Source organism: Ornithorhynchus anatinus, chromosome 17, assembly GCF_004115215.2.
Source record: "Ornithorhynchus anatinus isolate Pmale09 chromosome 17, mOrnAna1.pri.v4, whole genome shotgun sequence".
Taxonomy (NCBI): domain Eukaryota; kingdom Metazoa; phylum Chordata; class Mammalia; order Monotremata; family Ornithorhynchidae; genus Ornithorhynchus; species Ornithorhynchus anatinus.
Genome location: NC_041744.1, coordinates 19,039,225 through 19,111,313, shown reverse-complemented (window position 1 = coordinate 19,111,313; position 72,089 = coordinate 19,039,225). Strand labels below are relative to the sequence as shown.

At 46.7% G+C, this 72,089-nt stretch overlaps 1 long non-coding RNA gene across 1 annotated transcript; it reads left to right on the top strand.

Moving 5' to 3' along the window:
• The first annotated feature begins 15,160 nt into the window (after nucleotides 1–15,160).
• Nucleotides 15,161–66,299, top strand: LOC114817678. Its single transcript, XR_003765534.2, has 2 exons — nucleotides 15,161–15,457; nucleotides 65,837–66,299. It is a non-coding gene; the product is annotated as an uncharacterized LOC114817678 (long non-coding RNA).
• Nucleotides 66,300–72,089: the final 5,790 nt, after the last annotated feature.

The window sequence follows — 72,089 nt, the reverse complement described above, 5'->3', positions numbered from 1 at the left end:
GGCACCTAACGAGCACCTAACAAAAAAATATAGAAAAAAGGGTTACACCGTCAACCCTTTTCGGGGTCCTTACGACATCGTCGTAATGTAACAATAGTCACGGCCTCTCTCTCCCACTGACGACGGTTCATTTGATCGTTCACTTTCCCCTCTCCGAGTGCCTGCTGAAAGAGTTTGAAATATTAGGGCTCCTGGGCCCTCACAACTGGACCACAAAGTGGCCTTCGCCTCCTCCAGACGTGTACAACCGAATTAACAATTACATTACCAATAATTGTGGTATTTGTTACGCGCTCCCTCTGTGCCAAGCCCCGCTGTAAGCGTCGGAGTAGATACGAGGTAATCAGGTTGCACACAGTCCCCGTCCCACATGGGGCTCACACTCTTCATCCCCATTTTACAGATGAGGTAACTGAAGCGCAGAGATGCCCGGTGACTTTCCCTAGGTTACACAGTAGACAGATTGTTGAGCGGGGATTAGAACCCACATCCTCCGACTCCCAGGCCCGGGCTCTTTCTACTAGTCCACGCCGCTTCCCTGTCCACCGGACACATCGCGAACCTCTGTCGCAACGTGGGACCCGGAAAACACCCGAGCATCTTGCCCTGCGTTATTCATTGGGCAGTCCAAATCCCATTAATGTCTAGCTGAAAAAATCCACAGAAGACTCGCAAACCTCAGCCAGCTGTCTGACTCGAATTGGGTACCTTGGATTCTGATTAATCAGGATTTGGAATGGCTTTACCCTCAACAGATGCCTATTTCCATTAGGGTCCGCGCCGAGTTTTGTTCTAATTATACCTGAAGTCACATTAGGAGCCCTTCCTCAGAGGAAAGGTGTAGCCCCAACGGTCTGTGGCCCTTTCGTTTTCTTAAATAGACACGAGGGAGAATCTTGGTAACAATAGGATGGCTCGGAGACCACATCCACATAGATAATATTGTGGGAGCAACTAATTAATTAATTTAATACATAACAAGTTACAAGGATCTTGTCACAAACAACCTGTATTAAATGCGTGCGCGCACACACAAACACCCTCACACGCCAAAAAAAAAAAAACTTGGCCAGAGCTCGGAAGCAGCAGCATTTGTGAGCCTCATCAAAGGGAGGAGAAAAAAAAGCAATTTGCTCTTGATGAGTTTGGAAAATGTGTATTCATAAGGGTTTTCATTTCCTTGTAACCATTTAGATGCAGTATCTGAGTTTAACTCTAATGCATGTACAATATCCTTTAATTCTCATTACAAATTCCAACTCGGGAGCAATTTATGGATCGCAGACGCGGAAAACAGTAATCTCGTTTTAAGATCCGCTTACGTCTGGTGGCTGAGGAGGCTCTTCGCTCTCATTTTTTTTTTTGACAAATAACTATTTTCATAGAAATTTCCATGCCAAATTGCACATTCCCACCCTTCCCCAAAACTGAGTACTTGGATACTGGGTTAATTGTAAAGATGCTGGATGTCAATTAGCGTGATTTAGTGTCCAAATGAAGATCTTCTGATAAATGCTGTTTCTTATCTTGGTACCTCAGAGGCATTGGTTGAATTCTCCCTCCCCCATCTTTTTCTTTCTCTCTCTGTCTCTCTTTCAGACACACACACACACTCTCTCTCTTTCTCTCTCTAATTTAGCTGATAATTTAGCCTTCATGGGACTCCAAGATGTCGAAGAAGATTGTAACTCCGCATAGCTTTATTTCGCCAAAATTGGGTTTCCGGGTGGTGGATTTTCACAAGTCGAGTGGGTTCTCTGGGCACGTAAATGATAACGTTGGTATTTGTTAAGCGCTTACTATGTGCAGAGCACCGTTCTAAGCGCTGGGGGAGACACAGGGTCATCAGGTTGTCCCACGTGAGGCTCACGGTCTTCATCCCCATTTTCCAGATGAGGGAACTGAGGCGCAGAGAAGCGAAGTGACCTGCCCACAGTCACACAGCTGACGAGCGGCAGAGCCGGGAGTCGAACCCATGACCTCTGCCTCCCAAGCCTGGGCTCTTTCCACTGAGCCGTATTAAGAGAGAAGTATGTTCGCGGAGTCGCCATAGGGCAGAGAAAGATCGACAGAATACGACGCGTCTCTCTCGAGCTCTTAGTACGGCGCTTTGCACACAATCGGTGCTCAGTAAATATGATTGATTTTAGGACGAAATAAAGAAGCCAGTCCTAGATTCCAAAGTCAGTTTGTTATGAAGACCCTGAACCAATTGAAGTTTCTTTTTGACTGTGAGCCCTACATGGGACAGAGGATCGTGTCCAACCTGATTAATTTGTATCTATCCCAGACCGCCGAACGGAACTTAACCCCTGTAAGCACTTAAGACATATGCATTCATTCAGTAGTATTTATTGAGCGCTTACTATGTGCAGGTCACTGTACTAAGCGCTTGGAATGTTCAATTTGGCAACAGATGACGGGCTTACAGTCTAATCAGGAGAGACAGACAAAAATAAGACAACGTCGTCACGATGAATAGAATCAAGGCGGGGTCCACCTCATTAACAAAATAAATAGGGTAATAAAATACATATATACAAATATACCCAAATGAGCACAGTGGAGGAGAAGGGAGAGGGGAGGAGCAGAGGGAAAGGGGGCTTAGCTGAGGGGAGGGGAAGGGGGGAAGGGGGAGGGAGCAGAGGGAAAAGGGGTAGCTCAGTCTGGGAAGGCCTCTTGGAGGAGGTGAGCTCTCATCATCGTATCACGTATACTTCTACACACGTCAATCTGAGGTGTCTTTCCAGAGTTGCCAAAGCGCCTACGGGCGTCAAATGCGAGAGCGGTATTCCGGATTCTCAGTTGAGTTGGGTTCTGTGCAGGTCGAAATCTCAAATTTGAGTCTTTGCAAGTATTCCAAGTTCCCAGAGAAAGGCTGTGATCCACGGGGGAAATCACCTATTATCAAGTCTGGCGGACTAATTTATCATCGGCAGAGACGGCACGTGTACCACGGAATGTTAAATCCTCTCACTTCTTCGGCATCACCAATTTTACATGATTTCATTATGTAGCCGGAGCATTCGTCTGAAGGGGCCCTCTTAGGTCGTATTTGATGGAAAATGCGTATGATCCTACAGAGAAATGACAGGGGGGTGAAGGGAAGACCACCGATTGAAACGCGCCTCGCAGTTCACCGAACTTCCATCTCTCTCATCACGTTTCTTTCCTTCTTGAGAGTTTCAAGCCTTTCCTTCCTCCGCCTCTCATTGTCATCGAGACGGGAGAGCGGAAGTCCTTATGACGGCTGGCTTTCGGTTTGTGGAATTGTCCTTACGGAGCGGGTTGAAGTCCCGAGGAAGGTTTGGAACTCCTCGCGGTCAGCGGAATAGACGCCCTTTCACTGCGGGTGGCTTTATACGTCTCGATTCCGTGGGATGGGTTTTTTTTGTAACGTTTTTCCCTAGGATCGCAAACCATGGCGAATGGAGGGTGAGGGAGGGAGATGGAGGAAGGGAGGGAAGGAGAGAGAACGGAGAAGCAGCTTGACCTGGTGGATAGAACACGGGCCTGGGGGTCGGACGGTCCTGCGTTCTAGTTCCGGCTCCGCCGCCTGTCTCTTGCCTAACCCCGGACCAGTCATTTCACTTCTCTGTGACTTGGTTACCTCATCTGTAAAACGGGGATGAAGTCGGCGAGCCCCGTAGGGACGTGGGCTGGGTCCGACCTGATTAGCTTCTATCTCCCCCAGCGCTTAGAGGAGTGTCTTGCCCGGAGTCGGCCCTTAATAAGCACCGTAAGGAAGGGAAACATTTCTATGTGGGTTATTTGAATGATCTATTTTGAAAAATCAATTTTTAAGGGAGGAAAATGTTGCCTTTAATTCTCTCTTCTCTGGTTCCTTTTGATTGACTATCCGTGGGATTTCACCCAAACGCCTTTTATCTCGGAAACATTTTGAAGGGTTCGCTACCAACCTCTCGTGCTCATTTGATAGGGCCTTTTTTTCTTTCAACACTCCTTTCATTCCTTCAAACGAACTTCCCCTTAGCGATGTTAGAATGGATTAATGTCGAGAATCCGAACTAAGGTATCAAGACCGCCTCCATGGATCGCTCTAGAGATTTCCAGGCATTTCATTTCAGGGAAGCGTTTCCGTGATGGCCATTCTGGGGACTGTTGAAGAATGTTAAGGGGATGAGCAGGTAGATCATAGCTTGGGACCACTTTGAATTCATCGCAAGATAACGTTGCTATTTGTTAAGCGCTTACTATGGGCCGCGCACCGTTGTAAGCGCTGGGGTAGATACGGGGGCATCGGGTCGTCCCACGTGAGGCTCGCAGTTAACCCCCATTTTCCAGATGAGGTAACTGAGGCCCAGAGAAGTGAAGTGACTCGCCCACGGTCACACAGCTGACAGGTGGCAGAGCCGGGATTCGAACCCATGACCTCCGACTCCCACGCCCGGGCTCTTTCCACTGAGCCCCGCTGCTTCTCAAAGTGTCCTAGGGTGTAGACCGTGGGCTGGGGTGTCGGAAGGACCTGGGTTTTAATCCTGTTCCACCACTAGCCTGCTGGGGAACCTGGACAGTCACTTCACTTCTCTGGGCCTTAATTACCTCATCTGTAAAATGGGGATTATGAACGTCGTGAGATGTCGACTGCGTCCAACCTGACTGGCTTGTATTTACCGCAGTGCTTAGTACAGTGCCTGTCACATAGTACCCTCAACAAATAGCATAAAAAACAGATCTCAGTGTATATATTTTTATTACCCTATTTATTTTGTTAATGAGATGTCCAATCCCCTTGATTCTATTTATTGCTCTTGTTTTTGTCTGTCTCCCCCGATCAGACCGTGAGCCCGTCAGCGGGCAGGGATTGTCTCTATCTGTTGCCGAATTGTCCATTCCAAGCGCTTAGTACAGTGCTCTGCACATAGAAAGCGCTCAATAAATACCATCGAATGAATAATTGCACCAAGCCCACAGCTCCGAAGTAGCACGGGAAAGCTTCCGAACCTCTCTGGCTACTTTTTTCATATCTAAGTATTTTCCCTCTGAGATGCTTCAGTCCTTCCGTCTTACCCGCAAGCCCCGCCGTTGGTCCAGAGGAAAGATAATGCCCACACAAAGAGATGAATGTTGCTAATAAATGTGAAATTCTCCCCAAGAAGTTATGATTCAGGTTGGAAAAACCTTTACCTCCCGGGAGATTACGCCATCTATTCTACTGTTTTAAAAATTGGGAAAATCAAACGGGTTATTAAAGGGGGGAGGGGGACCCAGCACTATAAATTTTAGACGGCGACTCTTCCGACCCTCTCCGAATCCCTTAATCTTTGTCTTAGCCGGCTCTGCTTATCGGGCCAAGCGAGAGCTTTAAGGATTCCAAGTCAAAGTTAAATAGCAGGGTTAGACTACTCCTCCTTTTCTGGGGGTGCACATTCAACTGAAGCAGCGTGGTGTAGGGGATAGAATCCCCACCGGGGCCTCCGAAGGTGATGGGTTCTGATCCTGCTGCGTGACCTTGGGCAAGCCACTTTGCTTCCCTGTGCCTCAGTCCCCTCATCTGTAAAATGGGGCTTGAGACTGTGAGCCCCACGTGGGGTGGAAACCACCTCCGACACGATTTGTTCATATCCACCTCGGTGCTTAGTACAGTGCCCGACACATAATAAGCACTTAACCGAGATGATGGTTATCCAAGAGCTGAGAGCCTTTTCCTTCAGCTCTGAAACGCTCCCCATTCGGCTCACCGGCCATAATGAGCAAGTGCTTATTGATGTTGGTATTTGTTAAGCGCTTACTCTGTGCAGAGCACTGTTCTAAGCGCTGGGGTAGACGTAGGGGAGTCGGGTTGTCCCACGTGGGGCTCACAGTCTTAATCCCCATTTTACAGATGAGGTCACCGAGGCCCAGGGAAGTGAAGTGACTCGCCCACCGTCACCCAGCCGACAAATGGCAGAGCCGGGAGTCGAACTCATGACCTCTGACTCCGAAGCCCGGGCTCTTTTCCACCGAGCCACGCCGCTTCCCAATATGGTGCTCTGCAAGTGGTCACCGCTCAATAAATACAATGGATTGATTGAAGGACTCCCAATATCCCTCGAGATTTCCAAGCAGGAAGGAGGATAGGTTTAGTCCAAGAGAGGCGAGTCGAATGTGGAGAATGAGTGGAATTCAGCATTCCTTGAAAAACACTTTTTTTGGGTATCTGTGAAGTCCTTACCGGGTGCCAGGCACTGTACTAAGCGACGGGCTAGATACGAGATGAACAGGTGGATTCAGTCCACGCCCCACGTGGGGCTCACGGTTAATGACAGAGTCGTAAAACGGGTCAGAGGTGAAGGAATGCAAAATGAAATTTAGGATGTTAAGGCCATTGATAAGGGTCCAAGATCCATCGAATTGACCTAAAAACTGGAAACCTATTACCGACTGATGGAAAATATAATTGTGTGGTCCAAAAGCCAAGTAAATATGAGTGTATAATGAATGGCTTTTAATTAGATGACTTAACATACAAATTATTTTTCTAAGCGGTATTTATGGAGCACTTGCCAATAATATTTCCCATTAATAATGCCGCCCAGATCATTTTTCTACAAAAGCGCTCAGTCCGTGTTTCCCTACCCCTCACGGACCTCCAGCGGTTACCCGTCCACCTCTGCACTGAAAAGAGACTTCTAACCATCGGCTTTAAAGCCCTCCATCACCTTGGCCCCTCCTATTCAATTCAGTCGTATTTATTGAGCGCTTACCGTGTGAAAAGCGCTTTACTAGATGCTTGGGAGTGTGCAACCGCAGACCTATTCCCTGCCCGCAGTGAGATCACAGTCTAGAGGGAGAGACAGACAGTAATATAAACAAATGAAATACAGATACATAAACTGTGGGATGGGAGGGAAGATGAATGATTGGAGTAAGTCAGGGTGACGCAGAAGGGAGTGGAAGAAGAGGAGAGGAGGACTTTTTCAGGGAAGACTTCTCGGAGGAGATGGGCCTCAGTTCTCTCATCTGTAAAATGGGGATTAAGACTGTGAACCCCAGGTGGGACAGGAAATCTGTCCACACTGACTAGCTAATATCCACCCAAGAGCTTAGAACAAACCTTGACGCGCAGGAGGCGCTTAACAAATAGCATCGTTATTATTATCGGAAATATCGGACCGTCTGCCGTGAGAAGCCAATTTATCGGAAATATGGGTTGGATTTACTGAATCTCTGGATTGCTCCTGAGGCTTCAGGGAATAAAAGTTTCAGAAGAGGGGAAGTCCGTTTATAATCTCTCTGTTCAAGGGCTGGTTATTAGACGATGAAATGTCCCCTCAGTTGTTTGCTTGTGCAACCCGGCAAGGAGGCTACTTAGACTCGTTATTTATTTATTAACCTTCTGCAGAAACACGTTGACTCAGAATATTCATCTTGGGCTGGGAGAGATGGATAAGAGACAGATGCATTTTTTGTAGCGAGAGATTCCAATTAGGCTTGTTTTTGAGCAAATATCACAAAACCACTGAGGTGGAAAGAAAATTGGCATTTGGCAATCAATGTTTGGACATTTTGAAGAAATGGATCACTCTACAATCGCCTGTAATGTATCACTCCGAGCACCAGATCGATAACTTTTCAACATGGCCTAATGAAGATTAACTGCGATACGATATTTCACTGGAGAAAATGAATCCGAAAGAGATGGTCCAATTCAGTAATATTCCTAATGGCCCATTAGAGCTGTTGCAATAAAAGGAAGCTACCTAGAGCTGATTCACTATGTTTATTCCTCCCACCAAAATCTGGAGAAAATGTCTCTCGGCCCGGATCTCGTACACATCTCCGAGGATTACGCTAACATACGAAGCGCCGTGACATATCCAGATGGTCCTGGATCATTGTGTCTCCCGACCCTGTTGAATTCTAGCTCCGTTAAAAGTTTTCAAAAATAAAGCATGGTATTTGTTAAGCTTTTACTATGGGATAGAAGTAGATAGAAAGTAGTTAGGTTGGACGCAGTCCCTTTCCCACGTGGGGCTCACGGCCTCAATCCCCATTTTACAGATGAGGTAACAGAGGCACAGAGGAGAGAAGCGACTTTCCCGAGGACGCACCGCAGACGAGTGGCGGAGCCGGGATTAGAACCCCCCTTCTCTGACTCCCAGCCGTGCTGCCGCTCTGTAGTATCGTTATTTTGTGAAAGCTGAAAGAAAATTACAGATCCCGCTCTCGAATTTCCAGTGGCACTGCATTTTTAATCACGTCTTTGAAAACCTGAGAGTATTTCACAGACTCCCAGGGAATCTCAAAACTCTCGGCCCGAGACGCGGTATGTGTTGTCGATCTGTTTGAGTTAAAAGGGGAAATCACGTTGTTTGGATTAGGAATCAGCACACTTTCTCCTGGCAAGTGATTGGATCTTCCACGTCAGTTCTCCCCCTTGGATCAGCCGAGTTGGTAATTTTCTGTTGCCCTCTTGGGCACGCTGCATCCGGCACTTAAACTGTTGACTTCAAGGGAAACGGGTCCCACACCTTCCGGGGAAAAGAAACCTGATATCACCACCCTCCGTGGTACCGATTGAGTGCTCACCGTGTGCAGAACACTGGAAAAATCCTTGAGAAAAGACAGAACAGATGGTAGAGACGGTCCGGCCCCACAGTAAGCTTCCAGTCTAGCTACGCAGCGAGATGAGGGACAACTCACTTGGTCATAATAATAATAATAATGTTGGTATTTGTTAAGCGCTTACTATGTGCAGAGCACTGTCCTAAGCGCCGGGGGAGATACGGGGTCATCAGGTTGTCCCACGTGAGGCTCGCAGGCTTAATCCCTATTTTACAGATGAGGTACCCGAGGCACAGAGAAGTTAAGTGGCTTGCCCGCGGTCACACAGCTGCCAAGTGGCGGAGCTGGGTTTCGAACCCATGACCGCTGACTGTCAAGCCCACTGAGCCACGCCGCTTCCCGTTACTAATTCACTGCACGCTGCTACTAATTCAATAGTATTCATATATTGATTCACTCGGTTGTATTTATTGAGTGCATGCAGTGTGCAGAGCGCTGTACTAAGCACTGGGAAGAGTCCAATATAACAATAAATCAGACACAATTCCTGCCCGCACTGACCTTACGGTCTAGGGGGCAGACAGACATTAATATAAATGAAGATATATAAATAAATGACAGATACGTAGAAGTGCAGCGACTTACCCAAGGTCACACAGCAGACACATTCCGGGGGAGGGATTAGAACCCAGATCATTCTGACTCCAGGGCCTTTGCTCTATCCACTAGGCCACACCGCTTCTCTGTTGTATTACAGTCTCCCAAGTGCTTAATATAGTACTCTGCTCCGTTCTATGCGCTCAGTAAATAGCATTGAATGATGTATTCATTTGGATCAAATTTGGAAAGTGGGTAGGATGAAAACTCAGTTTTTGCACCAAGAGGTTACTCTCATTTTTGTGTTTTTTCCGGTGTAATTTGTTTAGCATTTATTATGTGCCAGGCACTGTACTAAGCGCTGGGGCGGATCCGAGCCAAACAGGTTCCACCCAATCCGTGCTCCACCTGGGGCTAACGGTCTCAGTCACCATTTTACGGATGAGGTAACTGAAGCCCAGAGAAGGAAACTGACTTCTCCGGGGGGTCACCCGGAAGACGGGTGGCAGAGTCAGGATCAGAACCCAGGTCCTCTGACGTCCAGGCCCGTGATCCTTCCAATAGGCCATGCTGCTTCAAATGGAGAAGGAGCATGGCATGGTGGGTAGAGGATAATAAATGATAAGAACGTGGTACTTGTTGAGCGCTTACTGTAATAATCATAATGTTGGTATCTGTTAAGCGCTTACTGTGTGCAGAGCACTGTTCTAAGCGCTGGGGGAGATACGGGGTCATCAGGTTGGCCCACGTGAAGCTCACAGTCAATCCCCATTTGACAGATGAGGTCACCGAGGCACCGAGAAGTGAAGGGACCTGCCCGCAGTCACCCAGCTGCCAAGTGGCAGAGCCGGCATTCGAACCCACGACCTCCCAAGCCCGGGCTCTTTCCACTGAGCCACGCTGCTTTTCTAAGCAGCGTGTGCCAAGCACGGTTCTCCGTGCTGGGGTAGGTACCAGTTTATCAGGGCGGACGCAGTCCCTGTCCCACATGGGCCTCACACTCTTAATGCCCGTGTTTTACAGATGAGGTCACTGAGGCACAGAGAAAGTTAAGAAGGAAAGTAATCGTGTGGGTGAAAGTGTTAAAAGAGGGTGTGCATAAAATCGCTACAGGTGTTTGTATGGTTTAAAGTTCCTAGTCAAGGGGTGGCTTTCAGCTGGGTCCCAAGGATAATGATAATAATGATATTTTTTCAGCGCTGACTATACGCCAAGCACTGTTCTAAGCGCCGATCTTAACAGACCACGTGCAACGACTGTTAAAGGCCCCTCGAGTTCATTCACATTCACGTTGGGCGAACGGTTCACGTTCCCCTAAGCCGGGAACGCAATCTGCCCTTCGCGATCGTAGCGTGAAAGAAGACGATGCCCGACTCCGCAGACTGAATAATAGATTTACATTTAAATGGTCTAAAGTGAGCGCGGATCCATAATATTTTGATTCATGTCACAATAAACGTCTGCCGACATACCCAGGATCATTTAATACATTGCTGTTTGCAAAACCGGAGTGTCCGTTAATTTCTAATTAACTTCTCTAATGTCCGTGCCCTCTGTGATTTCAGACCCAGGGATCGGGGATGGTTGGCTGAATTTATCACACCAGATTGGGAGAAAATTCTGAAAGAAGAGGGGAAATAGACCACGTCGCTAGAGAGGGAGGTGGCCCCCGATGGACAGAAAGGTCCCGGGAGGGTGTTTTTTAATCTCATTTCCTCCCTCACCCCCTTCCCTGACGGAGAGGGATGGGTTAGGGATCGAAACAGAGACGGGAGGTTATAGGTCATCTAGTTCGTCCCCCGTCTCCAGGCAGACCTTGACCAAATCACAACGTTTTCGCGTCCCGAAGGGTTAGCGGTTTTCCCGCAGGAAATGCCCCCTTTCGCCGTCTTGGAAATTCGACGTTCTCCCGCGTGATTTTCAAATCGGCCCCCTTAATGGACGCCGTTTTGGTGGGATCATTTTGCTCTAAGCTCCCTCTGATCGGGGTTCATGTCCACTACCTCCACTGGGCTCTCTTAAGCGTCCAGTACAGTGCTCTTCTCAAAAATCCTCTACCCTTTTGTCCCTTCGAATGACCGATGAATGGTCGGCCTTTACCACCGGGAGGAGATCAGGTTTGGCTGAAAAGCGACACCTGAAAACCCCAGCTATGGTAATGACGTCTGTCCTGGAGTAATAAGGACAACTGTGGAATGTGTTAGGTGCTTACTGTGGGCCAAGCACTGCGCTACGGGCTAAAATAGAAACCCGACATTAGATCGGTCAAGCAGTGGTATCTACTGAGTGTTACAGTGTGCGGAGTACTGAACTAATCTCATGGGAGGGTACACTACAGAAAAAGAGTAGACAGACCAGTTCCCTGCTCAAAATGGTCTAAAGGGGGAGAAATACGATAATAATAATAATAATTATGACACTTGTTAAGCACTTTCTATGGTGCAGAGCACTGTTCTGGGCGCTGGGGGAGATACAAGGTAATCAGGGCCTCCCACATGGGGCTCACAGACCTCATCCCCATTTTATAGATGAGGGAACTGAGACCCAGAGAAGTGAAGGGACTTGCCCAAAGTCACACAGCCGACACGTGACGGAGCCGGGATTAGAACCCACGACCTCTGCCTCTCCAGCCTGTGCTCGTCCCACTGAGTCACGCAGAGCACTGTGCTAAGTACCCAGGAGCACCAGTACTATCTGATTAGAGAAACGTCCCCTCCCCATAGCAAGCTTCCGGTCGAGACGGGGAGACAGACATCACTTGGTTCATTCAGTAGTATTTATCGAGCGCTTACTATGTGCAGAGCACTGTACTGAGCGCTTGGAATGTACAAATCGGTAACAGATAGAGACAGTCCCTGCCCTTTGACGGGCGCACGGTCTAGTCGGGGGAGACGGACAGGCGAGAACGATAGCAATAAATAGAATCGAGGGGATGAACATCTCATTAAAACAATAGCAAATAAATTATACAGCATTTATCATGTGCAGAACACTGTACTAAACATTCAGGAGAATACACTACGCATTCCCGGCCCATAATGAGCTTAGAATCTAGTGGGGGAGAAGGATAGTCATAGGAAAGCAGCGTGGCTTGGTGGAAAGAGCACGGGCCTGGAAGTCAGAGGTCCTGGGTTCTAATCCCCACTCTGCCATTCGTCAGCTGAGTGACTTTGGGCAAATCACTTCACTTCTCCGTACCTTGGTTACCTCATCTGTAAAATGGGGATGAAGACTGTGATTCCCCACGTGGGACACCCTGATTACCTTGTATCCACCCCATCGCTTAGAACAGTGCTTGGCACATAGTAAGCGCTTAACAGATACCATCATCGTTATTATGGATATGTAAGAAAGTGCCGTGGGCCTGAGGGTAGATCAGTTTTCTGGCCGACAGAAGGTACATAATCTCAGGCGGGGAGGGAACACGTGTTCTTTTCTTTCCGATGAAGAAAATGGGGAAGCGAGAAGTTAAGTGACTGATTTATCAATCGTAACTCCCGGATGCGCTTATTTTATACAGTGCGCTAGGCAGAGGACAGTATGACAGTGGATAGAGCCTGGGCTTGGGAGTCAGAGGTCATGGGTTCGAATCCCGGCTCTGCCACTCGTCAGCTGGGTGACTGTGGGCAAGTCACTTCACTTCTCTGGGCCTCAGTTCCCTCATCTGTAAAATGGGGAGTAACTGTGAGCCTCACGTGGGACAACATGATTACCCTGTATCTTCCCCAGCGCTTAGAACAGTGCTCTGCACGTAGTAAGCACTTAACAAATACCAGCATTATTAATGACAGAGCTGGTGGTACGTTCCCCGCCTACAACTAGCTTACAGTCTAGAGCGGGAGACAGAAATGAATATAAATAAATGAATTACTGATTTCCCAAAGGGTCACACAGCAGACAAGTGGAGGAATCAGGACCGGTCCCAGAACCGGGCTCTTTGCGAGAACCGCCGCCTTCACGCTAAATAATTTAGGAGATCTTCCTTTCTGAGAAAGCTCTTAAATCCTAAGGGTTGTGTGGGTTTTGTGATTTTTTTTTTTATGTTCTTACCGTGTGCCTGCCCCTATACTAAACTCTGGAATAGATGGAAGATAATCAGGTTGGACACAGTTGCTCTCCCACATTGGGCTCTCCATTTTACAGATGAGGAAACTGAGGCCCAGAGAAGTGAAGTGACTTGTCCGTGGTCACGGAACAGAAAAGTGGCAGAGCCGGGAGGAGAACCCAGGTTCCCTGACTCCCAGGCCCGTGCTCTTTCCACCAGGCCACGCCGATTGCGTTCTTCCTTTTCCGCACCCTCGGTAGCCGTGGAATCCGGCTCAGTCAATCTCCAGGGTTGTGAGAGGGCAAGCGAAACGGAAACTGAAAGAAAATCTGGGACACCGTGGCACCTCAGATAGATCTTTCCAAAGTCCGGGGTCTTTTCTCCTTCAAACTCGATTGAAGCAAGATGCTCCGACCTTATGGATTTCTTCCTTCCAGAGCCATAATTCAGTTAACCTGCCGCTGAAAGCACTGGGAGATCTGGAGGAATCCAACTATAATTGGCTAGGAATCTGGAATAATGCATTCTGAAGTTCTCAAAAGCGCTTGATAACTGGGCCTTCCGGAAAGGGGGGTAGGACTAGAGTTAGGAAGTCAGGGACACAGTGTGAGAACGAGAGAAAGCAGCCTGTAATCAGTCATTCAGTCGTGTTTATCGTGCACTTAGTCGATCATATTGAGCGCTCGCTGCGTGCAGAACGCTGCACTAAATGCTTGGGAGAGGACAGTGTAACAATTAACAGACACATTCCCTGCGCCCAGTGGGTTTAAAGTCAAACGGGGAGACGGTTATTAGTATAAATCAATAAATTACAGATATGTACATAAGGGCTGTGTGGTTGGAAGGGGGAGATGAATAAAGGGAGCAAGTCAGACACAAAAGGGAGTAGGAGAAGAGGAAAAGGAGGCATAGTCCGGGAAGGCTTCTTGGAGGAGGTGGGCCTTCAATAAGGCTTTGAAATGGGGAGAGTCATTGTCTGTCGGATATGAGGAGGAAGGGCGTTCCGGGCCAGAGGTGGGATGTGGGCGAGAGGTCTGTGGGGAGATAGATGAGATCTAGGTAAAGGAAGAAGGTTTAGTACAGTGCCTGGCACTTATTAAGTTCTTAACTACTAATAAAAAGGGGATTGAGAGGGTAGAGCCAGGCCTGAAGAGGAAGAAAAAGGAGGAGTTTGGTAGAAATAAATCCTGAAACTAGGAGCGGAGACAATCCTTGCTTCGTGTTCAACTTGATAAATGGGGGAGATGTAACGGGGTTTGCGTGTATTCACGCTACTGACAGCAATAGAAATTGAATTAGGTATGATTTTGCAGCCTGGCTTATTGGAAACAGCACAGGATTGGGAGTTGGGAGATCTGGGTTCTAATCCTGGATCCGCCACTTGCCTGCCAGGTGGCCTTGGACGAGTCACTTCACTTCTCGGGGTAGCTCAGCTTCTTCCTCCGTTGAAAGGTGAAATCAGTACCCGTGCTCCCCTCATCTTGGAATGTGAAGCTTCATGATGGTCTCTGTCTGGTCTGATTGTATTATATCTACCCCCGTGCTTAACACAGTGCTTGACCCAAGGTAACAGTGAACAAATAGCTCAGTGAGGATTATTTTTCAGATGGATGATAGAGATGTAAATTAGGGAAGGGGTAAAATAGCTCAGATTCGTCTTTGGGTCCCTGCCACCGTATCCAGTCCAAAAAAAAAAAAAATCAGGTGGCTGGAAAATTAAAATATAGGGTACGCTCAAATTCGGTATCAAGATGGATTGGGGCAAAGCGTAGTTTTCTTTCTTCAGTTGGCATTTATTTCAATTCGAAGACTCCAGAAAACTCCTCGTGGTTGCTTATTTTGACTTTCAAGGGGCAAAGCAGGGTGGAGACTTTGTTCTTTTTAAAGGGCCTGCACCTGGTCTAAGAACCCAGCTGTGCCTTGTTAGGGCTTCATAAGGGGCTTCTAATGAATGGGAATCTTCAGCTGGGGGAGGGAGGGGCCACGTGGGAAACAGAGTTGAGGGAGAGAGCTTGGAGGGAGGTTGGCTGCTCTTTCCTTTAGCTGGAATGGGGGGTTGATTGTGGAGGGCAGAAATCTTGGCATCTCAATCCAGTCTCTTCCTACCAAGTAGCAGCCTGAGAGGATTCAGACTCCCCTAAGTCGGGTTGCCCGTGGAGGAGTTTATCTGCCAAGAGGAGAGAAGAGAGTCGGTGTCCGAAGCGGACCGAATGGGGATCGAGTGAAGTCGCTGAGGGATCTGGAAGGAAGGAAGGTCTTCGGCTTAAAGGTTCAGATGGACCACGTGACGTCTTCAGTCGTCTAAACGTGAGTAAGACGTCCTCTGCGCGTGAAGATCTTTGCTATCCGTCCCCAGTTGTGACCCATCGGAAACACCACGGCGGCATTTCCCTCTCATTTGGGTTGGATTGCCGTCGATTCATCTATTTATGTTAAAAGATAGCTTCCGGGGCTCCCCAGAAGCGTCTGAGGTCCCGTTCGGTCTGCGAAGGTGACTGAAGGAGAATGTGCCTGTTTGAAAATGAGTACCAAGGGCTGACCTTTCGGGTCTAACTCTGGAGGAAACTTAAGACCGTGTCGTAGGAAGAAAGGTCGCTTCTTGCTTCCCGCTTCCCTTCCCGGTTGGGGTTGGATTCTGACATCCAAGTGAAAGCCGCGGGGGGGAGATTTCCTTCATCCTCCCATTCTGTGACGTGCGTGCGTCTCACGTATGGAGCTGGGTGGCTTGAGCGCTTGAAAGGTCATGAAAGGGGGAAGATGGAGATCGTGTGAAGTTGTTTTGGGGGGTCAGGACTTCCTGAAATGAAAGAACAGGAATGTCGGCATTGATAAAAACTGGTGATTCAAGGGGTAAGGTAGCATGAGTAGAAGCGAGGTGAGAAGAGTGAACCGTGGTCTTAAGGTGGAGGGGAGAGATGGAAAATTCGGAGCGATACAGAGGAAATAAAACCAGGGTGGAAAAGTTTCGAAGATCCTTAGATCAAGGGAGTGGTCTGGGAAGGGCTTGGTCTAGTGGAAAGAGCACAGGCCTAGGAGTCAGAAGACCTCGGTTCCGATTCCAGCTCTGTTAGTTGTCTGCTGGGTGACTTGGGGTAAGTCGCTTAACTCCTCTGGGCCTCAGTTACCGCATCTGCAAAATGGGGATTAAGACAGACACATGTGGGACATGGACTGTGTCCAAACTGGGGATCTTTGGTCTACCTTAGCGCTTAGTACAGTTCCTTAACAAACACCACTTAAAAGGGCAGGGGGCACCTGAAACCATTTGACTCATTTGCTGGTGGGAGTCTTTCCTTTTATGTGTTACTGATTAAGGAAATGCTTCCATCCTTATCAAAGCTTAAGATTCTCTAACCAGATGTGCCTCGGGGGGGAAAAATAAGTGACAGAAACCTGAAGCAGGAGGAGAATCGAACATGATCAGGTATATTTATTGAGCTCTTAGTGTGTGCAGAACGCTGTTCTAAGCACTTGGGAGAGGACACGGAGCTGGCCGCCGTGTTCACTGCCCCCAGCAAGCGCAGTGCAGAGCGCTGGTCTAAGCGCTAGGGTAGATACAGGGTCATCAGGTTGTCCCACGTGAGGCTCACAGTCTTAATCCCCATTTTACAGATGAGGGAACTGAGGCACGGTAAAGTGACTTGCCCACAGTCACCCAGCTGACGAGTGGCAGAGCTGGGATTAGAATCCATGACCTCTGACTCCCAAGCCCGGGCTCTTTCCACGGAGCCACCCTGCTAAGGAGCCATGTACCCCTCTAGACTGGAAGAAAAGAGCTTAGCACAGTAAGCCCTCAATAAATATCTTTGCTTGAAGGTGGGGGTTTTTTCTACAATTGTTGAATTTAGAATTGCTCACAGGCTGTGGGAGTTGTTGGAGGCAAGGGAATTATAGGGGGAGGGAAAGTCGAGGGGCTATAGACTTGTAGATGTGAAATCTGAATCCATACATATGAATGCTTGTACCCCAAAGAGAATAAATATGTGCGCAGACAGCAAATAGGCACACAATTCCACAGAGTATTTTCCTAAATACCAGAGTTTCTCTTATATATTTTTTTTTCCTTAGTGCTGTCTGCTGAATTTTTTCTTAAAGCCTCTCTGCTCTTGCCTCTTCCTCCACTCCCCAAAAGAGTTGATATGAGAATTCATCCAATACGGTCAGATAAAGTCAATGTAGCGGATCACTGTGATGGGTGTCTCTGCTAGGAGCAGAAGACTCCATGTGTTGTGAAATGTGATATCTGACTTAGGTTTAAGTGGATCGTAAACATGTTCCCGGACACAGCTTGTCTCCCCGTTGGATAGTTTGTGGGGTAAAGTGGAAGTTGTGCCAGCTTTGGCTTATATGTAAGGCCTTCTTTTCCTTTTTGGGGGCAGTCCATTTTTGAGGTTGAAACAAGGTGTGGTTGTAAGATTTTTTGCGTTGTCCACAGACCCTGTTGATGAGCATTTAACATGGCTGCCCGGTGTGGCTAAGGGCCATTGTGATGTCAAGTAGACGCAACTGTTTGCGTGTTACACAACAAAAGAGCACTTGCCATGAATGTGTAGTGGTGGGGAATAGCTCCAGTAAACCCCCCCCCGTTCAGAATCTACACCCGGTTCTTACTCAATTTAGCCGGGAATAAAACCCGATATTAACTCGGATTTACTGTATAAAATCTGAAAAATCAATATGCCCGTGAAAAGCTATCAAGCAAACACCGGAATTTTTCCACCATTAGTAAATTGCTCAATTGATCATTTTGCGATGGAAGAGTAATATTAAATGGCCGAGACCTGTCTTTGGAGTGGGAGATCACAAGCCAATGTTCCGCAAATATTTGTTATATCAGATATGGATTGATTTTTATAACCTATCTCAGTGCTTAGCGCATAGGTGTTGAACAAATGTCATCATTTTTAGAGGTCAAATCAATTTTCCTGGCCTCACACTCTACGTGAATGAGCCCATGCCAATACTGGGGATTAGAAAAAACATTTACCATCTTTTTCCGTGACCACGGAACAATAAATTAACCTTTCAAAATCCACCTTTCCAATCCAACTGTGAAATATCTAACCTTTTCCTTTCTCCAGGACTCAAGTATCTCTGTGCTTTATGGTCGAGATTTGTTGTTTTTGGTTCTCCCTTCTATGTTAGGCTGTTGAGGAAACATTATTTGCAAAGTGGAAGGGATACTACTAAGTGAGCACCTACTAGATGCTATGCAATGTGCTAATCACTTGGGGAATACAGGATAAAAAAGTGACACATTCTTTGGCCAAAAATAATTCATAAACCATAAAAAATAGCCCAGACCTGCTAGGCTCTGGGATAGACACAGGCTGCCACGTGACACAGTCCACGTTCCACAAAGGGCTAACAGTTTTAATTCCCATTTTACAGATGAGGGAACTGACACCCAGGGACTTGCCCAGTGTCACACAGCAGAGCTGGGATTAGAATGCAGGTCCTTCTGACTCCCAGCCTCATGCTTTATCCACTAGGCTATGGCTGCTTCCTCATTAGGGTTAGGAAAATACTCTTCTTTAGTTATTATTCAAAATATATATCATGCAAAGCCTGCCTTTAGGGAGTGGATCTCCCTAAGCATTTTAAAATATAGCTTTCAGTGGGTAGTTACATGTTGAATAATAGAGACCTGAGGGATTAATCATGACGGACATATCGTTTTTCTTTAGTCGGCTCCACTACCGAATGTCGGTAGCTTGAGGCCCCCGGAGGAGATTTAAGCCGCCCTTCTTGTTGCCGCTTCCTCTATACAAAGAGTTGCTGTTGTGCTCTATTCTCCCAAGTGCTTAGCACAGTGCCCTGCGTGTAGTCAGCGCTCGATATATACGATCGAGAAGCCGGGCATACAACCATTGTTCTGCGAGGAGCTCTAGGTCCTTTGGAATGGAATGATTTAAATTTCTGGTGTGATGTTCTGGTTAGCTCCGTCAACCACGGTGGACTCCATCACGTCACAGGGCTTTAACGGGAAGGATGTAGGGAATGAAAAAGAGATGATGTCTTGCCATTTGGGCAAGTCCAAGTATGCCCGCAGCTGGGACGGTGAGTAGAGTTCTTTCAGCCATGATTTGGGGCAGAACAGAGTCAGAAAAATTGGAGGAGGAGGATGAAAATGATGGGGAACACCTTGTCTACTAAGATTGGACCCTCAAATTTGTCATCGATGAGGGTAGTTATTCAGGGCATTGCTTTTACTTGTAATTATTTTAATTGTTTTCCTCCTCTGTGAAGGATAAGCTCCATGTGAAGCTTGGAGGTCCGGTTGTTTCGTACCTTCCGAGGTTTTAGTACATAATACAGAAGAGAAGCAGCGGGGCTTAGTGGATAAAAGTCAAGCCTGGAGTGAGAAGCACCTGGATCTGAGCGTGGCTCAGTGGAAAGAGCCCGAGCTTGGGAGTCAGAGGTCATGGGTTCTAATCCCAGCTCCACCTCTTGCCAGCTGGGTGACTTTGGGCAAGTCACTTGACTTCTCTGTGCCTCAGTTGCCTCACCTGTAAAATGGGGATTTAAGACTGTGAGCCCCACGTGGGACAACCTGATCACCTTGTATCACCCCCGGCGCTTAGAACAGTGCTTGGCACATAGTAAGTGCTTAACAGTTACCATCGTCATTATTATTATTATTATTAATCCTGGCTCCACCACTTGTCAGCTGTGTGATCTTGGGCAAGTCACTTCACTTCTCAGTCCCTCAGTTACCACAATTGCAAAATGGTGATTGAGACTGTGAGCCCCATGCAGGACGGGGACAGTGTCCAACCTGATTTTAGCTTGCATTTACCCCATTGCTTGATACATGGTAAGCCCTTAAATAGCTTCAGTATCACAATGATTACACTAAAAATTGTAATATTCTTAGCACACACATACAAGTGCTCAGAAAACAGTCGCTATGCTCTTAGAGAAAAGTCAGTGGTTAGTCCAAAAAGCAACCATCTCTCTGTTCATCCAGGCTTCGATTTGAATGAATGGTTGTTTGCACAAAGGGTGTGGGTCACAATTGAACTGACCCAGTAGTGAGGGGTCTTGATGGATTTAATCGCTTCGTTATGATCTCGTTTCTCACAGTGACTAAAACTGTACTGATGGTCAGAGGTTAAGCTGTCTTTAAAAAAAAAAAAAAAAAAAAAGATTGATTCTAGGGAGTCATTTCCCATTGCAACACCATCAATTTAACCCCCGCAGTGAGATGAAAGAGTTAATCATCCCCTTAGTGTCCAGACAGTCAAGGGGACCTCTGTACGCCGAAACCAACCGACTTCCCGGGTGGGAGAAGGAAAGAAATTATTAATGATTCGGAGCCAAGTATAACCTATTAATTCTCCCTGACACGAAGCGTACGTTGGAGCTAATGTAGCTGTCGGTAGCGCTGTGGAAGCTTTGCTTTTCGGCAGTTAATTAAGCTAAATCAGCCCTCTTCGGCCCAGATCCTGAAAAAGTCGATTCGCTGTACTGCTCGGTTAGTCCCGCGGCGAGGGAAACCCGGTTACCCAAGACCTTCCGAGATGAGGCATTCCACTTTGGAAAGTATTTTCGCGTCTGCCGTAAAAAGTAATACAAAAAACCGGGCCACCCCTACCCAAAAGGAGCTTCCAAACTAACAAACGTAACCACAGCGTCCTTGAATGAAGGAGTTTAAAATGTTTCCCCAAGGTAAAAGAGTTGCATGAACTCTTTAACTGAAGGATATTTCTTAACGTTAGTATCGTGGATTAGAAATTACCTTCTGGAAACTCATACATGATTCGAGTTAAAAGCGTATCCCAGGTTTTATTTCCTCAAAAGAGGGACAAGTCGCAGAGCCGGTTTTTCTTATACGCTTACATATTAGGTCTTAGGATCTGATTTGTGCTTTACAATATGAAATCTCTCTTTACATGCTATGTATTGTAATGATCAATGGCACCCAACCACTGTTTAATCTTGTTGAAGTAATTGAAAGCGTACTGTGATTTTTCCATCAGCAAATGTTGAGAATTATAAATTTTGGTCTGTGTGGTATTTCAGCATCTACCGTATGCGAAGCATTGGGTGGGTAGACTTTGTCATCCATTTACTTGCCCAAGCTCACGGAGAAGGCCGATGGCAGAGTTAGGATTAGAAACCAGAAACTCGGGGTCCTGAGCTTATGATCTTTCTACTAGGTCATGCAGCTTCTCCGCTTTAGTACAGACCCTGGCACCTAGTAAGCATTTAACAAAAGCCACTTGAACAAACATGTCTGGTATCAAGTCCCCAGGTTTCAAATGAAAAAAAACTGAAACCCAGTTAAGCGACTTGCCCAAGGTCACACGGTGAACAAGGGATGGAGCCTAGATCAGAACGCAGGTGTCCTGACTACCTATTTTGTGCTCTCTCCTTTGATCCTCATTTCTGGGAAGGGTTTTTGGGCCGACCCCATTAAATGCTTCCTGTGTGCTGAGCTTGAGGGGGTTTCTCCCGTTTGGACCACTGACGATGTGGAATTCAGTCCCCTTCGCTTCCGTGGCTCGATAGGGCTTGATGTGCGTTGGCTGAGCAGTTTATTGAAAAGAAAATGGATGCAGGAATTCATGTAATTTTTCTCTCTTCCCTTGCTCCCCCTCACCCCCAACTCTCCCATATTGGTTTCTTTTGGTGAAACCAGTAACCCACTTGAGATATTTTGATGCCACGGTGAAAGACTGTGCTGTTAGGGTGCAGTGCTCTGCGTAATAAGCTTAGTCAATACCTCATCTAGGCAGCATAAAATAAGGAAGAGTAGCTTCCGACAGGCGATTACTCTTCCCCTTCTACATAGCCTTACTGAAGACCCATCTCCTCCAAGAGGCCTTCCCTGACTAAACGCTCCTTTCCTCTTCTCCCACTCCCATCTGCATTGCCCTGACTTAACCCCTTTAATAATATTGATGACATTTAACCGCTATGTGCCAAGCCCTGTTCTAAGCACTGGGATAGATACAAGATAATCAGGTTGTTCTTGTCTGTCCGTCTCCCCCGATTAGACCGTAAGCCCATCAAACGGCAGGGACCGTCTCTATCTGTTGCCGACTTGTTCATTCCAAGCGCTTAGTACAGTGCTGTGCACATAGTAAGCGCTCAATAAATACTAATGAATGAATGAAAGGTTGTCCCACTTTGGCTCAGTCTTAATCCCCATTTTCCAGATGAGGTAACTGAGGCACAGAGAAGTCAAGTGGTTTGCCCAAAGTCACACAGCGCACAGGTGACGGAGGGGGCTTTAGAACCCGAGCCCTCTGACTCCCAAGCCTGTGCACTTTCCACTCAGCCACGCCTCACAGCACTTATCTGTAATTTAATTTATTTACCTTAGTCTCTTCCTCTAGATTGTAAGTCATTGTGAGCAGTGGTTGTCTGTTTATTGTTACAGCACACTCTCCCAGGGACTTGGTACAATGTTCTGCACACAGTAAGCGCTCAAATATGATTGAAATATGATTGAATAGCAGTAATAGTATAAAGTGCTTATTGTGTCAAGAACTTTACTAAGCTCTGGGAAGGAATGTACGCGTGGGAATTAAGGGTATCGAAGCACAGCGAGTCTAAATATTTTTCAATATTTATAGGAATTCCTGCATCCATTTTCTTTTCAATAAACTGCTCAGGTAAAGACTGGGAGCCTCACGTGGGAAACCTGATTACCCTGTATCTACCCCAGCGCTTAGAACTGTGCTCTGCACATAGTAGGCGCTTAACAAATACCAACATTATTATTATTTTCAAGCCCTATCACGTCACTGGTCCACATTGGAGAAGCCCCTCAAGCTCAGCGCTCAGTGACATTAGTGTACTATGTTTATTGTGGGGGCGAAGTATTATGTTTGGTTTCTGGGTCATATCGTGGACTGATAATGCTGTTTCACTGTAGGTGATGTCAATCAAGGCATCTGCTATGTGATGTTGGACAAGTCACTTCATTTCTCCATCTCTCAATCCCCTCACTGTAAAATGGGGATTAAGACTGTGAGCTTTATTCATTCAATAGTATTTATTGAGCACTTACTATGTGCAGAGCACTGTACTAAGCGCTTGGAATGGACAAATCGGTAACAGATAGACAGTCCCTGCCCTTTGACGGGCTTGCAGTCTAATCGGGGGAGACGGACAGACAAGAACGATGGCCATAAATGGCAATAGACAAGAACAATGGCAATAAATAGAATCAAGAATTATGTGGGACAGGGACTGGGGCCAACCTAATGTATCTACACCAGCGCTTAGTACAGTGCCTGGCACAGGTGAGCGCTTAAATATCCAAATTATTATCATTATTATGATTAGAGAAAGGTGGGGACTAGCTGGGCTGGGGGAGGGAGGAATTGGGCCTCGGGGGAGAAATCGGCCTCTATGTTTAGAGGCAGTTGAATTTTTTAACGCAATCCAGCTTTCTGCCCTTCTGATGATCCCAGAAAATATCCTTGTGACATTTAAAAGGTAGTGTGAAGAATGGTATCTACTCGGGGTTTTATGGATGCTCTGAATACAACTTGACTCAAAGAGTTTTCTGGAATTGATTTTTCTTTTCTCCCCATCTGCTGATGAAAGATCTGCAGGCTAGACCAGTCCCCTGTACTGTAAGCTTGTTGTGGGCAGGGAAAGTGTCTGTTATATTGTACTTTCCCAAGCACTTGTAAAGCGCTCGCAATAGAGTAAGCACCCAGTAAGTCCCATGGACTGATTGACCAGGACCCTGACTTTCTGTGAGTTCAGAAATACTCAAATGATAGGACTCTCATGGTTTCAGTGCACAGGAAATCATGCACACAGAAGGGAGAGTTCTAAAAACATGACCGTGGCAAGATGGAATGGACACTTAAAATAATATCTGTAATAAGGATAATGGTTCTGTTAAGCACTTTGTAAGTTCTAAGCCTTGGGCTACGTGAGATAATGCATATAAGACATTTATTTTATGAGGAAGGGAGAGAAAAGGTGTTTAATCACCATTTTGCAGTTGAGGAAATTGACTATGGTAATTGTTAAATACCTCTCTAAAATGTAAGCTCATTGCGGACCAACTGCGTTGTACTCTCCCGAGCTCTCAGTGAAGTGCACTGCACGCAGAAAATGCTCAATAAGTAACACTGACCTTTCTGAGGCAGCTCATCACTTGGAAGTCCCTAATTCTGGCCATTGTTCCAGAATTTATCGTGATGCTTTATGAATTTAAGAAAAGGAGATTAAAGGGGGGAAAAAAATCACATTACTGATACTTTACTGGCGCATACATGGGTTTGCCCTCTGACCTTCTGATTGCAAATTGCCTCATCTAAAGCGAATGAACCTTCTAAACCGCCTGTTCTAATCGGGCCCGCTCACGGCCCAAAGCGTAATGTTGAATTTGCTCCGTGCGAAGGGTCACGGTCTATAACGGTAATGTTGAATGAGCAGCTGTGGGGAGGGAACGTGTCTACCAACTCGGCTTTATTCGTACTCCAAAAACAAACTGTGGTGTTTAAGTACTTTTATCCTAAGCTCTGGGACTCAGCGTAAGACAGGATAATCAGTTCCCACCTAGGACTGAAAGTAAGTAGGAGGGAGAAATGGAATTGAACCCCCAATTTGCCGATCAGGAAACTCAAGCCCAGAGAAGTGAAGTCACTTGCCCGGCAGCTAAGTGGTGAAGGTGGAATTGGAACCCAGGTCCTCCGACTCCCAGGCCTGTGCTCTTTTCACTTGGGCCTCGCTGCTTCCCGAGCGCTTAGTACTCGAGCGCTGAGGACAGTGTTCTGCACACAGTAAACCTGGAGATACCGTTGACTGAACAACTTGAAATTTCCCCAAATCCCATCAATAAAGAGTCATTTTCCTTCCATCCCGTGATCTGTGGATAGAGCATGGGCCTGAGAGTCAGGACCCGATTTCTAATCCTGACTCTGCCTCTTGTCTGCTGTGTGACCTAGGGCAAGTCACTTCTCTTGTCTGTGCCTCAGTTCCATCAGCTGTAAAATGGGGATTACGACTGCGAGACCCATGTGGGACAGGGTGTCCATCCCAGTTCGTTCTTAGCTTATTACCGTCCTCCAGAGCTTAGTACCGTCCCCGGCAGGTATTAAACGCTTAAAAAAACCATAATTATCATCAAGTGCTTATTCTGCGCTCAGTACTGTATTAATCATTTGGGAGAGAATAATAGAGTTCGTAGACTCGATCCCTGACCTCCGGAACCTTAACACCTGCGAGGGGGAGATGACACAAAAATAAACTGCCCTGGGGGGGGGGGGGGGAAAGAGTCGACGATCTCCGAAGTTTCCCCCGAGCAGCAGATCCAAGGAGGTGAGCGAGCATCATGGAATACGACTGCTTGGCCCCAGATCTGCAACGCGTCCGGTGGACTGAGTCGAGAAGGTCAGGGAATCTCTGTCCATTTTCTTTTTATTACCTTCCTCCGTCTGGACGGTGCCTAGAGAACAATGTTCGGCATTGATTTTTTTTTTAATTTTCTCCCCCCATCCTCCCACCCCCGGTGACTGGCTAAGCAGCACTGGTTATGTCTAAATGACGGATGATACGAGTGACCTCACTTGAAGCGGTAATGTGAGAAAATACATCATCGGTGCCAGGGAGAGATGAGGAGCGGAATGCTGACGGGGGTCTGTTAACTGGCGTCTCTCTCGGGTTCCTTCGAGAGCAAATCTGGCTCTAAAGACCCCAATTAATGTCTAATCTCCTGAGATAATAAACCCCTCCCACCTCTCTGCCATTTGTATGGCCACAACTTTCGGTGCCTTCCTTCTCCCTGTAAATTTCACACCGTTCAGTGCATTGGTATTTATTGAGTGCTTACGGTGTGCAAAGCACAATACTCGTTGCTTGGGCGAGTACGGTATTAACAATAAATGGACACATTTCCTGCCCACAATTAAAGTCTAGAGACTAAACCCATTTACCTTCCCTTTAGTCTTCCACTTCTCTGTGGTTTATTTGAGGTCCTTGAGACTCAAAGCTCTTTGTGTGTACCAACTCGGTTGTCTCGTACTCTCCCAAGTGCTTAGTTCAGGGTTTTGCGCATAGTAAGCGCTCAGTAAAAAACGGTGATTAGCAAATAGCATTTTTTTAAAGCGAGAGAGAGAATTCAGTGCCGTAAAACCGGTGGACGGGTATCCCTGTTGGATATGGAGAGGAATGGATAAGCATCGGGAGATTTTTGAGTTGCTGGAATGTTTGACTCCGAGATTTGGGCTTTTCAGAAAGCAGTTGCCAAGAGGGGAAGGGGCATGAATGTCTACGTGGGGGGGGGGCCCAGTGGAGGATTATTCGGTGATGACCAAAAAGATTTCGAGTGCCTGAAATGCTCTCAGCTCAGTAGGCCTCATCATCAGTGATACTTACTGAGGGCTTATTGAATGCAGAGCACTGTATTAAGCGGTAGGGAGAATACAGTACGATAGAATGGGGGAGACGGTCTTAGCGATGAGGGATATCTGAAGAGGAAAAATTGAGCAAGTCAAGGGGAGAGAGATGATTCTAGCCTTTCCGAAGAAGTGGAGAAACATTTTCAGGTCCGCCTTGTGAATGCCACCCTCTAAAACTGGCACTAGTTCTGTCCACATCTGTGGCCATTTGTTTTTCTTTTTTTACGATATATATGAGCTTATTACGTGCCAGGCGCTGTGCTAAGTGCTGGCGTAGATAGAAGTTATTAGGTTGGACACAGTCCCTGTTGAACATGTAGTAGGAGAGAGAACAGATTTTGCTTTGCCTGAGATGACTCCATCCTCGACCTCTTTCATTAATTGAAAATAATAATTTTGACATTTAAGCGCTTACTATGTGCTGAGCACTGTTCTCAGGGTAATCAGGTTGTCCCACGTGGGGTTCACAGTGTTAATCCCCATTTTACAGATGAGGGAACTGAGGGACAGAGGAAGTGAAGTGACTTGCCCAAGGTCACACAGCTGACAAGTGGCGGAGCTGGGATTAGAACCCACGACCTCTGACTCCCGAGCCGGTGCTCTTTCCACTAAGCCACGCTGCTTCTTGACCCGGTGGATAGCGGGCAGGCCTGGGAGTCAGAAGGACCTGGGTTCTAATCCCAGCCCCTCCGCTTGTGTGCTGTGTGACGTTGAGCAATTCACTGCAGTTCCACGGCCCTCAGCGACATCGGCTATAAAACGGAGATTGACTGTGAGCACCACGTGGGACGTGGATTGCGTCCAACCTAATTTGCGTTGAGTACAGTGCCTGGCTCGTAGTAAGCACTTAAATAACATAAATTGCGCTCCTTATTCCCTTTAAGCTCAATGAAAGGGCTGTCCCACATAAGTCTAAATCTAAGAGGAAATGGAGCGTCCTTAGTACGAATGACCTAAAATAACAATCGGGCTATTGGTTGAGTACTTAATTGTGTGCCAAACACTCCCCTAAAGGCTGGGATAGAAAAAAGATAATCAGGTCAGACCCAGTCCCCCATCCTATGCGTGGTTCACGGTCTAAGGGAGAGGGAGAACAGGGATGGAATCCCCATTTTCCAGAGGAGGAAAGTGAGGCACAAAGATGTGCCACTTGCCCGCCGTCAAGTAGGGGGATTAGAACCCGGGCCCCCGGCTCCAAAACTATGCTCTCTCCACTAAGCCAAGCTCGTTGGCCTCAGATCTTCTCCTGGGACCTCAGATCACGTAAGCCCTCGACTCCCGGGATTAGACGCTCTCTTGAAGCATTACCGAGCACTCCGTCGAGTTGAAACCCTCGCCCCTCCTCCTAATGCAAACGAATCGACTTGAATAGTCCAACGGAGCGGCTCAGTGACTCTCTTCGAAAGAATTCCCGGTCTAAAAAAAACTTGTCCCTCGCACATCGTTACTCTTGATTAACCGGCGACCTTGATTTAGTAGGCTGCCGGGAGTCGTAGAAGCGCGAGTCGCCGTGGGTTGGCGAATGGATGGAGAGAGGAGGTAATGCCTGTCGGCTCGTCATTTTCATAGGCCGTCTGTTGGGGAGATCTCGTCACCCTGCAAAGCTAATTACCTGATGTCGCGGAGGACCCAGGGAGCTGAGCTCTGTCTGGGGACCCATCAGAGGGAAAAATCCCGGGAGGCCGAGAGACATCCTTAATGTGTGTCTGCATTATGCCAAGGTCACTTGCAGCTTTCAAAAGTCCCGGAGATTTGCTCTGGGTGGAGTCATCCCGTCCCTTCTCTTGGGCATATCGTTCTGATTTTATTGCTATTGTTCTTGTCTGGCCGTCTCCCCCGATGAGACCGTGCGCCCGTCGAAGGGCAGGGACTGTCTCTATCTGCTGCCGATTTGTCCATTCCAAGCGCTTAGTACAGTGCTCTGCGCATAGTAAGCGCTCAATTAATACTACTGAATGAATTTTGGATTTTTCCGTGAGTCTATTTATTCCAGCTTTAGTACAGTCTTGGATGAATTTAGAGGAGACCCTTTTTTATGGGATTTGTTGAGCGCTTACTATGTGCCGAGCACTGTGCCTCGGTTCCCTCATCTGTAAAATGGAGATGATGACTGTGAGCCCCACGTGGGACACGCTGATGACCTTGTATCTACTCCAGCGCTTAGAACAGTGCTTGGCACGTAGTAAGTGCTTAAATACCATCATTTATTATTATCCCAGCTCATCAGGTTGGACACAATCCTCTTCTCACATGGGGCTCACAGTCTGAATCCCCACTTAGCAGATGAGGTAGCTGAGGCACAGAGAAGTGAAGTGACTTGTCCAAAGTCACACAGCAGACGGGTGGCGGAGCTGGGATTGGAACCGCGGTTCTCTGACTCCCTGGGCCAGGCTCTATCCACTAGGCTCTGCTGCCTCTCCATTGGTTATGTGGGGTTACTTCTCATCTCATTGAGAAGCAGTGTGGCTCAGTGGAAAGAGCCTGGGCTTGGGAGTCAGAGGTCATGGGTTTGAATCCCAGCTCCGCCACTTGTCAGCTGTGTGACTGTGGGCGAGTCACTTCACTTCTCTGGGCCTCAGTGACCTCATCTGTAAAAGGAGGATTGAGACTGTGAGCCCCACGCGGGACAACCTGATTGCCTTGCGTCTCCCCCAGCGCTTAGAACAGTGCTCGGCACATAGTAAGCGCTTAAATACCAACATTATTAACATTGTCTCCATCCCACCTGCCAATCCCTTGCCCACATCCTGCCTCTTGCCTCCTCAAATCCGAAAGACAATTACTCTCTTCCCCCTTCCAAACCTTATTGAAGTCACTTGTCCCCAAGAGGCCTGCCCTGACTAAGCTCCCCCGTTCCCTCTTCCCCCACTCCCTCTGCGTGGCTCCGGCTTGCTCTCTTTATTCATCCCCCCGCCCAGCCCCACGGCACTTAAGTACATATCTGTCATTTATTTATTTTAATGCCTGTCTCCCCCTCTAGACTATAAGTTCATTGTGGACAGGTAATAAGTCTATTTAATGTTTTATTGTGCTCTCCCAAGCACTTCAAGTGCTCTGCACATAGTAAACGTTCAATGAATACGATTGAAAACCTTAACGAGACTCCAGAATCCCAGCTCAGCTGTGCGACTTTGGGCAAGTCACTTAACTTCTCTGAGCCTCACTTTCCTCCTCCTGAGATCAAGCTCCCTCTTCTCCTTTCTACTTAGATCGGGAGCCCGGTTTGGGACGGGGAATGTCCGATTCTGCTTATATCGTCTGTCCCGGAGCTTCTTACGTTTCTGGTGGTATTTTAGCGCTTAACGTTATGTCCTACACTGTACTAAGCACTGAGGGAGATGGGAGATAATCAAGTTGGACACAGTCTGTGTCCCACGTGGGATTCAGCCTTAATCCCCATTTTACAGAAGGAACTGTGGCACAAAAGTGAAGTGACTTGCCCAAGGTTGTAGGTGCCAAGTTGCGTATTGAGGACTAAATACCACCACTGTCATTTTTTTTTTTTTCATCCGACGTCTATGGTTCGGCCTTATTTGTCAACCACACTGGGGAAATGAAAACCCCTAGGAGCCCTTGCTTCATTTTCTTCAGATCTTTGACAAAATCGGCAAAATCGAGGCCTCTTGAAGTTTGAACTCTTGGTTTGGAAAATCATGGCTCTCCATCTCTGAGGACCCTCAGGTTGGGATAAATAATATGCTGAGGAACGACTCATTCATCTCTCAGAAAGTCATTGATGGTCACTTGCCTGAGGGTAGGAGATAGTGAATCGACATTGAATTTTAAAGTAGACCACATCTTTCTCCAGATTTTTCTTTTCCTCCTTCAATTCCCAGGTGGGATTCCCTGCCTTGAGTGGAATAATCACCCATGACCGATCTCCCGATCGCAACACGGCCTGGTGAGGGCCCAACGCATTCTGAATAAATCCCAGTTCTCCTCGCATTCACCACCACCACTGGGATAGAGCTCTTCATTCCTTGGATAGCGTTGTTCTGGGGATCCTTTTGGTGTGTCGAAACCGCGGGAGACTCTCAGCGAATACTTCCAAGTCCTTCCTCGGAAAATCAGTCAATCGCTTGCATTTATCGAGGGCTTATCATGTGTAGAGCACTGTGCTGAGCACTTGGGAGAGTACAATTTAACAATAAACATATTCCCTGTCCACTTGGTGCTTACCATCTACAGGAGACGCGCTTACAGTCTAGAAGTCGAGCATTATTAAGGGCTTAGTTTTTTATTTTGGGTTTTTATTCCCACAGAGCTTGGAACTGTGGGGTATTTCATTCAAACTGGGAATCTCGTGGTCATGGGTTCGAATCCCAGCTCTACCCCTTATCTACTGTAGGCCAGTCATTAAGCTTTGCTGTGCCTGTCGCCTCATCTATAAAATGGAGATGGAGAAATACTATATATATACAGAGAAGCAGTGTGGCCAAATGGCTAGGGCACAGGCCAGGGATTCAGAAGGACCTGGGTTCTAATCCTGGCTCCGCACTCTGTCTGCTGGGTGACCTTGGGCAAGTCTCTTCACTTCTCAGGGCCTCAGTGACCTCATCTGTAAAATGGAGATTAAGACTGTGAAACCGACACGGGACAGGGACTGTGTCCAACCCAATTCTTCTGTCTACCCCAACGTTTATTACAGCGCCTGACATGTAGTAAACGCTTAACAAACACCACTATTGGAGGAAAAAAGACAAGCATCAGATCCCTTCCTAGGTAGCACAGGCTCAATGAGCCAACTATGCTCATATAAGCTCCACTGATTGTAAACTTGTTTTGGGCGGGGACTATGCCTGACTTCTTTCTACCGTACTCTCCCAAGTGCTTAATACAGTGCTCTGAACAGAGTAAGTGCTCAATGAATACTATTCAAGGAATGGACTGCTCTCCAGTGGCCATGAATAATGATGCCGGACGGCCCACGTAGCGTTTCCTAGTCTGGCTTTACTTTGGCCAAAATCCCAGAGCCTCCAGGGGGATTGACAGAGAGCTGAGCCTGGGGCTATTTCTTCGCTTTGATGGGGTTTTTTTTTCCCCTCTTTCATTAAATATTGGCCCCCGCCTGAAGTTCTGCCGGTGGGGGGGTGGGTCAGAATCCAGGATCGGTGCCCGGAAGCAATCTCTTTGTCTCCGAAGAGAGTCACTAAAACAGATGGACTTCGAACAAATGTCCCGTTGCCCTCCAACTCACCGGTGACTTTCCACAAAAGACACGCGCGAGTGGCAGGCCTCGTTGGGAGGCTGGGAGGGAGCGGACCCAGGCCGGGAAGAGAAATAGAATACGACGGAGGAAGCGATCCCGCTTTGACTGAGCTGATGATATATAACAAAAGGAAGAGATTTTCTTGTGATTTTTTGTGACACTGTGCAAACATCACGGGTCTGGGAGGCAGGAGACCTCTTGTTTTTGCTTTCAATGGTCTCTAAACGCTTACTAGGGGACAGGCATTGGACTATGGGCTGGGGTGGATACAAACAAATGGGGCTGGACAGGTTTAATCCCCATTCTACAGGTGAGTTAACTGAGGCCCAGAGAAGTGAGGTGACTTGCCTGAAGTCACACAGCAGACGGGGTGGAGCCGGAAATCGAACCCAGATCCTCTGACTTCCAGTTCCCTATAGGGGCTAAGACTGGCAGCTGGGTTAACCCAGAATTTGAAGGTTGCCTAGAACAGGCTTGATCAATCATGCAAATAATCTCGCTTGGATCCTGTGGGGAGAAGGAACTAGTCATGAAAGCCGTCGAGCTATTCGGAAACACAAAACCAAAACCTCAAGATGGTGCTGGGTGGGCACCCTGAGCCCGGGGTGGCTCGGATAAAGACGCAGCTGTCCGGGCAAGACTCGCTAATGGGTTCCAGCTCACGAACCCCAGTCCGGCGGCCTCGGAAAGCTGAACCGTGACCCCTCCGATCAGACGTTCCATGGTTGGTTATTTTTGAAAATGGAGTCTCCCGCCCGTGTGAACCGCCTTCGTGTAAATAAGAGGTGACGTTTCTCTCATCTGTCATTCCGGGGGAAGTTAAAAGGGAGCTTTCTGTGGACTTGCCCGTGCGTGGACGAGGGGAATGAATAGGTAGGCTCTGACGGGAAGGGACTGATGTGTGGCATTGAAATGAAAAAAGAAATGGGTGAAATGACAGTTGAGAACAGTGAGAAACACCATGTATAACACGCTGAAAATGATGGATGTCTGTCTCCCCCCTCTAGACTGTAAGCTCATTGTGGACAGGGATTGTGTGTATTTATTGTTGCACTGTGCTCTACGAAGCGGTCAGTACAGCGCTCTGCACACAGTGTCGTCAAATACCATCGCTGATGAGGAAATCACTTTTCCTCCTTAATCCTTTATCCTGAGCCGATGGCTCTCGGGAGGTGACATATCTGGAATCCAGGCAGGGCCTGCATCAGAGGCTCTGGAGGTGGGAACTCCATGAGAGGAAGAGAAGAGAGTTTGCCTGAGGTCTCGTGTGAACTGTCACTTCCTCTTCTCCCTCTCCCTTCTGACGCCCTTGCGCTTGAATTTGCTCTCTTCATCCACCCCTCCCGCAGCCCTCGCGAACATATCCACAATCGATTCATTCGTATTTGTCTTTCTTCCCCCCCTCTAGACTGTAACCTCGTTGTGGGCGGGGAATGTGTCTACCAGATGGGTTATACTGTACTCCCTCAAATGTGTTAGATCTGAGGTGGACATGCAATAAGTGCTCAGTAAATATCACTGATGAAAAAATCCCCAAGCGGTAACCCTACTGAGAAACCGATTGTAATAGCTGAACATCTCTTGCCTCAGGAAGCGAGATGGCAGTGAAAGATCGCTGGTCCCTCCACGGGATGATAATTTGTGAGGGATCCTTCAGATGAAACACCAGGGAGCCAATGCCCTGAAACCCATCCTGAAAGCAGGGAAATACTGACAGTTGATGATGATTTATTAATGGATTTAGGTTCTTATCAGGTGTCAAGCAATGTTCAAAGGATCGCGGTTGATAAAATCAGGTTGAACACCGACTCTGTCCCACACGGGACTCACAGCCTAGGAAGGGGAATGACCTTCCATCCCCTATTTACGGATAAGGAAACTGAGGCACAGAGAAGCCAAGAGACTTGCTCTGGGTCGCGCGGCAGGCAAGTGGTAGAGCAGGGCCGATGACCCACGTCCTCTGACTCCCAACCTCGTCTCTTCCCACTAGGCTACACTGTTCCTCAATGTGATTTCTCTATCGGGTAGAAATATGGCTGTGAGATCTCCACCTACCTCAGCCTGACAGTCCTTCTTCCTGAAATATTTTGCCCATAAGGACATGGATTATGTCCAACCTGATGAGCTGTCGTCTACCCCGGCCCTTAACGAATACCATTAAAAGGAAAAATAGAAAGGCCTACAAAACAGTGAAAGGAGCATAGTCCTAGATGCAGCTTGGCTTGGAGGCAAAAGTGAGGACCTGTGTTCTAATTCTGGATCCAACGTGTACCCGATCTATGGCGTTGGGCAAATCCCTTGATTTCTCGGTACCTAAGTTCCCTCATCCGCAGAATGGGGATTCTATACCTGTTGTCCCTCCTATTTAAACCGCAAGCCCCACGTGGGGCCTGGTGACTCTGTGTCGACTCCTTAACACAGTGCTTGGCACACATGTCCTTTATTATTATTACTATTATTAACAATTCTGCTCCAGGCGTGCTGTTCCACCTAGGTCAAGTCACTTAGCAACTCTTGGTATGTTTCTTTATCAGTCAGATGGTGAAACCATTACCCTCTTCCGCCTAACTCATCTGGGTGTGGCAAACATAAATTGACATTAATATAATGGCACTCGAGGGGAAAAAAAAACCAATAAGGTGAGACTGTAACCTCCTTATAGACCCTAAAATCTTTGCGGGCAGGTAATGTCGTATATTGCTATATTGTACTCTCCCAAGGACTTAGTATAGTGCTTTGCACACAGTAAACACAAATGCATGTATGAATTTGTTGAGCACTTCTCCAATATTTTATTAATCACGGAGGAAGAGGCAAAGATAATCGGTTGAGATCTAGTTCATGTCCCGCGAACGCGTCGTAAAGAGCAATGGTATTGATATTATGCTTATTAATACCGCACTTCTTGTTTGCCAACATTTTAGGCTTTATATTTTTCACCCCATAAAAGAAACCCTCTTTTCCCAATACGGTAGATGGCCAAGCTATTTTCTAAAAGTCCTGCGAGGGGACCTAGAAGACGAGTTTCCTAAACTACTTATCGAACTGAATGATTCTGCCAGGAGGCTTCTAATTAAATTTAGGGGCACCTTGGGCTTAGTCATCACTAGAACTAGATTTTGGACTAGGACTTGTCGGGGTATCATTGCACAGTGACAGTCGGTTGTACCTAAATTATATGTTTATTAAGCATTTAACCGCTAACCTTCTGCCAGCTAAGTTTCTTCCTGGGGCAGGGATAAGTGCTCCGACAGCAGACGGAATAAATATAATCAGACCCAGTTATCTGAGACTTGGGTTTAAATAACAATGATTATGGAATTGAGGTGCTCACTCTGTGCTAGGCACGGTACTAAGCACTGAGGTGAATGCAAGCGGATCAGGTTGGACACAGTCCCTGTCCCCAGGGGGGCTCAGTCTCAATCCCCAATTCACAGATGAGGGAATTGAGGCACAGAGAAGTGAAGCGACTTACCCGAGGTCTCACTGCAGATGAGGGGCAGAGCGGGGATTAGAACCCGCAACCTTCTGACCTTCACTTATGTATCCTTGATACCCTCCTGTGTTTACACATGCAGAGAAACAGCCTGGCCTAGTGGAAAGATCAAGAGGCTGGAAGTCAGAGGGTCTGGGGTCTAATCCCGGCTCTTCCACTGGCCTGCTGCGTGACCTTGGGTGAGTCATTTGACTTCTCTGGCCTTTAATTTTCTCATCTGCATTATGGGGATGAAGTATCTGCTTTCCATTCCATTTAGATTGTGAATGCTGTGCGAGACAGGGCGTGTGTCCGACCCGATTTTCTTTCGTCCGCCCGGGGTTTGAAAAAGAGTGCTCGGAACGGAGTAAGCGTTTCACGAAGACCGCGATTGTCATTACTGTGAGGTGTTGCCGGGATTACATCTGACCAACATGACTTGACTTTCCTGGCACATTTTTTTATGAATATTCATCATAGAGAGCAGTTTTACAAATGTGCTTGAGTAGGCAGCAATAATTGTCGCAATATGTTTAGAGTTAAATCAACTGAAGAAAGTTAAGTGGCAAGAGCTAATTAAAAAAAAAAGAAAGGGGGAGGGGGAAACCCTACAAAAATGAACAGCAATAGGTGACTTTTTCAAAACTGTTAGTGTTTAGCAACTAGTTCATTAGGGAAAAGTCAAATCACCAAATGAGCAACTCCTTCAAAGTTTTTAATTTAATTTTTTTTTTACGGAACAGGGGTCACCCAGTCTAAAAATGCAAGTGTTTTGATTTCATCTAAAAATGGAAGAGAGCTGGTTTTGCAGGGTGCGAAGAAAACAGGGAGAAGCACTGTGGTGTATTGGATAGAGGTCAGGAGGTGGGTTCTAATCCTGGCTGCTCCACCTGTCTGCTGTATGACCTTTGGTAAGTCACTTCATGGCTCTTTGCCTCAGTTTATGTCATCTGTAAAATGGGGATTGAGGTGGAGAACCCTATGTGGGACAAGGACTGTGTCTCCCTGCTTATCTTGTATCTTCCCCAGAGCTTAGAACAATAGCAGGCACATAGTAAGTTCTTACCAAATAGCATGTTTTTTTTTTTTAAACAGATGCATCAACTAAAATTCTGGCAGGTTTAGATTACCTTCCAATCAACCAATTAATGGTGCTTAGAATAATAATAATTGTGGCCTTTGTAAGTGCCTACTATGTGCCAGGTACTATTGTAAGCGCTGAAGTGGGTACAAGCAAAAGGGGTTGAACACAGTCCCCGTCCCAGGTGGGGCTCACAGTCTCAATCCCCATTTTCCAGATGAAGTATGTGTCTTAGAGAAATGATGTGACTTGTCCAAGGTCACGCAGCAGACAAGTGGCAGAGCCAGGATTAGAAGCCATGACCTTCTGACTCCCAGACCCGTGCTCTCTCCTCCATGCCACGCTGCTTATTGAGCGCCTGCTGTCTACAGAGCTCTGTACTAAGTGTTTGGGAGAGGACAGTATCACAGAGTGGGTAGGAAACTCTAGGAAAGCAGCTGAATGTGGCTCGTGATGGTATAGGGAACACCTGGCAAGGTTTTTCAGGAAGAAGGGGGAAGAGAGGTGACGTGACGGTCGCTCAACTAGGTTCAGCCTGTCCTTTGGACACCTGCCTCGAGGCATCCTCTTCTTTGTCATTCCTAATCCTCCAAGCGGAAACGAAAACCTTTATCAAAATGCAATTAGAACTCTGTGGTGTCCACCATTTCTTTGAATTAATCCTAATTGTTCCAGGCATGCATGGCTTAGCAATGAAGAGCTTTTAGTGGACGGTTTATCAATGCCTAAACGATTCTGCACATGCCTGTGTGTGTACACACAGGGACGACTAAACAGAACTAGTTTCTTGCACCTGGGGAAAAAAAAATCACTTTTTGGGGATATGACTGACTCTGGGGACACATGTAGACCATGCACACTCGCACACACCAACCCACACGTTTAGAAATGGTGTATTTTGCTGCTGCCCAGGAATTAGCAGACTTTAAAAAAAAAAAAAATTGGTATTTGTCCTAAGCACTGGCGTAGATGTTATTTTGACAGAAGTCCCTGTCCCACAGTAATAGTAATTATGGTATTCGTTAAGCGCTTACTATGTACCAAATGTTGTTCTAAGTCCTGGAGTAGATAGAAGGTAATCGGGATGTCTCACATGGGGCTCACAGTCTTAATCCCCATTTTACAGATGAGCTTACTGAGGCACAGAGAAGTTAAGTGGTTTGCCCACAGTCACACAGCTGACAAGTGGCAGAGCTGGAATTAGAACCCACGCCCTCTGACTCCCAAGCCCTGGCTCTTTCCATCAAGCCGTGGTGCGTCTCATATAGGGCTCACAGTGTTAATCCCCAATTTACAGGTGAGGGAAGTGAGGCGCAGTGAAGCGACTGGCCCAAGCTGAGATTAGAACCCAGGTCCCATCTGACACCCCGGTTTGTGCTCTAGCCACTGAGCCATACTGCTTCTCTAGGCCATACTGCCAGGTACTATATCATGATATAGTCCCCCACCGCAGGTACGCGGTGAGACTGTTGTTTTGGAAAGTAGAACGCGTGGGAATCGAAACTCCGAAAGACGTCCCTCTAGCCGAGCTTGGTTAAAGTGTGCTCGAACCTAATTATTTGGCAACCAACAAGTGTCACATTTTACCCTCGTTTCAGTTCTGTTGTTGATAATAAAAAGCGCGTAGAGTAGAAGAGCATAAATCTTAGCAACCTGTCACTCACTCTGCATGTTAGATTTGTTACAACATTTAAAAACCGTTACAAGGTAGACAGTTTTTACGGGACTCTATTTACTAATTCCAGAAAGGGCCCAAACCGTGTTTTCTGTGGCAACAGAATTTTCTGTCACTTGGAGAATTCCGAGCAGTCCGGTTGTCAGTCAGTGATACGACTGCAGGCTTCATCCTCACGTAGATCCTGATTATATAAAAGGATCCCACGGTGAGTTCCGAGTGGAAATTGAATTGTCCTCCATTAAAAAGGCCCGACTGGGGAAGGTTGATCTCGAAAGCCAAGCGGTGGGTCCCAGTTAACTCACGTAGCTTCAGGATAGTTCTCTCCGGGTCCAAATGCAGAATCGAGAGCTCTTTTGGCAATAGGCGCTCAGTAAATGCCTAATGATTTGTGTTTTGAATCCACAAGCGACAAATGCTGAAAGGAGACGCCTTTTTTCCCAATCATATTTAAGCGCTTACAAGGTGGTCAGGCTAATCGCTGGGATAGATAAAGCAAGTCACGTTGGATACAGTCCCTATCCCGCATGGGGCTCACAGCCTTAAACCCCGTTTTACAGATGAGGGAACCGAGGCCCAGAGAAGTCCAGCGACTTGCCCGACGACCCAAAGCAGACATGTGGCGGAGCTGGGATTAGAATTTAGGCTCCTGTGACTCGAAGGCCCTTTCTCCATCCACTAGGCCACAGTGCTTCTCTTAAGGCTTCTCTGTCTGTTGCCGGCTGTGAGAAATCAGTGTACCTGCTGTAATGTCAGCTGAGCCAACCCTGCAGGAAGGGACTTTGACCTCTGCACTGAAAATTTCAGGGGATCGTGCCCCGTTTGTGTAATTCGTGGCCTGACGTGGTGAAGTGAAGACGGGATTTGAAGTTGAAGGGAGTTTGAGGCAAGGGGAAGTGGGTGGTGGAGATGGGCACAGCGGGAAGGTTACTTAAAAAGGAACCAGCGTGACTTAGGAAAGCCTAGTGGATAGAGCATGGACCTGGGTTCTAATTGTGACTCTGCCATGTGTCTGCTCAGTGACCCCGGGCAAGTCACCTAACTTCTCTGGGCGTCAGTTATCTCATTTGGGAAAAAGTGTGACTCTGAATCTCATGTGAGACATGGACTGTGGCCTACCTAATTCTTCGTATCCACTCCAGAGCTTAGAACAGTGCCTGGCACATAGTAAATGCTTCGATACTATTAAGAAAATAAATCAGTGGTATTTCTTGAACACTGAATGAGTGCAGAATACTGTACTAAGTGCTTGGGAGAGCACAGGAAAATAAGAGCTCATTCAATTGTATCTATGGAGTGCTTACTGTAGGCAGAGCACTCTACTAAGTGTTTGGAAAGTATAATTTGGCAAAAAAGAGACAATCCCTACCCTACAACGGGCTCACAGTCTAGAAGGGGGGAGACAGACAAAACAAAACTAGTAGACAGGCATCAATAGCGTCAATATAAATAAATAGAATTATAGATATATATATGCATCATTAATAAAAGAAATAGGATAATAAATATGCACAAAGCTACACAAGTGCTGAGGGGAAGGGGTAGAGCAGAGGGAGAGAGTAGGGGGTAAGGGTTGGTGAGCACAGTTCTTGGCTGCAAGGAATTGATGATCTACCGGCGGAGACGAAGATCAAAAGAAAGGACAGATTTGCTAGGTAAAGTCACCAAAGACAGGTCCTTTTTACTTTTCCTCCCACGTTGCAACGGCAAGCATCGAACACTTAAATACCATCATTATCATTATTATTAAGTGCTTACTATATGTCAAGCGCTGTTCTAAGCTCAGGAGTAGATACGAGCTAATCACTTCCATGATGACTTCCTCATTTCAAAAGGGGGCATCAGAGAAAATCAGTTTGAGTTCCAAGTTCACTCTGTACAGGATTATTTGCATCTTGAGATGAAAAATGAAGGATAATCCCATTTAGGTTTCAAGGCTTTATCTGTATAATGCAAATCTCTGTTAGTCTGACCTTGGATAGTCAGATTAGTAAAATGGTGTGATAGAAAATGACTACAAGCCTGGTCTAATTGCTTCATTTCCTCCTCAATTACACCACTATCTGTCGCTACCTCCTCCATTACTCTGGGTGGCTTCTTGACTCCGTGAGACATAAATCCCGGTTTGGCTAGAGGATTAAAATCGAGTCTAAATACCATAAAACAAATGGGATAAATCTGGGACTCTTTCATCCTTTACACGTCAGTGACATCTCTAATTCTTTTCTGGATTTTTTTTTTTTTCCAAAGCCCATTTCGATTTTAATTTCATTCTCTACTCTGGCATGTGTGGTTGTGAGACCTTTCCTGCCAATAAAGAAATTCCTCCTCAGAACTGATCAGGTCAAAGAAAGATACTCTCTCAAGCCCATATTACGGTGCTCTGAATGCAGAAAGCCCTCGATAAATAGCATCGAGTGGTCTACCTGTTGATCTGTTCCCTATTAATCGAATCCTTTGTCAAAATGCATTAGTTCAGCCAGGAAGTTTTGCAGGAGAATATTTGACTTCAGGAAGGTAACCAAAATAGTGAAATCTGAATTCACAACTGGGCACGGGAAAAAAAGTCGTAGGAAAACTATGTTGGTTACCTCCAAAATAATTCGATGACTTCTTCACTCAAGGAGTTGAAACTTTAAGTAATGTAATCATTCCATTCCATATAGAAGCAGCGTAGCCTTGCAGAGAGAGCACAGATCTGGAAGTCAGAAGGACCTGGCTTCTAATTCCGCCTCTACCGATGGCTTGCTGTGGCAAGTCTCTTTACTTCTCCGTGCCTCAGTTTCCTCACCTGCAAAATGAGGATACCCGTTCTCTCTCCCACTTGGACTGGGAGCCCCGTGAAGGACAGGGACTCTATCTGACTTGATCGTTTCCTCTCTACCTCGGGGCTCAAGACAGAACTCGGCACATAGGCACTGAGCAATTGCCCAATTATTCTTCTTTTTTCATGTACCTAAGACATCGACTACTCAATCACAAAAAGAAATGTATTATTTTCTCACCTATCCCTGCTTTAATCCCCAGGCTTCTTTTGTAACAATCTCCCCTTCAAGCAACTTACGGAGTCTCTTCGAATATAGAGCCACCTACAAGTTGCTGTATGTAGAATCCACGTAGGAAGAAACGGTTGTTTGTGCTAGGAGTGGTCAGATTTTTATGTCCAAAAATATCAGTCAAGGTGCTGTTCTCAAAAACATCTAGACCATTAATTCTCTTTGAATGTAAGGTTGATATCTGGTGTATTTTTTTCCCCCCCTCGGTAAAAAGGATTCGCAGGATCTTAGTAACTTTGGTTCAAGGAGAACTCCCTGTCTTTGATAGCCAGATCCAGCAAGCATCCACCACCATACTCAAGGGAGAGAAAAATGATGATAATACTGGTATTGGCGTCTCATTTGGTAATAGTTATTACAATCATTAGACTGTTAGCTCCTTGTGAAAAGCAGGCATGTCAGTTCTTTACGTGCACCCCAAGCAGAGTTCATAACGCCAAGCAGATGCTTAATAAACATTACTCCTATGAATATTCATTCATTCAAGGGAAGCAGCGTGGCTCAGTGGAAAGAGCCTGGGCTTCGGGGTCAGAGGTTATGGGTTCGATTCCTGGCTCTGCCACTTGTCAGCTGTGGGACTGTGGGCGAGTCACTTCACTTCGCTGTGCCTCAGTGACCTCATCTCTAAAATGGGGATTAAGACTCTGAGCCTCACGTGGGACAACCTGATTACCCTGTATCTACCCCAGCGCTTAGAACAGTGCTCTGCACATAGTAAGCGCTTAGCAAATACCAACCTTATTATTATTGAGTGCCTCCTGTGTGCAGAGCACTCTAAGCGCTTGGAAAGTACAATTTGGCAACAAATAGGGATTGTCTCTAGAAACGCCCATTTCTACCTTCAAGGAGATTACAGTCTAGTGAGGGAATGTACAGAGCTCAATCCTTCTCTTGGAAGATTGATTCATCCATGCATTCAATCGTATTTATTGAGCACTTACTGAGTGCAGAGCACTGTACTAAGCCCTTGGGAGAGTATAACATATTCCCTGTTCACAGCAAACTTCCAGTCTAGGGAAAGATGACTTGCCGTGACAAAGGTGTATTTTAAAAAAAAGTCAAGAATATTTCAGGAGGACGTTTCTCCCGTTGAGCATTCCAACCCATAACTAACTGGTTTAAAGATGCGCCGGAAAATATTGTGAAACTTCAACAGGAGACTAACAGTTGGAACCTGAGACAGGAGAGGGTTAGAAATGGCAATTTAATTTCTTCTGTGAAATACTCTTCCAAGTTTCCTTCCCGCAAGCGTCTTCAACTTTCCTTTGGTTAACCCAGCCATGTAGATTAAATGTTGCTCTTGAGGAATACTTCTTCAGTAATCAGCATTAGTAGCTTTGGAGAACCTATTGCAATCTGTTTAGTTCCCGAGAATCACTCGCTCGTTAACTCTGGTGGTGGTTCAGAAAAAGATCACCGTATAAAGGATTGCCTTTTCAGTGGCTTCTATCTAGGAATATGAATATATGTGTTCCTTCTATCTAGGAATACTAATATATATGTAATATTATATATACATATATATTACTCCTATGACTATTATGTGCTTGTCCAGGTACATCAGAGATAGAAAACACCATTTCTGCCTACAAGGAGTTTACAATTGGACTCAACGGGTTTATATAAATATATATATATGTGAACCTGTTGGGTCAAATTGTATCCCAGCTAAACAATTTCTGACATCCTGTGTCCTGCAGTTTCAAATCTGAAAGGCGCAAATGAATCATAAAAATAAGGATGTGCCCCGCAGGGCTTGCAGGAAACTGAAATAGGCCTGGAGGAAAATCTGTGATGTTTGTCTACACCACCTCCCCCTCTTCGCACGACCCTTCCCGAGGTAACAAAGGGAAAAAGTTAGGCAAAGACAGCACGACCGTGCCGCCGACAACCTACAGTGCAACACGGGACAGTTAAAGGATGCACAGCTGCAGAGAAGACTGTGGGACTTTGCTCAGTCACACAGAGACACCTGGAGATTTTCACCATCTAAAATGTCGTCTTTGAGCATTAAAGCAAGTAGGGGGTGTGTGTGTGTGTTTGAGTGTGTGCTCCTTTTATGGAGACTTTACACAAGACTTGGTTCTATCACTCAGCCCCTCCCCTCTAGACTGTGAGCTCCTTGTGGGCAGGGAATGTCTGTCGTATTGTACTCTCCCAAGTGCTTAGAACAGTGCTCTGCACCCAGTGAGTGCTCGATAAATACGATTGAATGAATGAATGAATTGTGTGCAGAAATCTTGTCTCCCAGCTCCCTTGTATTAGACTCTCCCATAGTCTTCCCCCAGTCAGTACTAAATAAAGACCATAAATCGGTAATAACAATAACGACGGTACTTTATTTAGTGTTTACTATGTGCCAAGCACCGGTGTAAGCAGTGGGGTAGATCAAAGATAACCAGGTTGGACCCGGTCGCTGTCCCACATGGGACTCACGCTCTTCATCCCCATTTTACAGATGAGGGAAACGAGGCGCAGAGAAGTGAAGGGACTTGACCAAGGTCACACGGCAGAGAGGTCTAAATCGATTAGACTCGATACGCACTTAATCCGGATCGGCGAGGAGTCGGGTGGCAGCATCGGTAGTGTCAAATCAAATATCAGATCAAATTGCCTTGCGTCTACCTCAGCGTGGAGCACGGGGCTTGGGACAGGCCTGGGACAGGGCTAGCCCAACCACCCCCCAGTTCACGCGTCAGCTTCGGTTTTCCTCGTAACTGACGGTGTTTTCTTCAAGCGCAGCCCTGAACTAAGAGTCTCCGCGTCCCATCAGAAATGAACTCATCCCAGAGAGCTTATGGCATATTCATTCAATCCGTCTTCTAAGGTCAGGTAGAGGTGTTAGACAATCACAACATCTTCCCGGCCTTACAAAGGAACCACGTGTTTTCTTTCGGGCCCCAAATTGTGCATTTCAGCTCACCCGAGTGAAGTATCAAAGTCATTTTGTGACAAACCGGGACAATGGAAACCTCCTTCCAAAGCAGATGTAGTGGAGCTTGAAGTATCTGGAATTAAGGATCCTTAATGAAAAATTTGGCAGAGAAAAATGGCATACCGTTTCTCGGGACAATAGACCTTTTGTGCCCACCCGGAGGTGGGGGTATTTGTTTGGATTGGAATAAAAACCCACCGAAAACAGTTTTGGACGGCCTGCCGAAACACCCTCTTGGGCGAGAAATCCTCCGTGTAGACTAAATGTCTACCCCACTGACTAAAGTGTGTGGGTAAATGACAGCACAAATACGGTTTTGAACAATCCTATCACACAGTAAATGTACTGGAAAAGCTACTTGCAAAATTGCTGATTTTTTTTTCTTTTCTCCTCTCTCTTCCTTTGATCTCCGATAATGGAGGAAATGAGCTATTTGTTCTTTTGTCACATTTTGAAGTGAGCCCCTTGGCTTATCTTTATCTCAACTCTTTGGGTGCCCCTAGTTTGCAGGGGGCACCTACTCCAGCTAAGCAACTCACTGCGCCGGAAGGCCCGTCTCTCCCGCCTACAGGCCCTCACCGGCCGCCTCCCTCGCGCCCACTTCCCGGCTTCCAGAAATCAAGTAGAGGATGTCTTCCTTCCGAATTTCTTTTTCCCAATTCCATCCCCCCTCTTCCACATTAGGACGAAGCATCACCAGCCCACTTTGATTCCTCTCTAGTAATGATATTCGTTTTAAGTGCTTACTATATGGCAAGCAAGGTTCTAAACGCTGAGGTAGATACAAGGTAATGAGGTTGTCCCACGTGGGGCTCACAGTCTGATTCTTCATTTTAGGCATTGTTAAGCGCTTACTATGTGCCAAGAACTGTCTAAGCGCTGGGGTTTGGGGGGGGGGGGGAGATACAAGGTGATCAGGTTGTCCCATGTGGGGCTCGCAGTCTTAATCCCCATTTGACAGATGAAGTAACTGAGGCACAGAGAGGTTGTGACACAGTTACACAGCTGACAAGTGGAGCCTGGATTAGAACCCACCACCTCTGACTCCCGGGCCCGTTCTCTTTCCACTAAGCCACTGGTCAATACATCTCCAACTACACTGGGATGAAAGTCTAGAAGGGGGAAGACGGACTTGAAAACGAGTTAACAGGAATCTATATCAGTATCAGTCCCTGTCCCATGTGGGGCTCCCAGCTCAATCCTGATTTTATAGATGAGGTAACTGAGGCATAGAGAAGTGAAGTTATTTGCCCAAGGTCACACAGCAGACAAATGCTCTCCCACGGTCTTAGTACGGTGCTCTGCATATAGCGAGAGTTCAATAAATACGATCGATTAAATCCATCTACCTTCTTGTCTTGGAAGAACATTCCTTTGTGCTTTAAGAATCACAGTTTTTGGTTCCTTTGTTTCTGAAGAGCAGTGCTTATGCTTTTTTTCATTTTGTCACAAGACTCAGAGTAGTGTATCAGAGTGAGTGGAAGATGCAGTTGGCTTATTCCTGGTGAGGGAAAAGAAAATGATTTTTATTTTTTAATTCCCCCGCTCCTCTTTTCTGTCCACCGAGCTCATTTTCCCTCCCTAATTTTCCATTTTCTGCTTGAAGTCTCCTCACAGCCTTCTCCCACCATCTGTTACCCATCTTCTTTCGACATTAAGAAATTTAATTGAGTTGAAGGCCTGTGTGGAGTATTCAACGCCTTGAAAACATTTTCATCCTTGGGATGTTTTCTTTTGCTCTCCCTAAGCCCACTCCCTCTCTGGGCGGGATCTCCACTTGGGGGAGCGGGGCAGATAGACGCAAGGCATTTTCATTTTCACTTTATTGAAGAACCATTAAGCCCATTCTCTTCCGCAGACATTAAAAGTTAACGCGACTTTCCGGTATCATTCTGTTATTGAGTTTTCCTCCGTTCAGGATGTTGCTCTTGGTTCTCCACCTTTGGAGATGTGAAGGGAAGCACAAGATGAGTGAAGCTAACTTGTTCCGACAGGCCCGGAATCGCCTACCTGCACGTGACGTGGAAACCAATTACTCGACGACCGGGTGGCGAATCACCTCCAGATAGAAAGCTGGGTCCGGGGCTATCGCCTCAGACCCCTCCAGTTTTCTTTTCGTCCTAGAGTTTACTATCAATCAGTGATATTTATTGAGTGCTTACTGTGTGCGGCACACTGTACTGAGCACTGGGGAGAGGACAATGCAACAGAGCGGGTAGACAATAATAATAATAATAATGTTGGTATTTGTTAAGCGCTTACTATGTGCCGAGCACTGTTCTAAGCGCTGGGGTAGACATAGGGGAATCAGGTTGTCCCACGTGGGGCTCACAGTCTTAATCGCCATTTTACAGTTGAGGGAACTGAGGCACAGAGAAGTGACTCGCCCACAGTCACACAGCCGACAAGTGGCAGAGCTGGGATTCGAACCCATGAGCCCTGACTCCAAAGCCCGTGCTCTTTCCACTGAGCCACCTTCCCTGCCCACAAGGGGCTTACAGCAAAGGGGTGAGATGGTGCTTTACGTGGCAGAAATTTCCATTTGAAGGTGGTGGAGGGCTTTAAAGCCAACGTGGGGGTGGATGGGCGACAAGAAGGGGTTCTTGAGGAGCAAAGGTTTTGGTAGAAAATTGATGCAGGCAGCAGAGCCAAGTCTGGACTGGCGCGGGGAGAGACGGGAGGCTGGGAGGTCAGCAAGGAGGGTGCTGCGATAAGGCAAGCTAGTATAAATCCTCGGATTAATCGGGTAGCAGTCGGGTGAGGAGAGGGCGGATTTTATCGATGTCGCGAAGGTTGAACCGACAGGGTTTGGTGATGGGTCGAATGTGTGTGTTGCAGGAGAGAGATGAGTTGAAGGTAACACCAAGGTTACGGGCTGGTGAGACAGGGAGGATGGTGGTGCTATCTACAGTGATCAGAGTCAGGTGAAGGAAAGGGGTAGAGTGGTGGTGGTTGGTCCCACGTGAAGGGTTAGGGGGTTCCAGGCCGAGAAGGAGCGTAGCCTAGTGGATAAAACGCGGGTCTGAGAGTCAGAGGGACCTGGGTTCTAATCCCTGCTCTGCCCCTTGCCTTCTGTCTGACCTTGGGCACGGGACTTGGGTTCTCTGTGCCTGTTACCTCTGTACAATGGGGATTGAGACCGGGAGCCCCAAGTGGGCTCACGGATTAGTTTGTAGCTACCCAAATGCTTTGGACAGTGCCTCATAGGTAGTAAGCACTTGACAAATACCATAAAAAAAAATGGAGGGTGAGAGTCGGGGCTCAGCATGACAAGAGTGAGGTTGAAAGAATTGATCAAAGCTATTTATTGCAGAAAAATTGAGGCTATTATTCCCGGCACTTGAGAGAGTATAATACAGTGCAGTTGTCCATGAGGAGCTTACCGTTTACAGGAGGAGGCAGACGTTAAACTAAATGACACGGGAAAAGGAAGACGAGAAAGGTGAACTCAATTGGCGTGGGCCTTGGATGGTATTCAAGGGCTCAAAGGGTATTGAGTCGAGCGCATGGGAGACTGGGGAGGGCAGATAAAGGAAATGGGGATTTAGTCTGGGAAGGTCTCTTGGAGGAGATGTGATGTTAGGAAGATTTTGGAGGTAGAAAGATGGTGGATGTGATGGGAGAGGGGGTTCCGGGCCTTGAGAACATTGAGGTGCAGAAGCACATATCCGTCAGTTGTATTTATTGTATGCTCACCACGTGCAGAGCGCTATACTTAGCACTTGGGCGGGTAGAATGTAGCATAGTGGGTTGACACATTCCCTGCCCAAGAGGAGTTTGCAATCTAGCATTCACCCTTTTCCCAAGGGAGTTTCAGGACACTCTGCCCATGATTTACTGTGAATTTCCTTGCAAGATGCTCTTCCCATTCATGTCTCCACAGTGTTGCACTCTATCATTCAGTCGTATTTATTGAGCATTTCCTGTGTGCAGGGTTGTAAGCACACGCCGTTCATCAGTCAATCTGTCAATCTCCCATTCAACTTGGTGATGATTTAGGGGTTCGGGGGGTAGGAAAGCAATAAAGAGCTGTTGGGAAGCTATAATTATAATAATAATTATGGTATTTAAGTGCTTACTTTGTGCCAGGCAGTGTTCTGGCTGCTGGGATAGATAGAGGACAGTAGGGTGGGATACAGTCCCTGTCCCCCGTAGGGCTCACTGTCTTAATCCCCTTTTTACAGATAAACTAATTGAGGCCCAGATAAGTAACCTGCCCAAGGTCACAAAGCAGACAAGTGGAGGAGGTGGGATTAGAACTTGACTTCTCTGTGCTCCGGTTACCTCATCTGCCAAAAATGGAGTTAGACTGGAACCCCACCTGAGACATAGACTGTGTCTGCCGCTGTATCTATCCAAGCACTCAGTTCAGTGCCTGGCACGTAGTAAGCGCTTAAGAAATATAATTTAAAAATAATCATGAAGTGTGAGTTTCTGCCGATAGGCGCACTGTGGAAATTCCTGTAGTGTCCCGGTCATTAAATGTCAATCCGATGCAAAGCGTTATTAATGAGTCTTTGCCAAAGAGTTGGAGTTTCTCATTCGAGAATCACGATCAGAAACTAGAAAACCAATCGCCCCATTGGAAGAAAAATCCCAGTGAAGAAAAAAATAACTTATTGTCACTCGAAATCCATTTTAGCTCTGTGCCTCATCTGCGTCTCATTCAACTGTTATTTTAACTTACTTATCGTATGTGCATTCACCAATCGTAATGAAATAGTTCAGTATTGATGAGCCCGTCACACACACTTCCACGAGAATGTCTGTGTAATTCAACTCTAATTAATTTACTTCTAAAAGACGATGTCATTGAAAATCCTCCCGTTGTTTCTCCAGGCGTAGTCTCCACAAAGAAAAGTCAGATTTAATAGTCCGTAAATAGAGTTGAGAAACGCGTTACTCCAACGTGAAAGAGTTTTGCGGATGTTGACCAGAAGCAGCAAATGTGTGAATCGACTTGCTTTAGTTTTCCGGCCTTATGTAGAGCTGTGAAACGTATTTAGAAAGATGAAGATGGTAAACCCTGATGAAAGGAACTAGGGACAAGTGGGGTGATGTCTTGTCATTTTCTCTCTGGAGGGATGGGGTGTTTTTCTACTGATTCTACTGTCCTCTCCCAATTGCTTAATACCGTGCTCTGCGTGCGGTAAGTGATCGATCGATAGCACCGTTAGATCGCCAAGACGTGTTCCCTGGAACACTGGAACCCAAACGGGTCCAGCACGATATGGTGGAAAGAGCACAGGGCCAGAAATTAATAATAATAATGTTGGTATTTGTGAAGCACTCACTATGTGCAGAGCACTGTTCTAAGCACTGGGGTAGACACAGGGGAATCAGATTGTCCCACGTGGGGCTCACAGTCTTAATCCCCATTTTACAGATGAGGTAACTGAGGCAGGGAGAAGTGAAGTGACTTGCCCACAGTCACACAGCTGACAAATGGCAGAGCTGGGATTCGAACCCATGACCTCCGACTGCAAAGCCCGTGCTCTTTCCACTGAACCAAAATTAGGAGACTTTGCTTCTAGTCCCAATCTAACATTCATCCTTTTCCCAAGGGAGTTTCAGGACTCTTTGCCCATGATTTACTGTGAATTTCCTTCCAAGACACTCTTCCCATGCATGTCTCTACAGTGTTGCTCTCTATCATTCATTCAGTCGTATTGATTGAGCGATTTGTTGTGTGACCTTGGTTAAGCCACTTCACCTCACTCTGCCTCCATTTTTCTTTTTTTTTTTTTTTTTTTTTTTTTAGAAAAAAAACCTGTTTTCCCTCCCACTTAGATTGTGATTCCAGCAGGCAACAGAGACGGCGTTCAGTCTAATTATACCCAGTCTCTGGCTGGCCCTTAAACTGACACGATCTTTTCCTTCTCCGTGTGATTTGACTTTTCAAGTTCAACCCTACCTAGGAGGCCGAAGATACCTTCCTGTAACTAACTCTATTCTGCTTTAGGCAAATGAACATTCTCCGGTCAGGCGGCTGCGTTATAAACGTATAAACCTTATAAACGGCATGATGAACGTAGCTGCAGACGTCGTTACGTCTATCTGCGCTGATAGCTCTTTGCGGGGAGGGACCGCGTCTCTTTGCGTTACTTGCCTAAGCTGTCGGTGCTGTCCATCGCCACCCGTCGATCAGTGATACTTATTGGGCGCTTGTGCAGAGCACTGTACTGAGCACTCGGGAGAGTACAGTCCAACAGAGTTGGCAGACATGTCGGTCCCTACAAGGAGCTTCCGGTCTTGAGGGGAGCTGGACATTGAATTAAATCAAGACTGGGAAAAGGATAAGGCATGGGGATATTTAAATGAGTGCTGTTGGGCTGAGGGTAGTCAAGTACGCTAATCCTTAAAGGGTACAGAGTCAAGTTACTCTCCTAAGAGCTTAGCACAGTGTTTGGCGCATAGTAAGCGTTCAATAAATACCATTGAAAGTATCTAGTAAATCCAGATGGGAGAACAAGTAAGGCATCTGAGGGTTTTGGTAGGGAAGGGCCAGTGAGTGCTCAGCACTTCTTTTTTTCAGTATTTTTCAAATGCTTCTTTTGTGCCGGGACCTGTTCTAAGCGCTGGGGTAGATGCAAGACCATCAGGTGAGACACAGTCCCTGTTCCACATGGGCCTCACAGTCTTAATCCCCATTTTACAGGTGAGGTCACTGAGGCACAGAAAAGCAAAGTGACTTGCCCGTGGTTCCACAGCAGATGAGTGGCAGAGCAGGGATTAGAACCGAGATCCCCGGGGCTCCCAGGGCTGTAGTCTATCCACGAGGCCACGTTGCTTACTCAATAAATGCCATTATTATTATGAATGGATTGTGAATTCTCTCCCTGAGGGGCATTTTATATTGACATTCCTGTAGCCTAGGAATGAAAGGCATTGGATGGTGGTGGGCAGTATTGCTATTTTGACTTTTTTTTTTTTTTTTTAACAGTGTCTGTTAGCCAGTTATTCTTCATTATCAGGCAGCGTACTAAGCGCTGACGTAGACGGAAGCTAACTGGGTTTGACAAAGTCCATGTCCAACATGGGGCTCATAATCTTAATCCCCATTTTACAGTTGAGGTAAGAGGCCCAGTGAAGTGACTTGCCCAGGGTCACACAGCAGGCAGGTGTCAGAGATGACATTAGAACCCGGCTCCTTTTGACTTCCAGGCTCCTATCTATGAGGCCACTTTGCTTCTCAGCTGAGCTGAAGGAATTCATTTTCCATTTGCGCTCATATTGGGCCCACTGCAGTACATATTTCAAAGACGAGCCTGTTCCAACTCTATTTTCTTCTTGGTCCCTTTTGGGCTTGGTTTTGGGTATCAGCTCCTCCCCTTCTGGAAGAATTGACTCCGGACAGGGAACGCATCTGCCGGTTTGATTATACCGTCTTCTCCCAAGCCCTCAGTACAGTGCTCTGCACACAGTAAGCGTCCAGTAAATATCAAAGACGGATGAAATTCCCAGAGCGTGTTCCCTAATAGGCTGGCAATCGGGATAAACAACCACTCCTCTTCGGAAAGCACTCTCAGCGGTAAGTTCAAAAGCCAGATCCCTGAAGTCTGTCATTCCCCCTCAATCCAGACAACAGCCCGGCCTCCATCTTCAGATAAAACTTAGATGTCAGGAAGCTTTTTTAACTTTTTCCCCCACCCCCAAGTAGAGCCCTGTGCCACCACAGAAGTGTTTCTTCGTTCCAAAGCCAAACAAGAGACTGATCCGCTCCTTTAAATAGCCTCAGAAAATCTGGTTCTGTTGACAAATGTTCTGGCTGTGTCTCCTCCTCTCCTCTTCAGTAGCAAGTAGCAAAGTCAAAGGCTCGGAGGATTTCCAAACGTGCCCAATAGACGAAGAACTACTCTTCTCTCTTTCTGTAATGAGCCTAGGAGGGCAGCCTTCTTATTTGGCCAGCTCACCCAGCGCTTAGTACAATACGTCGCACAATGTAAGGGTTTCCTAAATACCATAAAAATGGTATCCTGTAGACTGTCAGCTCCTCGTGGACAGGAATCGTGCCTACCGACGAGTTGCATTGGGATTTCCCAAGCGCTCAGGACAGTCCCTGTCCCACTTGGGACTCACATTCTTAATCCCCATTTTACAGATGAGGCAACTGAGGCACCGGGAAGCGCCTTGGCCGGAGAAACACGGACGGGGTGGAGCCGGGACTAGAACCCGAGTCCTTGTGAGTTTCGGCACCGTGCTCTAACCACTCACTAGCCTATCCTGAAACCCATCTAGCACCTCGTGGCTTGTACTCCCGACTCGTTTGCCTCCTGATGATTTGGTCCAAACTTCCTCCTCCGGGAAGAAATCATCTGCCACTTGTCCCTTTTAGTGATGGTTTTTGGGAGGTCGCTGGCCATGAATTAGTTCGCTGGGAGATTTTCCTGTCCCACACAGCTCCGTTTGGACTACGGAGCTGTGCAGGATGACGTAAGCCCTTACTCATCCGCACCTCTATTTTTCCCTTTCCCTTTTGCCACCTGCTTGCAGTATATTTTAGCCTCCGTCTCACCATCTTCCTTCAGCCCCAACTGTAAATTCCTCGAAGGCAAGGATCACGTCTCTTCGGTTGTTCTCTCCCAGTGCTTAATACCGCGCGTGTACATAGTAGGTGCTCAGTAAATATGATTGTAACCTCTTTTTGGGCAGGGTACTTGACTACCCATGCATTTTTTTGTGATATTTGTTTAGCACTTCCTCTTTTGTTATACTCTCCCAAGATCTTAGTATTATGCTATACTCACAATGCACATTCAATAAATGTGAACAGTTGATTATTGCTTGATCATAACACTTTTAAAGCGACGGTGTTTGACTTTTGCCAGCTAAGGAAGACTCTCTTAGCCCCCTAAAACCCTCCGTTCATCTCCACACATACCACTTCATCTCAGTCTTCTCTTCTCCGGGCTAAATAAACTTCCATCTCCCCGGGCCCTAACAAATTCAAAATCTGGAATTCTGAAGGAGCATGTCTATTAAAGCATAAAGAAGACTTGATTTTTACACTGCAAAGGGGAAAAAACAACCCACCCGAAAGCATCAGTTGGAAAAAAAATGCTATTCTTTGAATACTTGGATTAAATGTTCTGAGCGGTTCCTGAATTATTTAATGTAATAGATTCATGACTATCTAGTCTCTACCTTATTGACAAATTTGTTGTTTTGCACCAATTTCCATAATGCATGTTGTGGAGGAAAAAACCCGTTTCAAAAATTGCATTATTTTCCGTTACTTTAGAGGGCTCCACTGAACTATACTAAAAACTTCTCCAGAACTCTGCAGTCTATAAATGGCTTTTTTTGCCTGCAACAGATTTGACTGAAGGGAAGCATCTGAGGATCCGTTTCCCGGAGCGTTGCCTTTCCACTTGCCTTGTTGCCCTGGCAGGTTTTGTGATTATCTCTGAGTTATGCTCGTGGTTTATTATAATTGGATGACCAGGTGCGGCACTTGCTTTGGGAACTGTTGGGTAAACTCGAAATCAGAGAGGAAAAAGGGATTGGGGAAAACCTTGCCGGGTTTTCTCGGCCTCTAAAATTGCCGGGTGTAGCCTCATTTTGGGCAGAGAACCAACCCCGTTGTGTTTCTCCTCTCCCAAGTTCTTAGTACAGTGCTCTGCACCCAGAAAGCGCTCATTAAATATGATTGACTGACAGAGCCTGCGACAGACCCATTCCTTGACTACCACGAGTTTAGCGGCTAGAGGGGGAGACGGACATCACTATAAATAAATAAAATTACAGTTACGTAGATAAGTGCCGCGGGGGAAGGAATAAAGGGAGTCAGGGCGGCGCAGAAGGGAGAGGGAGAAGAGGGAAGGAGGGATCAGAGCCACTGAAAACAGAAAAAAAGTTAAGATCTAAGGCTCGGGAGGGAAACAGTTCAGGTATGAGGGGCAGGGTAGAAATGTGGGGAAAATCCAAAGATGTGGCACTCGAGATGAGGATGGGTGTATACGGATTTTCCTATAGAATATTTAGACTAAGGTCCCGTATGGTATCAGTTGTAGGCGAATGAGAGAGATACGGGGATGAGTTAGGTCTAATCCTCCAACTCGATTTGATTTTTTCCCAGCACTTAGTGCAGTGTTCTGCACCGAGTAGGTGCTTAATAAATTCGACTACTCTTAATAAGACTCCCGAATACACGGTGGGTGGTAAAAGCAAGTGGAATTCATTACCGGAAGTCGTGCAGGCCAGAAACACCAATAGGCTCAAGAGGGGTTTGGGATAAATCCATCAGTTGATTTTTTTTTTTTTTTGAGTGTTTACTGTGTGCGGAGCATTGTGCAAAACGCTTGGGAGAGGATAATACAAGAGAGCTGGTAGATGCGATTCCCGTCCGCAAGGAGAAGCAGCGTGGCTCAGTGGAAAGAGGCCGGGCTTGGGAGTCAGAGGTCATGGGTTCTAATCCCGGCTCCGCCGCTTGTCAGCTGTGTGACTTTGGGCAAGTCACTTCACTTCTCTGGGCCTCAGTTACCTCATCTGGAAAATGGGGATGAAAACTGTGAGCCCCACGAGGGGCAACCTGATCACCTTGTATCCCCCCCAGCACTTAGAACAGTGCTTTGCACGTAGTAAGCGCTCAACAAATGCCATCATTATTATTACAATCTAGAGGGAGCTTATTGGACCTCATGGCCGTCTATGGGAGAGATTTAGGATGTTGGGATGAACCATCCCCGACTGTGAAGAGAAATATCCAGACAGGCAGAACACGGTTCTCAGGAGAAATCCCATGTCGGACGACTCTGTTACACTTTTCTTGCCTGAGTAATGAATACATTGCTCTATACACGGTAAGTGCTCAATAAATACCACCGATCGATTGAATTCTGGCACTGCTATAGGGGATGGAAACCTCACCCGAGAGGCAGCATGGTACAGTGGCTAGAGCACGGGCCTGGGAGTCACAAGGTTATGGGTTCTAATCCCGGCTCTACCACTCTTCTGCCCCGTGACCTCGGGCCAATCACTTAACTACATTTCTTTGTGCCTCAGTTACCTCACCTGTAAAATGAGGGTTGAGACGGTGACCTCCGTGTGGGACGAGGACTGTCCCACCCCTTTTGCTTGTTGTTAATGTTGGTTGGTACTAGTTAAGCGCTTACTATGTGCAGAGCACTGTTCTAAGCGCTGGGGTGGACACAAGGGAATCAGGTTGTCCCACGTGGGGCTCAGTGTCTTAATCCCCATTTTACAGATGAGGGAACTGAGGCACAGAGAAGCGAAGTGACTGGCCCAAAGTAGGTGCCTAAATACCGTAACAATAATAATAACTGAACGGACCTTTGGCCGTGGACCGGGAATGCTACGGCTTATGTCCGTTTTTTCTTGATTTTCATTTGCTGTGGAATAGCCTTTGAATAAACGCTGTCATTTTCCTGATAATCATACGGAGAAATTCATTTGTCACCTTGTAATGAATCAGTGAAGCCCTCTTAAAAGAGTGATTACGCATTTTATCGGTTGTTTGAAAATTACATTACTGGAGACGTGGTTCTGTCCAGGTTTGTCCCAGTGTTATGACTGTTAGAGAAGCGGCGTGGCTCAGTGGAAAGAGCCCGGGCTTGGGAGTCAGAGGTCATGGGTTCGAAACCCGGCTCTGCCACTTGTCAGCTGTGTGACTGTGGGCGAGTCACTTCGCTTCTCTGGGCCTCAGTTACCTCATCTGGAAAATGGGGATCAAGACTGTGAGCCTCACGAGGGGCAACCTGATGACCCTGTATCCCCCCCCCCAGCGCTTAGAACAGTGCTCTGCACATAGTAAGCGCTTAACAAATACCAACATTATTATTATTATTTGGCTTTGGTTGCTCACCCGTAAGCCGGGTGGAATTTTCAGAGAACTTTACCCGCTCCACGGAAATACTTCTACAGTTAGGAACGTCCCCGAATTCGCTCCGTCTCTATGACAATAATGCCAACGGGAGAAAATGAATAACCCCGCATTGCCCTGTGTCAAAAAATTGCCGTTTTTTGTAAAAGCTGTCATCCTACTTGGAGAGGTAATGTCAGTGAGTAGGTGAGACGTTGGACTGTCAAAACCGCGCGGAGCAGATGTACCAAATTCTGAGGGAGAGAAGCTTCCCCCGGGATGTGGGAGTTGGAAATCTGGGTTTTCCGATCCTGCCTTATGGAGAACGGCTGTTCTCTGGAGCGTTGGGTTTTGCGAAGGCTGAAACGTATCCCCCGAGTGAAGAGACGCCGTCCGCTCTCTGCTTTTAATGTCGCTCTCCCCCTTTAGACGGTGAGCTCCTCGTGGTAGACACCAAATCCACCAGCTCTACTGTAGAGCACTCGCGTAAGCCCTTAGTACAGTGCTCGGGACACGGAGAGTGTTCAGTAAATAACATTGCTGCAATTGCCCTAATCCAGATTTGCAGCGTTCATAGCAATATCCCTCGGAACTTATTTCCTTTGTTTGGTTTCCATCCACTTTTTCTTTATTTGAACTGAAGCTCTTTCTCAAGGTCTCCGGACAATGAGCGCCACTGGGTACAAGTGCGAAAAATAAGAGTTCAACAAGGAAATCTCTAACTATTGGACTCTCTCCTTTGTTCATTAATTCATTCGGTCATAGTTAGCGAGCGTTTCCTGTGTGCAAAGCACCGTACTGAGCGCCTGGGAGAGTACAGTATAACGGACCCATTCCCTGCCCCCAGTGAGTTTATCGAGAGAGCGTCCAGTCTGTCTTTTGATGTCCTGACTGGAATTTCAAAGGCAAGAGCCGATACGTTTCAGTTTTCTCTCTTCACCACCCCCATCCTCTCTGCCTGTCGATCCATCACTGGTATTTGTGATGCTGTCACCATGTGCAAAGCGCTATACTAAGCGCTTGGGGGAGTGCAGTGTAACAGCAGTCGCATTCGTGCCCACAGCGAGCTCAGTCCACACTAAACCCAACTGCTCGGCGCGCTTCTCTGAGGTTTCATGCTCTCCGTGCGTCTCCCTCCTCAAAAAACGTCTACTGGTGGCTCGTTCCTCTCCATCTGAAGCAACAACTCCTTATCACTGGCTCTAAAGTACTCCCTCGGCTCTCCCCTCCTGCTCTTGCTCGCTCCTCTCCCACTACGCCCCAGCTCGCCCACTTCCTTCCTCTCATTCACTCCGCCTCCATCTCAACTCTCTTTCCATCAACCTCTTGCTCACACTCTCCGCCTCCTTGCTCCTCCCCCTTCCCATGTAGCTGACCACTGCACCACCCCACCCCGACGCATGCGGACATTTTCAAGAGTCTCTCTTGACTAATCCCACATCCCTTTTGTATATATCTGGTTTTTTCTTATATTGATGTCTGTTTTCCTCCCCCCTCTAGACTATGAGCTCGTTGCGGTCAGAGAAGGTGTCTCTTGTGGTTTGGTACTCTCCCAAACGCTTAGTACACTGTTCTGCGTACGGGAAGCGCTCAGTACATATGATTGAATGAACGATCTATCATTTTGCAGCTCTATTCCCGGCTCCACCATCACCAACTGCCACTTGTGCGATGCTGCGTCTTCTATTGATCCAGTTGTTATTGAGCGCTTACTGTGTGCAGAGCACTGTACTAAGCGCTTGGGAGACTAGGGTGAAACAGAGTTGATACACATGCCTACCCTTAAGGAGCTTAAAAGTTAGTGGACTCTACGCATTGATGTACATCAGTGAATGGTATTTGAGTGCTTCCCGTGGGCAGAACACCTTATTAAGCGCTTGGGAGAGTTCAGTACAGCAGAGTTAGTAGAGACTCCCCCGCTTACGAGTATCTTACGGTCTAGTGGAGGAGCCCCAAATCGGTATGAATGAATAATTTACTAATATGTACGTAAGGTCTGTGGGGCTGAGGGCGGGGTGACTATCAAGTGCTCAGAGCTTATACATCCAAGTGCGTAGGTGACTCGGAAGGAGGAGGGAGTCGGGGAAAAGAGGCCTTACTGGGGGAAGGCCTCTTGGAGGAGACGTGACCGTAAGAAGTCTTGCAGGGTGGGCAGAGTGGTGGTCTGGTGCATATGGAGCAGGAGAGAGTTCCAGGTCTGAGAGAGAATGTGGGAAAGGAGTCGGAGGCGAGATCGACGCTGCTGGAGCTATAGTAGTAATAATAATAATGTGCCAAGCACGGTTCTAAGCGCTGAGGTAGGTACAAGGTAATCAGGTCGTCCCACGTGGGGCTCACAGTCTTCGTCCCCATTTTACAGATGAGGGAACTGAGGCCCAGAGAAAGCAAGCGGCTTGCCCAAAGTCACGCAGCTGATAAGTGACGGAGCCGGGATTAGAACCCACGACTTCTGACTCTCAAGTCCGGGCTCTTTCCACTAAGCCACGCTGCTTCTCCGTAGGAAATCAGTGTGGCAAGGTAAGAGGAGGGTGAGCTGATTGAGTATTTTGAAGCCAATGGTGAGGAGCTTGATGTGTGTGTGTGTGTGTGTGTGTATATAAGCAGCGTGGCTCAGTGGAAAGAGCCTGGGCTTCGGAGTCCGAGGTCATGGGTTTGACTCCCGGCTCTGCCACTTGTCAGCTGTGTGACTGTGGGCGAGTCACTTCTCTGTGCCTCAGTTACCTCATCTGTAAAATGGGGATTAACTGTGAGCCTCACGTGGGACGACCTGATTACCTTGTATCTACCCCAGCGCTTAGAACAGTGCTCTGCACATAGTAAGCGCTTAACAAATACCAACATTATCATTATGATTATTACGTATATAAAATATACTACACTCTATTGCTTCCTCCTGCTTCTAATTTATTTTTGTGTAGGTCTTCACTCACGAAATTGTAAGCTCCTCAAGGGCGGGATCTTTCCTGCTAACTCTATTGTACTCTAGCCAGCATTTATAGACTGTGAGCCTGTCACTGGGCAGGGATTGTCTCTATCTGTCGCCGAATTATATGTTCCAAGCGCTTAGTACAGTGCTCTGCACCTAGTAAGGGCTCAATAAATACTATTCAATGAATTTAGTACCGTGACCTATAATGATAGTAATGGTATTTGTTAAGCATTCACCACATGCCAAGCGCTGTTCTAAGCACTGGGATAGATACCAGTTGATCAGGTTGGATACAGTCCCTGTCCCACATAGGACTCGCAGCCTTGATCCCCATTTTACAGATGAGGGAACTGAGGCACCGAGAAGTGAAACGACTTGCCCGAGGTCAGGCAGCAGACGCGTGGCAACCCGGGATTAGAATCCGTGTCCTCTTAGTCCCAGGACCGTGCGATTTCCACTGGGCCACGCTGCTTCTAGCAGGCTCTCGGTACGTGCTGTTGATGGAATAATTGATCAGATCTAAATAGGCCACAAAAAAAAAAAAAAACCATAGGCGAGAGGTATTTCTGAGCCGCTATTAAAACGTATCTCGAATTTTTCTCATTCAGCGCCTGCGGTACTTAGAACTGGCACTGCCCATTTTGAATACATAGCAGAGCTTTCCTGGGATTGAACAATTAGATTTTTACAATGCCTGGAGAATGCACAATCTAACACAACCGGGGATATAAAACTTTCATCTGTATTATTATAACTTTCCCTCTCACTTTGCTTCAAGATGTTAGGGAAAGGAAAAAAAAAAATGTTCAACTAGAATTTGTTCAGAGGAGGCATATTTTTCCACTATTGAGGGGGCAGGAATCTGAAGCCCATTGTGTTCATAATGAATATTTCCTTTCTTTCGTATCTCCAGTGAAGTTGAAAATTTCTTCAGGAGAACAGACCTTGGGTGGACTCGGGCTCGATTCTAATCTGCCACTTCTCTGCTGTGACCTTGGGCAAGTCACTTCACTTCTCTTAGATCATCTGGAAAATAGGGCTTAGGACTGTGAGCCTTAGAAAGGACGCAGACTGTGTCCAACTGAATTACCATATATCCACCCCAGGGCTTAGCACGTTGCCTGGCACATAGTAAGCGCTTAACAAATACCTCAATCATTATTATTATTGCTTTTTTTTTTTTTTACCACTCTTCAGCAATGCCCCCAAACATCTTTAGATGTTCTTGCAAATGAACCGTACAGTTAGCCTGGGAGGGAAATAAACCGGCATCATTAAGTAAACTGGAAAAGAAAACCAGAGCCATCGAAAGAGTCAGCTGTTCAACCAATAGCGATATCAGATGCCACGAAAAGCACTCATTCCCATTCGGAATGCCGGCGCCCGTTCCGGTAAACATTTACATAAATGTAACTCCTGCAACCAATCCAACGGATCGCCTCGTGGCGATTTTAAAATTAGTTCACGCTGACGTTAGCGGAAGAGAGCTCGGTCACCGTGACGAGAAGCAGAAAACCGGTCTTTAGCGGAGATTACCGTTCCAAATGGATTACCCAGATCTTTATGAATTTTCATAAAATATAATTCCGCCGCCGGGGCCTCCATCCAGAAGCGGGGAAAATGTTCCCCGATATCTTCCCGACTATCACCTTCAATTAATTCCCTGCTTGTGAAGCCAACTGAACTGTTGCAGCAAGACGCACAGAATTAGGTATCTACCGAGAAGCAACATGGCCTACTGGAGAAAATCCGGGCCTGAGTTTGGGAGAGTCTAACCTCGGCTCTGCCATTTGTCTGTCGAGTGACTGTCCTTCTCTCTGCCTCAGTTTCCTCAATTGAGGATGGGGATCCCTGCTGTCGCTCTGTGAGCCCATGAGGGACAGGGACCGTGTCTGACCTAATTAATTCATATGTAACCAAGTGCTTAAAACGGTGACACATAGTACGAGCTTAACAAATACCATAAAAAAAAAAAATGGGATAAACTTGAGCTGGAGTGCTGAAATGAGGGGCCAATCGATTGGAGGTATTGAGTGCTGACAGTGTGCACAACCCTGTAGTAAGTATTTGGGAGAGTGCAATACTCACACTTGGTAGATACGTCATGAACCCAGTTTGTAGTGGGGGGTTGAAGAGCGGGAGGGGACAGGTTGGAGAGCGGGTGGGATAAAGTTGCCATTTTGGATCTCGGCTGGTCTGAGGGAAACTCTCTGGTCTTGACCGAGACGGGGGGGGGTGAGCGAGGGTGGGAGTCCAGCTCAAAAGGCTGTAGGAGCCAACGTCCCCCTGGAGTGGTCAAGTTTGGAGCAGAAGACTGTGGGAGAAGCTTGGTCAGAGAAGGATCAAATCTCTGACCCCTTAATAATGTCTCCTCCAAGGGCTCCTGTGTATTCCAGCACTCAGAAAGATCAACTTCCTGGCCCCGTTTAACTTATCTCTTAAGAGGTCTGTCCCTACTCTACCGTGCCAGGGCCCTTTGCAAAGTGATGACAGCTCGGGAAGAAATGTGGCATACTGGAAAGAACTCTGGTTTGGGAATCAGAGGACCCGGGCTTCAATTCCACAATTTGGCCCACTTGACCAAGTTATCAAACTTGCCTTGTACCTCAGTTTCCTCGTTTGTGAAATGGGGATAAACCGCCTGTCTGCCTTTCTCTTAAAATGAGCCCCAGGTGAGACGGGGTTTGGGTCCCACCTGATTATCTCGCATCTACCCCAGTGCTTGGCACAGATACAGTGCCGTCGTTATGATTATTATCGTTATGGATCACAACCGGAAGATTCAGCTGTGAGGATAGAGGAGATGATTGGGTAAAGATGAGCCAGTCGATCAGTGGTGTTTATGGAGCGCTTAGTTTGTGCAGAGCACTGTACTAAGGGAATGACGAGCGGTTGTGGGAGTGGGGTCATCACTGTGATGTGGGTTTCCGAAGTCGAGTACATCCACAGAGATGTGCCAGTTTAGGAGCTGTAGCTCTTGGTTGAGATGAAATGAATAGAGCGAGAGAGCAGAAGAAACGGGGTCTTTGAGAAGCAGCATGGCGCAGTGGAGTCCGAGGACCTGGGTTCTAATCCCGGCTCCACCACTTGTCTGCTGTCACCTTGGTCAATTCATTCATTTAATCTGTGCCTCAGTTCCCTCGTTTGTAAAGTGGGAATTAAGACCGTGAGCCCTGAGTAGTTCATATCTTCCCCAGGGCTTAGTACGGTGCCTGGCACCGTACTTAACAACTTAACAGATACCACAAAAAGCGAGCCGACACTTGAACTGTTCTTCCTATTCGGAATGAATGTTCAGATATTCTCGAACGGTTAACACTGAGCAAACTGCCAAGAAGCATCTTTTGTAAGTACAGATTACGATGGGTCCCAAAGCAGAGTTAAGTTGTCGGGAAGAGACAATCGGATGGATAGACGCTAAAGACACCGAGAGAGAGGAAGAGAGGAAACAACTCGTCCTGGGTCCAAGATAAAGTACCAGACATTATGTCCAACCTGATTAACTTGTGTCTACCCCAGCGCTTGGAGGAAAGCCCCATGGTACTCATGTACATATTCATAATTCATTTCTTTATACCAATGTTTGTTTCCCCCTCTAGACTGTAACTTGTTACGGGCGGGGAGTGTGCCTGGACTATTGTCCTGTTGTACTCTCCCCAGCTCTTACTACAGTGGTCTGGCACACAGTAAGCGCGCAATAAATACGATCGACTGAGAAGGAGCAGTCTGGAATGACTGAGCAGATTGAGGGTGACAGTTACCTAAACATTATACAGAAAACGTTTAGAGCATCAAAAACGGGCATTTTTTCAATTAAAAACGTTATTCTCCAGCCACCTCGCCTCAAAGTGCAAACCCACCCACCTGGAAGCATGATTTCAAACCCTTTAAAATGAAAGGCTTGTGTAGCGTTTGTTGAAATGACAATATTTCCACCGTACACTTTGAGGTGGCGAGTTCATTTGTGAGGGCTGAAAGTGGATTTGGAATCTGCAGCTGGAATTATTTTTAAGGCTTTTTTTTTTTTCAAGAAAAGTTCTAGTCTTCCTCCAAACTTGGTGAATGTGTACTTCTAGAATCCATTGTATGTCCTTTTTGGCTATTCTTATGAAATATCGCAAGACCCTAGTGGGACTGGGGGGCATTTTCCAATCAGCTAATTGCAGTAGATAAAATTGTCACAGAAAAGGCAACTTAACGGGATCCGCCCTCTGTAAATGCATTATTTTAAAAAGATTTCTTATAATTAAATTCTTACATATGGGCAGAGTGAATGAATTAATGTTTCTGTGATAGCTCTACAAAACGTTGGGTGGTTTAATATACCATATGGAGCAGTGCATAATACACGGAGCTTGCATTTTTGTGGCTATAAATCTGATTTTTTTTTTTTTTTTGCGGTTTGATGCATTTCAGTCAGATCCTTAAAATAGGAACCTTGTTCATCTGTCTCTTGCCGAACCGTGACTTTCATGTTTCTGATCCATCAAAGGCACTGAGCCCTGGGTACTGAGGAATAATCTCTGGGCTTTGTGGACTAGCAGAATGCCCATCCCAAGAAGGTTCTCTCATGCTCCTGGAACCAGGGGATAATTGCTTTTTGGTCTTCGTGTTGATACTCGGCAGCGCGGACGATTTGGTTGCGGGAAATCTAAATGTCTCTAGGTTGACTCCAGCTCAAGGGTTTGTCATCCTCTTGTGGTGTTTGAAGGAGAAGAGAACAGGTCTGAATATCCCACAGCGGAGAGGTTTGAGCTCCTTTTTAACACCTCCATGCTTTGATGTGTTCAATTCCCCGTGGGCCTGTATCCAACCTTGCTGAATTACCTTTGTTTTGTTGCCAATTCTCTTCTCAAGGGTCTCGGGCCCTCACGTGAAACCAAGTGTAAGCTCGCTGTGGGCAGGGACTTGTCCACCGATTCGGTTATAGTGTACAATCCTAGGCATTAGGACGAGGCTCTGCACGCTGTAAGCAAGCAATAAATCCCACTGATTGAAAGAGCAGCCACGGTACCATCTCCCTAGGAAAATTTTGTAGGTGCAGTTTGATGAGGGGCCTAGAGAGTGTGCACCTGATGATAATTACGGTACATGTTGAGCGCTTACTCTGCGCCAAGCCCGGTTCTAAGTGCTGGGGTAGATAAAAGTCAATCAAGGAGGACACAGTCCCTGTCCCACACGGGGCTCACACTCTTAGTCTTCGTTTTACAGGGGAGGCAACTGAGGCCCCGAGAAGTGAATCGACTTATCCAAGTCCCACAGCAGTGCCTGGCACCTAGTAAGTGCTTCCTAATTCCGTTATATTGTACTCTCCCAAGCGCTTAGTATATTGCTCTGTGCATAGTCAGCACTCACATACCATAAAAAATAAGTGACAAGGCACTGGGGAAAATGTCTATTTTTTTCCTCCACAAATGGCGATTTTTATTTTGAAAAATCTCCCTAATTCCACTTAGGGAATGAAGGACAGCTTAGAACAGAAAGAGGCAATACGTTTTTAGCAGTGAAAAGAGTCGGAGGGTAAAGTAGCCACACGTGCATCTTCAGTTTCCCCCGTCACACCATTAAGTCATTTAGCATAAGCCTCATATTTGTGATAACGAATGCCTGTATTGCTATAATTAAGTGGTTTCTATGTGCTTTAGGGCACTACGCTAAGCACTGGGGTTGAAATAGGATAGATGGGACTTGGTGTCTGACTCACAGGGGGCTCTCACTATGATGGAGGGGAAAGCTGGTATTGTATTCCCATTTTACAGATGAGGGAACAGAGCCACAGAGAAGTGAAGAGAATCGTCCAAGTTCGGAAAGCAGCGGTGGAGCCGGGAGTAGGGCTCGGGGCTTCTGATTCTAGGAACGTTTGAAGTCTTGCTGAAATCTCAGATCGAAGCCTTCGACACGGTCACACAAAGTAAACCGCTCCCGCTTTCGACGCACTGTAGCTGCCGTTTTCTTTCCGTCCTTTCAAGCCGAGGCAGAATCGCCTTGAATAATTTATTTCCAGCCCTTGCCAACACAACTATTTTCTCCAGCCTACTCAGCAGACACTGAAAATCCCTGACGACCTTTGTTCTCTCCATTAAAGATCGATCAGTCGATGGTATCCATTGAGCACTTACTCGATGCCGAGACTACTGAAATAAATGTTTGGCAGAGTAAGCTACCCCAGAGTCGGTGGACATGTTTACTGTCCACAAGGAGCTCGCAGTCTACAGGAGGAAACAGACACGAAAAGAAACTAGGGATATGTTCTTAGGTGCTGTGGGTTGAATAGCAAAAGCTTAATGGATACAAATCCAAGTGCTTAGGTGATGTAGAAGGGAGAGGAAATAGGGGAAATGAGGGCTTAGTGGGGGAAGGCCTCTTGGAGAAAATGTGATTTTTGATAAGGGTTCGAAGGTGCCGTCTGTCAGATATGAGCAAGGAGTGGCTTGCTCATCCCGGCTCCACCACCTTTCCGCTGTGCGACCTCGGCCAAGTCACTTTACTTCTCTGGGCCGCGGTCCCCTCGTCTGTAAAATGGCGATTGAGACCGGGAGCCCCACGTGGGACGGGGACACTGTGTCCGATCCGATTTGCCTGTGTCCCCTTCGGTGCTTAGAACAGTGCTTGGCACGAAGTAAGCGCTTAATAAATACCGTGATTGTTGTTATTTCCAGGCCAAAGAGGGGTGGGGGGGCAAGGGGTTAGCAGCAAGGTATATGAAAGTGAGGCTGTGGAGGAGCAGAGCGTGTGGGCTGGGTTGTAGCAGGAAATCAGCAAAGGAAGATAGGAGGGGGCGTACAGCTCTATCCGACTGGCCGCACTGCTTATCATTTGAAGGGGATCATAGAACATACTAAGTCTTTGAAATTCATAGTCCCGACAGATAGTAGAAAGAGGATGGGACTGGGAATCAGAAGATCTAAATTCCAGTCCCAGTTCTACCTTGGCCAAGTCGCTTACCCCTCTCTGGGTCTCAGTTTTTTCATCTGTAAAAGGGGGATAAAATGCCCATTCTCCTTCCTTCTATGATCTGCTCCTCTCGATGCTCAGGGAAGAGTTAGCACTTAATTTTGTTATGAATAATGTAGACCCGATTGGGTTCCGAGAGGAAAGCTCTGATGCTCTTTTTTTTTTTTTTATCGTGCAGCATTCCTGCTTCTGACGTGGTGCTGTAGGGGTCTGGATTAGTTTACGCATCTCTCTCTGAAAATGCCTTGGTCTCTGCTAAGGAGCAGAAATTCCACTGGAAAACAAAACACCCAGCTCCGTCAGGGACCAGATTGCATCCCCAGGTGTTCGGAACCGGATCGAATCAAAGCCCGCGTAACAGCTGAAGTTCTCAGGGATGCTCCTTGATTTAAGCCTCTATCAAGAAGGACTTTATCCAAGGGAAAATAAGGCTAAGAAGACTAGGGACTGGTGGAAAGAGCAGGGACTTGGGGTCAGAGAACCTGGATTCTAATCCTGGCTCTCCCACTTGCATGAGCTCATCCCTTGACATTATTACTAGGCCTCCGATAGCTCATCTGTAAAATGGGAATTCAGTCGTTCTTGTCCCTTCTCTTTAAATTGTGTCCCATGTGATAAACATTTATCTACCGTAGCAATTAGTTCAGTGCTTGGCATATAAGTGCTTAACAAATACCACCTTGGTGATTATTAGAATCTGAGAGACAAGATTTCTCCATCTCCCATGACCTCTTCAGCCATGATTCCCACCCGCTCTGTGGATTGTCCTTTCCTCTGTTATATGGCGGTGCTGTAACTGTGATTTCAGGTTTTCAAAGTATTTATGTCCTTAATATGTGTCAGGCCCTGGGGTAGATAGAAGCTAATTATGTTGGACGGGGTCCACGTCCCACGTGGGGCTCATGGTTTAAATCCCCATTTTACAGATAAGGTGACTGAGGTAGGGAGGAGTTAAGTGACTTGTCCAAGGTCTTACAGAGCTGGAGCTGGATTTAGAACCCAGGTTCTTCTGACTCCCAGGCCCGGGCTCTATCCACTAGACCACGCTGCTTCTCGCTTTGGCCACTGAACTGCTTTCCTTCACGTCACTGTCCCCCAAGCTTTGGAGTGACCTTCATTCAGTGAATTGTCATCTCAAACATTTCTCCATTTCCCTGTTTCTAAGATGATCTTGAATCTGTCTTTCATCACCGTTTATAAATTGCTATCTGTGCCACACAGCACTTAAGTCTCCAATTCTATTTAATTTGACATTGAATTATTCATGTAGTTATTTCATCCGGACACGTTAGCGGCAATATCGTCCGTCCTTTCCTCGTCCTGCTCCCATCGTGGATAAACAGTTCAGATCTCACCATCTCCCTTAAGAGAGTGCAAGCCCTAAGTGGGAAGGGTCTTTATCTTTTCCTTCTAAAGAGCTCGCCAAGCGGTCAGCACAGCGTTCGGCTCGCAGTAGGTATTCAGCAAATGCCCTTGCCTAAATGATGACAAGAACAGCGTCTCTTTGCAAGATGATCACGGATTCAGCTGACAAATAGTCCTTAAAAGGAATAATTAGCACCTCACCATTCTTGAGCCTCTAATTCCCTGTCTCTCTCCCTCCCAGATCTGTGAAGTCCCCTTGGGCAGTTGAGAAATGCTTCTTTTGCTTGAAAAGTTTCAGGTTTTCCAGGAACGTTCCAGGGAGCATCCGAGTCCTACCACCTCTTCTTTCACATCTCCTCCAGGAAGCCTTCCCTGCCTAGTTTCCCATCTTCTCACTCTATTTCTCCCTACCTACTGAGTCACCTAGGCACTTGACTCCTCACACCCTAAGCACGATAATTATAACGATCGTAACACAATCACCCGAAAAGTCTTTTGGGAGGAATTGTCTCTATTTGTTGCCAAATTGTACTTTCCAAGTGCTTAGTACAGGGCTCTGCACACAGTCAGTGCTCAATAAATATGATTGATTAGATGAAAAATAGTAGCATCAAGTGTCTATATGCTAAGCACTGTACTAAACACTGCGGTAAGTTTTTAAAGAAAATCCCCTCTCCCCACCTTAGTGCTTATGAGTTTTTTTGTGGTATCTGTTAAGCACTTACTATTAATCGAGCAGTCTTCTAAGTGCTGGGGTAGATACGAGTCTATCATTTGGGACACTGTCCCTGTCCCAATTTGGGCTTTAAGTAGGAGAGAGTAAGATTTCGTCCCCATTTTATAGTTGAAGAAACTGCGACCGGAAGAGTTGAGCGACTTGCCCAAGGTCACCCAGCAAGAAAGTAGTCAGGATTAGAACTCAGGTCCTCTTTCGGTGGTATTTCTTCCCCCTTGTCTTGTGCCACCGAGTCATCTTTGACCCATAGTGACTTCATGGACACATCCCTCCCAGAAAGGCCCACCTCTTACAGTGCTCTGCACATAGTAAGCGCTCAATAAATACTATTGAATGAATGCAATCCTTTTGGTCGTGTATCTGTAGAGTTGTCTTGGTAAAAAAAAAATATATATATATGGAAGTGGTTGGCCATTGACTCCTTCCACGCGGTAAACTTGAGTCTTCACCTTTGATTCTCTCCCATGCCGCTGCTGCCCAGCACAGGAGAGTTTTGACTGGGATTGTCTTCCACTCGATAGCCGCTGCCCAAGCTAGGAATGGAACGGATAAGCCTCCGCCTGACTCTTCCTCCTTAGTCGAGTCTAGTAAAGTACTGGCGTTTCTTCCCCTTATCTGTCATTAATTTAATGTCTATCTGCCATGATAGATTCCTGAGATTTGCTCTTCCCCCCTCCTGGCAGCCCCACCCCGCTTCCGTACGTATCCGTAATTTTATTCATCTGTATCGATGATGATGTTGGTATCTGTTAAGCGCTTACTACGTGCCGAGCACTGTTCTAAGCGCTGGGGGAGATACAGGGTCATCAGGTTGTCCCACGTGAGGCCCGCAGTTAATCCCCATTTGACGGATGAGGTAACTGAGGCACAGAGAAGTGAAGTGACTTGCCCACATTCACACAGCTGATAAGTGGCAGAGTGGGGATTCGAACTCATGACCTCTGACTCCCAAGCCCGGGCTCTTTCCGCTCAGCCACGCGGTCTCCCCCCGTCTAGAATATAAGCTCATTATGGGTAGGGAATGTGACTCTTTAGTGTTGTATTTCACTCTCCCAAGCATCTAGTACAGTGTTCTGCCAACGGTAAGCGCTCAGTAAATAGGATTGAATGAACGAAAAGGATCGTCTCAACTAACTCTAATGCTCTGTAAAGTGGTTAGGTCGACTGCACGCAGAGAGAGAGTTTTCGTTAAATACTATTGATGAATCGCTAGCCATCAGAGTCCCGTTTCTTCAGTCTCCGTTCAGAGCAGTTGTCTAGACGGTACTAATAATGTTGGTATTTGTTAGGCGCTTACTATGTGCAGAGCACCGTTCTAAGCGCTGGGGCAGATACAGGGTCATCAGGTTGTCCCACCTGGGGCTCACAGGTAATCCCCATTTTACAGATGAGGTAACTGAGGCAAAGAGAAGTTAAGTGACTTTCCCACTTGTCAGCTGTTGACCGTGGGCGAGCTGGGATTCGAACTCATGACCCCTGACTCCCAAGCCCAGGCTCTTTCCACTCAGCCACGCCGCTTCTCTGGACTGTAAGGACTGTAAGCTCCTTGTGGGCAGAGAACATGCCTAGCGACTCTTCCCCTGTACTTTTCCCAGCCCTTCCTACAGCGCTCGGATGCCCACTAAATAAATGACCGACGCACGGTACCTGTGATAGTCTTCATTTTCCTAAAGGTTTTTCTAACTTTTTCCTTTTTCTCTGGCCTGGATTATTATGAATCTGAAAGGTGGAAGAAAAGGGTATGAAACAAAGTGAATCCCATCCTGACCTTTTCTGTCCATTTCTTTGCTTTTCTAGGAGAATTCAAGCCACATTATGGTGATTTTAAGCATATTTTACTTAATGGTCCACAACGGTATTTCACGTTGCGGTGCACTAAAGAACATCCGATCGCCTTTATGGGAAGATCTTATTATTTTTTTTTCTTTTTATTACCTGATAGGAGTGCATTAGCTACGGAAGGGTTTAGTGTGGAGGACTCCGTTAATGGGAGTTTGGAGACTTGAGTATTTCTTGCAACTTGGAATATTCCAATATAGACCTTCCCTTCACCGTCAACACCTGGAGGAAAAATCAGACTCAATTTTAATGGAACCCGGGGCAAATCCTCTGCGATATCTGAACCTCCCGTACAGGGAATCGATCAGCAGAAATCGATCGGGGGTATTTATCAGTCGCTTATTCTACGCCGAGCACTGTACTAAGCAGCCGAGTTGAGTACAGCCGAGTTGGGAGACGCTTACCCTGCCTACGGGAACTTCAAATCTAAAGGGAGAAGGAATGCGTGCTTAAAAGTTTCATAATTGGGAGTGGCAGAGAAAGTAGAGCTTTTCTGGTAGAGGAGATAGATTCTATCTACTGCAACACTTAGCAATACTTGACATTTAATAAATGCTTAATAGGCTTGCCCATAAGCTTCCCCGTTGCCTTTCTGTCCCAGGTGACACGAATAAAATGGCGTCATCATTTTGTTTGGTAAATTCCATATCAGTTGACTTGAGCAGACTCTTCAGACACATGCAAATTATCCAGTTAACTGAGACGGAAAATACACTTCCCTTTCGAAGATCCAGCCGGTTTCCTCGTCTACCCGGATAACCGGTGCGAAAGAGAAGCAGCGTAGCCTACTGGATAGAGCACAGGCCCAGGAATCGAGATGTGGGTTCCAATCCTGGCTCTGCCAAATGTCTGTCTGTGTGGCCTTGGGCAGGTCATGCAACTTGTCTGGGCCTCAGTTACCTCATCTGTAAAATGGGGATTAAGACTGTGACCCTCATCTGGGACAGGGACTGTATCTGATCTGGTTTGCTTGTACCTACCTCAGTGCTTAGTTTTGTGCCCGACCCATAGCAACTGCTTGAAAATAATAACCATTATTTTTATTATCATTATAGTTTGGGAATCTGAATGGTAAGCGGAATTAGCCAGAGAAGTCATCGCGGCAAAACAGATTTTAAGCATTCTTTGAGGTGGAGTTGCGACATTTTCCTCTTGTAATTTCTCTTCTGTGGGGGGCCGGAGACGCCTGTTTGCTCATCTGGAAATATTCTGGGCATCCTGGATTAGTAAAGGTCTTGGGAATGTTGCTAGTCCAAGCGGGTATTTAGTCATCTGTCAACTCTCGTCGAAATTCATTCTCCATGAACCACTGAGCCCCGGGAAGATATAACCACTTCTCCTCTCAGCCTGCACACTCCAGTTAAAAGAGATTGGAAACCATCTTGAGGTACCTTATAAACTTTAATTACACAATTACGTTGTTCAAACCTTCTTGGAATTAAATAATCAAACTGTCTTTTTATTTGCAGCTATTCGCACTCTTTTTTTTCAGAGACGTTCTCTCCGTCACTAGATTAGCTAGGTAAACAACATGATTAATCTTAATATTGCAGGTGCAATATTGTAATGAAAATTGAACCATATCATCAGCACCCTTTATTTAAGGATTAGCGTTCGGCCGTAGTTACGGAATACTTTGAGTCCAGGACAAATAACGTACCCAAATAACTGTTGAAAAGCTTTTCGGGGAATTCGCTAAGTGTGAGAGAGGTCAACCTACCCGCGAGTAGATTTTTACAACATTAATTTCAAAGATGCTGCGCGCGCTGGATATTTCTGGATGCGTCTCTAGAAGTGAGAACTCCACCAGCCCAAGTTTCTTGCCCAAGGTAGCTTAAATAGAGCCCGGGCCTGGGATTCAGAAGGTCTTGGATTCTAATCCACCTGTCTGCTGTGTGACCTGGGGCATATCACTTCAATTCTCTGTGCCTCAGTTATCTGTCAAATGGGGACTGAGACTTTGAGCCCCGTATGGGACGGGGACTGTGTCCAATCTGTCCAGTCTTTTTTGGTTGTATCCACTCCAGTGCTTAGTACAGTGCTCGGCACATAGCGCTCAAGAAATAACACAGTTATTATTGCTATAAACATGGTTGTATTGTGAAGCACATTTTGCCCCTGTTAGCATGCTACAAATTATCCTCTCCTGGATTTCTGGAAAAGTAACGTGACTTCCTTTTCCATGCGCTACCTTGAAGCGTCATAATGTAGATTCTAAACTGTAACCTTGTTGTGGGCGGGGACTGTTTCTGCTAACTCTGTATTTTAGTACAGTGTTGTGCAAACAGTAAGTGCTCGATAAATAGCATTGGTTGATCAAGCATCACCAAACTATTTATTGAATTTGTTTGTCAACCGAAGCATGCCATTGTAATATTAAGCAAATGAAGTGTAGTGATATATTTGTGAGCTTTTTCCAGAGGACAGATGTAAGCTCGTTGTGGCCCGGTATATCGTACGCTCCCAAGTGCTTAGTACAGTGCTCTGCACG